General features: G+C 46.4%; 2 protein-coding genes and 2 long non-coding RNA genes across 7 annotated transcripts; 1 reads left to right on the top strand and 3 right to left on the bottom strand.

The window, feature by feature from the left end:
• Window positions 1-11,838: 11,838 nt before the first annotated feature.
• Window positions 11,839-18,404, bottom strand: LOC120651047 (probable 3-ketoacyl-CoA synthase 20). The gene is made up of 2 exons (XM_039928378.1): window positions 17,508-18,404; window positions 11,839-12,874 (listed from the first exon to the last, which is right to left on the bottom strand). Exons 1-2 carry the CDS (start codon window positions 18,249-18,251, stop codon window positions 12,035-12,037), a joined length of 1,584 nt encoding a protein of 527 aa, XP_039784312.1. The 5' UTR covers window positions 18,252-18,404; the 3' UTR covers window positions 11,839-12,034.
• A 17,951-nt stretch (window positions 18,405-36,355) lies between these two features.
• Window positions 36,356-37,220, bottom strand: LOC120651046. 2 transcript variants are annotated; one of them, XR_005665907.1, is made up of 2 exons: window positions 36,747-37,217; window positions 36,356-36,639 (listed from the first exon to the last, which is right to left on the bottom strand). It is a non-coding gene; the product is annotated as an uncharacterized LOC120651046 (long non-coding RNA). The 2 variants fall into 2 exon arrangements; XR_005665908.1 differs by having other exon boundaries at window positions 36,380-36,657; window positions 36,747-37,220.
• A 3,161-nt stretch (window positions 37,221-40,381) lies between these two features.
• LOC120651045 lies at window positions 40,382-42,829 on the bottom strand. The gene is made up of 3 exons (XR_005665906.1): window positions 41,927-42,829; window positions 41,439-41,494; window positions 40,382-40,768 (listed from the first exon to the last, which is right to left on the bottom strand). It is a non-coding gene; the product is annotated as an uncharacterized LOC120651045 (long non-coding RNA).
• A 13,597-nt stretch (window positions 42,830-56,426) lies between these two features.
• On the top strand, window positions 56,427-60,132 carry LOC120651043 (GDP-mannose 3,5-epimerase 1-like). 3 transcript variants are annotated; one of them, XM_039928375.1, is made up of 8 exons: window positions 56,490-56,560; window positions 56,863-57,233; window positions 57,898-58,314; window positions 58,719-58,812; window positions 58,902-59,031; window positions 59,131-59,263; window positions 59,367-59,574; window positions 59,692-60,132. In XM_039928375.1, exons 3-8 carry the CDS (start codon window positions 57,899-57,901, stop codon window positions 59,851-59,853), a joined length of 1,143 nt encoding a protein of 380 aa, XP_039784309.1. In that variant the 5' UTR covers window positions 56,490-56,560; window positions 56,863-57,233; window position 57,898; the 3' UTR covers window positions 59,854-60,132. The 3 variants fall into 3 exon arrangements, with proteins under 3 accessions (XP_039784308.1, XP_039784310.1, XP_039784309.1); XM_039928374.1 differs by lacking the exon at window positions 56,863-57,233 and having other exon boundaries at window positions 56,427-56,560; XM_039928376.1 differs by having other exon boundaries at window positions 56,483-56,560; window positions 56,863-58,314.
• The last annotated feature ends 11,665 nt before the right edge of the window (window positions 60,133-71,797 follow it).

Raw genomic sequence — 71,797 nt, 5'->3', positions numbered from 1 at the left:
GAGTCATCAAGAAATCAGCACAAGCTTCCCCGAGTCCATCAGAGTCTAACACCAACCAGGTAACTCATTTTTTTCCAAAACCTCTTCTTTATTGCATACACATATACTCTGGTTGACTGTAATTTTATTTCCAGGACGCAACTGAAGATATCCTTGAAACTAGTAGCCTAGCACAACACGAAGTCATCGTTCATGAAGCTGACACTGGAGCAACTGAAACTTCAAATGCTCTGACGGATGTGCATGACGAACAGGCTGACATAGTCAAAGCCCCTGTTGTCACCTCCAATCCAACCGGATCGGCTACACCTGAACCGATCATCACTTCTTGTTCAGAACAGGTAACTTTTATGAGCCGATTTAAAATCAGCTGAATACCCCATTAATGCACTTCGTTCCCAACTAATCTTCATCGTATCGGCAGGGCTTCAATATTTCAGACCTTCTCTCCTTTGACCCAGCATCAATGGGTCTGAATGCACCGAATGCAGAAGTGCAGCCACAACAGCAACCGATTACAATTACAAATCAGCTTCAGAATATCAAGGACCTGCTCTCTGCTCCAATTACTGCTCTAGTTGGTGATTCCAGTGAAATAAAGAACATCTTCAAGTAAATAGAATCCCAACTCCCGGAGCCATTGCAAATCAAGCTTTGGCTAGCCAGCAATCTTCCATTCTTCCGGATAGAAGTGAATAGAGCACAATAAAGAATAGAAGCACGTCGTTCTCAAATTTCTCTGAAAGCCGACATTGCTCAAAAGTGCAAGGCCCTCAATCAGAAAAAGGCAACTATAGATATCAAAGCTGACGTGTCTGCCAACATGAACCGACTCGACCTCCTGAATAAAGAATTGGCAGAACTTGAAGAAAAGGTTCGTACCACCAAGAAACTCATCCAGGCCGAGGAAGCTTCTATTGCAAACTCCAAGCAAAAAACCCAGGAAATAGCCGAGCAGATACAAGCAGAGTCTGCAGAGATAAGCACCTTGAGTCAGCAGATAGTAACAGGCGATGACAAGGATGACGAAGCAATCATAGCACGAGCAGACGCTGTCCGCACAGAAGCCATCCATGCCATAGTAGAATTCCTAAATCAATAGATAGGCTCAAGAAACTTTTAGTATTGCCTGTTAACCTGAAACTTGTAACTGTTTTAAAACATCTTAAGTAGATGGTCGCACATCGGCTGTCTCACTTCTCATATATTATCTCTTTTTTCTTACTGGCCAACTCAACGTGTTGGCCTCTCATGATTGTTTTTTACTGGCCAACTCAACGTGTTGGCCTTTTATGATATTTTTCTTACTGGCCAACTCAATGTGTTGGCCTATTATACTGCAGCCAGATGGATTTCATCGGCTTTTGTCATTCACCCTCCCACATGCTCGGGAAATATTTATTGAGGTGCTGGTCATTGACAGCCATAGGAAACTTGACACCATCCAAACTAGGTCTCCAACCTGGAATTCTTTCGGCCTGACCTTTTTGTTATATGCACGAGCAACTTTAGCCTTATTTTCCTTAATCTTCTCCAACGACCAAAGTCTTAGCTCTGTAAGATCCTCCACATTATCGGTCATCAAGGCTGCATACTGTTCAGCCGATAGATCATTCTGAAACTCAACACGTCTCGATCCGGCCGTAATCTCCCATGGTAACACAGCATCTTGACCGTAAACCAAATGGTATGGTGACGTCTTGATGGATCCGTGACTTGAAATACGATATGCCCACAAAGCCTCTGACAACACCTCATGCCAGCGCCTAGGATATTCATCGATCTTCCTTTTGATCAGCTTGATCAGGCTCTGGTTGGATGCTTCAGCTTGTCCATTAGCCTGGGCATAATATGGAGATGATCTGATCAGCTTGAACCCCGTGTCATCGGCAAATTTTCTGAATTCCTCCGATATAAAGACCGATCCTCCATCGGTCGTAATGGTCTGAGGGGTCCCAAACCTATGAATGATGTGCACTTTAACGAAATTGATCACATCTTTTGATGCCACCGACCTCATGGGTACTGCCTCCACCCATTTTGTGAAATAATCCATAACAGCTAGCACCCATTGGTGACCTTTGCTAGATGGTGGATTAATCTGGCCAATCATATCCATGGCCCAACCCCTGAACGGCCATGGCTTAATAATAGGATTCATTACTGAAGCCGGTACCATCTGAATCTTGCCGAATTTCTGACATGCCTGACATCCCTTGTAATATTTAAAACAATCCTCAAGCATGGCAGGCCAGTAATATCCCGATCGCCTAATCAGCCACTTCATCTTATGAGCCGATTGATGAGTACCGCAAGCTCCTTCATGAACCTCATGCAAGAGCCGATTCGACTCCGAAGGCCCCAAACATTTAAGCAGCAATCCTTCCAAAGTCCTGTAGAACATGTCGTCCCCTATCAAAACATACTTCATAGCTTTGAGCCTTATCCTTTCTGGGTGCCCCCCGAGCTGAATCCTTCAAATAATTGAAGATATCGGCTCTCCAGTCTCCAGGTTCTAGAAAATGAACCTCTACATCGACCCCGTCGGTCGTTTCCTTGTATCCAGAAGCCATCTATGCCAAATCATTGGCTTCATTATTCAAAGTCCTCCGTATCCAGTGGATATTAATGTATCTGAATTGCGACATCAACTCACGGCATTGCATCCATATCGAAAAAGAGCCTCGCTCTCACATTTATATTCTTCCGTGAGCTGAGAAATCACAAGCTTCGAATCCCCAAATATTTCCACTGCTTCTGCACCAGCTTCCAAGAGTAATTCCATTCCCTTGCGAACGGCTTCATATTCTACCAAATTATTGGTGCATGGGGCAGTCATCCTGATGGAAAAAGAGTAAGTCCCCCCTCGAGGTGACACCAACAGAATTCCCACGCCGCACCCATCATCACAAGCCGATCCATCAAAGACCATGGCCCAGGCACGTACAAAAATTGCAGATACATCAGTGTTGACTCTGTCTGCAATGAGATCCGCCAGTGCCTGCCCCTTGACCGCCTTTGCAGGTTGATATCGGATATCGAATTCTGACAATGCAAACATCCATTTTCCCAGTCGGCCTTTCAGAATAGGAGCCGACAACATATGCTTGATGACATCCGATTTACATATGACAATTGTTTCCGCCGAGAGCAAAATATGTTGAAGCTTTGTACATGTAAAGAATAAAAAAAGACAAAGCTTTTCGATCTCAGGATACCTGGTCTCGGCGTCCAACATGCGCCTGCTGAGGTAGAAGACAACCCTCTCTTGGTCGTCATGCTTCTGTATCAGAACCGACGCGATGGAAGTATCACCCACGGACAAGTACACGTAGAAAGGCATGTCTTGCCGTGGAGGAACCAAAACTGGAGGCTTCGACAAATATTCCTTGATTTCGTCGAAAGCTTCCTGCTGATCTGCCCCCAGTGAAATTCATCATCAGACTTGATCTTCACCAAACCCATGAACGGCTCGATATGCCCAGACAGATTGGATATAAATCGTCTGACAAAGTTGATTTTGCCTATGAGTTTCTGTAGTTCCTTCTTTGTAGTGGGCGGTTTCATTGTTTTTACCGCTTCCTGACTCTTCAAGCCGATCTCGATTCCCCGCACATGCACCAGGAATCCTAAGAACTGACCGGCTGACACGCCAAAGGCACATTTCTTTGGGTTCATTTTGAGCCCAAACTTCCGAGTTCGCTCCAAGACCTTACGCAGATCTTCCAGACGCCCCCCAGCTGACATGGACTTGACCGCGACATCATCAATGTAAATTTCTACCAGCTTGTCGATGAGATCATGAAAAATGTAATTCATGGCACGTTGGTACGTTGCACCGGCATTTTTCAATCCAAAGGTCATAACCAAGTACTCGAACAAGCCGACGGCACCTGGTACTCTGAATGCAGTCTTGCTTATGTCTTCTAGGGCCATGAAGATCTGGTTGTAGCCAGCGTTACCATCCATAAAACTGAGCATTTTGTGGCTAGCAGCGGCGTTGATCAATGTTTCGGCCACGGGCATCGGATATTCATCCTTTGGCGTTGCTTTGTTGAGGTCTCTGATGTCCATGCAGACTCTCCATCAGCCATCCTTCTTCTGTACAGGGACCACACTAGAGATCCACTCTGCGTACCTGCATGACCTGATGAACCCTGCGTCCAACATCTTTTGCACCTCTTTCTTGACCTCCTCTAGGACTTCAGCCTTCATCTGCCTTGCTCATTGTTGAAATGGCCGAAATCCTTTCTTAAGCGGGAGCTGATGTTCAATGATGCTTCTATCCAGACCGGGCATCTCAGTATAATCCCATGCGAAACAATCCTGGTATTCCCTCAAGAGTGCAATCATCGGCTCACGCAGACTCGGGTCTAGCTTCTTGCTGATAAATGTTGGTCGCGGCTTATCCCCAGGACCAATATCGACTTCCTCCAAATCATCAGCTGATGTAAACCCGTACCCCAACTTGCCATCACCTGTTAAATCGACTGTGGATGCAGGCGACTCATCATCATCTGCTATGTCGACAGCAAACACGGGGAGATGACAAAAGAAAATTTTCGGCCGACCGCACGGGCCGGCAGTCTCTGTATTACTCTTTGGAACTGAATGCACATTAACTGGCCAACTAACGGAACAAGCCATTGTTTGTACATGATGTAACAACTTTAACTCCAAACATATATTACTCATTTTTTGGGGCCGGTCGCTAGGACCAGACTCTCTAATCTTGCTGGATTTCGTAGCTTGCCAGGATGTGTCTACTCTGTGAGGCCGGTTGATAAGACCAGCCTCAGCCCGTTTTTTGTCGCTTCGATCCGATCACAATCTTCCAGCGCGATCCCAGAGATCGGCTCTTGCCCTTCCGTATCCCAGGCGTTCATGTCCGCAAGCGAAACCTCGCTGGAATCATCTGCATGGACCACCTCCACCTCATCGCCATCCCACTGGACGAAACACTGGTGCATCGTGGAAGGAACACAACAATTTGCATGAATCCAGTCCCTCCCAAGCAGCACTGTGTATGTACTCTTGCTGTTGACGATGAAGAACAAGGTTGGGACGGTCTTGCGGCCAACTGTCAATTCCACATTGAGGACACCCTTCGCCTCTGACAGTTGACCGTTGAAATCATTGAGCATGACATTGGCCTTGATGAGATCAGCAGTAGAATGACCCAATCGGCGCAGCACCGAGTACGGCATCAGGTTGACTGCGGCGCCAGTGTCGACCAACATCCTGTTCACAGGCTTGCCATCGATGAAGCCCTTAAGATACAATCCCTTCATGTGCTTGTAGCTTTTCTCCTTGGGCTTCTCAAAGATGATCGGCTGTGGACCGAGATCCAGCTGTGCAATGGCCAATTCCTCCGGTTGGGATGCCCGAAACTCCGACGGGAGCACGAACACCATGTTCACATCAGTCGATAGCTTGTCATCGGCTCTTGGCTGCTTGGGGTGCCACTCCCTCCTTGGAGGGCGCCTCTCCTCCCTTCGCGGTCACCTGACTTGCTCCGCGAGATCCGGACGCGCTTTCTTCAGCACGTCAAGGTACTTTGTTTCCGCCTCTTCGAGATTGCGTAGGCGCTGCACTCTGCGCTTCTGTGATCGGCTGAGCCTGTCAGGACACCACCGTGGACGATGATAGTTGTCTTCTTCTTCTGGCTCGGGATCATCCCTGGATGGCCGCCTCACATGCTCATCATGACGTGTCCTGGGCCCTAAGCGCTGGAACACTGATGTATCACCTTGCTGGCATCCCTGAGGCCTGCACTCCAAGCAATCATCTATAGTAGGCAATCGGCTCATGCCGGAATTCCAACAGTACCTGAAGAACGGGCAATGCCAGTGGTCTCGTATAGCCTGGCGTCTCCCTAGCGTCCTCCCTGTGCGGTGTTCGTACTCATCTTCTTCCGATTCGTATCGGCGGCGCAACTTGTACTGATACTGGTATTTTTCCAGAAGCCGATTAGAAGCTGGGAGCTGATTGTGGATGTGACGCACTTGCTCTTCAGTCACATGTTGTCGTTCCAGATCATGTTCATCCTGGGGCCGTTTGCCAGAAGCGGCCTCTCTCCTCTGCTCATCACGGTGGCGCATGGGTCCCGCCATGTTGATCTGAAACGCCAAATTCTGGCCCTCAGTTCCAAGATCCGAAAGCTCTACCACGTTAGCTTGTGGGAACGGTTGACTGTCCACTTTCATTGTGTGTTGGGCCAGAATTAATCGGCCTTGCTCGATAGCCGATTGGATCTGCCGACGTAGCTCTTTACAGTCATTTGTGGCATGGGTGAATGAGTGGTGCCACTTGCAGTACAGCCTCCCCTGCAGCTCTTGTGCCATCGGCAGCTTGTGACTCTCTGGGAGCTTCAACTGTTTCTCCTTGAGCAGTAAGTCGAATATCTACTCTGCCTTGGCCACGTCAAAGTCAAAGCCCTTCACAAGCCCCTTCTGTTTGACCCATTTGCACGGGACGGGGTTTGCCCCCCGGGTCCACTCTGCCACAGCCACTTCTTGTTCCCCGCCAGAATCATCAAAATCACTAGCTTGGGCCATATTAACATGGCGCTTGAACTTTTCTTGGTACAGATTAGGGTGGTAGTGTTCATATGCTGTAATCTTCTGCACCATGTGTACCAGCGAGGAAAATTCCAACTGAAAAGCCAGATCCTTGATCGGCTTGGCGAGTCCCAAAACAGCCAAATCAACTGCCTCCTTCTCTGTGATGCGTGATGTGTAGCATCGATTCTTGACCTCTCGGAAGCGCTGCACGTACTCTGAAACACTTTCACCTCGCTTCTGCCTGACTTGAGCGAGGTCGGCAATCCCGGCTTCAGCAGCTTCTGAATGATACTGGTTGTGAAACTGATCTTCCAGCTGCCTCCAAGTTCGGACCGAATCTGGAGGCAATGATGTGTACCATCCAAAAGCTGAACCTGTGAGAGACAGGGAGAAGAAACGGACCCTCAGAGGATCCGATACTGAGATCATCCCAAGCTGCGTCAGGCATCGGCTCACATGCTCAATGGAGCTAGCTCCTTCTGATCCGCTGAATTTGGTGAACTCCGGAAGCCGATACTTGGGTGGCAACGGGATCAAATCATAGTCACTTGGATACGGCTTGGAATAGCCGATCGCCTTTCTCTTGGGCAGAATGCCAAATTGGTCCCTTAGTATTGCACTGATCTGCTCCACAATAAGAACTCCTGGGGCCGAGGGCTCAGCACTCGGCCCGGTAGCATACTTTGCAAGCCATGTTTGTTTCTCTGCGTCTGCTCCTGAGGCTCCTGTACCCACCAGCTGCCCCGTGCATGTTGGGCTGATGTTGTCAGGTATGTACACGCACGTGTAGCCGTGCGGGATCTCTTTGGGCAGCTCGCTCAGGAACTGTCCTTCTCCAGGGTCACCGTCGATCTTGTAGACGACATAGATCGGCGAACTCTGTTGTCCTGCTGCTGCGAGTGAATATGGCAATGGCGGCCTAGACTGGAGCGAGGCCTCTCCCCTGTGACTCCCCAAGACTGGTCCTGACGGGGAGTACTGGTTCTTGATCACCTCCTGGACAACGCAATGTGCCACGCGCTTAAGCTCGTTCACCAGGCTCTCTGAGTGCCGATGAAGCGCGTGAGCCACCATATAGTTCATCTCCTGGCGTAGGCACAGACAGATCAACGTTGTCGAGAGCGCCCTCTGGTGAGAACCCCTTCCACCTGATGCCATGGTTGCGGGTCCTCTCGAAAGAGCCGATGAGATCGGCTTCGAACTGAGCTTTGACCTCATCATATTTTAGCTTGTGTTCTGGAGTCAGCTCTTCATATGTGACAGGTTTGGTGACCGGCGGAACCGGTGCTTGGTCCTGAGCCCCTGTCATCTCTGCAGTGGGCGTTGTTGTTGATGAAGGTCCCACCGGGTGTGCCGGAATGTGTTGTCGGTCGAAACCCACCGGCGAGTAATGACAGGCAACACGAAGAGCCGAGAGGTCGCCGGGGCGCTGGCAGGCACTGCTTCCCTCGGCAACGGCCCGCAATTCCAGCACACGCCGCGGCTTATGAAGACGTAGGGCGTGCCACCTGACCTATACCCGATCAGGAAGGTGTGAACGTGCTTGCAACGATTTGCCTGCATACACAAACACGTGGAAACGTAAGTCCGAGCCGTGGTCGGCTCCCTGGGACGACTCTTGCATCGGCTTTAATGAGCCGATCGAGTCCCAGTGTCAGATTGGATCTGCATCTATCCGGATATTGATAAATAAAGCAAATAAGTGTAAAGTTGCTTCAATTAAATCTAACTAATCTAATCCACGACGGTAAAAGCTTCACCGCTAGATCGGAACATCCTACACGTGATTGGGCCTAATGAACGTATTAAATTACTAAACCTTAACCAGAATAGAGGCCTAAGAACAAGCCAAAGCCAATTCCCGGATCAATTCCCTGTTAAGACTAAGGCAAAGCATCTAATACATCACCGGATCATCCAATCCGTTTGCAAGGCCTAACATAGCAAACCGTAACAGATTGGATCTACTAGACGGAAAAGAAGCAGGGTGTTAGCTCCGTGCAACTAATTCTACACAACAAGAACTAGCATAGGATTGAAACGTGACTGCACGAAAAACAACATGATATTCGTAGATGATAAGCAACAAAGCACAATAGATCTACTAAAAGCCATGCTACGAACATCAGGATAACTAGCATTACTTGCCATCAAAAACGTTTCAGTACGAGTAATATCAAGGTAAAAGCAAGAACAACGCTGCCCTGATCGCAAGAAGCGATCAGGGCAGCATGACGCTTACTTGGATGAAACCCTAGAATTAGGGGTGGCGATGCGCCGAGAGTTGTTGATTGCGAGAAGTGATGACGTTCTTCTTTTCTACGAATAACATAGGGTACATATTTATAGTCCGGAGACTTGGGAAACAATCTAAACTAATGTGTCCATATCGGACTTTATCTCTAACTCAATCTAAACTAAATCTAAGGATACATGGACCAAATGCTCACGCAGGAGCCGATTCGTAAGACTTCTTCAATCTCTTTATTAAGCCCAACTCACTCACGGCCCATTAATTAACCCTGTTAATTTATGGCGATAACAGGTTGATAATGCAAGCTCCTCTCAACAGAAAAAAGCTGCTGAACAGAAGAAAGTGTCTGAAATCTTGAACCTCAATCCATTTGAGTGCCAGGTACTATTGTTACTACACAATTTCATATGTGCTGTCCCTCTGATCATAGCATCTTTACTATTAGTTTCTCTTGTGCAGAAAAATGAATTTTTGGTTACAGTTACAGTGAAGAAAATTGACAGCTCATGGTGGTATAATGCATGCAAAAAATATATGAAAACAGCTAAGCGTCATGGTGATTCATACAAGTGCACTAATCCTAAATGCAATGCCATTGGTGTGCCCACTCAGAGGTAAGTTTTTGACTATTACTTTTCTCTCTTTATTTACTATATGTTCAGGCTATCTTCTAATAAATCTAACTTTGCAGGTTCAAGTTATCCATACTTGCTGGAGACGAGACGGGTGCCACTGATCTCATTCTCTTTGGATGTCAAGCTCAGCGATTTGTCAAAAAAAAAAATAACCGATACCCTTGTTGCTGATAACCCAGTTGGTTTCATCCTAGATGAACTTCCAGGGCTTCTTGAAAGAACTTTCACATTGAGTGTCAGTTTTACAGACAGCACAACAGACTCAGATAGTATCACCTTTCAAGTTAATGCAGTGGTGGGAGAGGTGAATGATGGTGGTGCTGTCATTCCAGGAACACCAACAGCATTCCATACATCATCTACCATGTTCTCAGGAAGTGCAGGCACCAGCTTGAACAACACTGGCAATACATTGTCTGAAACCTCTTTGCCTGTTGCTCCTGAAGCTAGCCTTGCATCAAGCACCACACCAACCAAAGCAGCGTTGGATGGTTCTGCCACGGCCAACACTCCACAGAGTAAAAGGAATAAAACTCCTGATCAGGTAATGCACTCTTTACTGTTATTGCAGCTGCATCTAGCATTCCATGTCAGATACTTTTTAGCCCCAATAACTAGAAAACTAAAACTGCATCCGTACACTTATTTAGACTGAAATGTAGCAAGTGAATGACGTTGTTCCCTTCAGTAGCCTTCCTTTCTAATTTTGGTATATCTTTACACAGGATAAGGCCTTGGCTGCTGCTGATGATGCACCTGGTAATTCCTCTACAGAGACACAGAAAAGGACTACAAAGAAAAGGTATCCCCACCAGCAACCCCTGTTTTTTTTTACTTCCACCAGTTGGTTATTGAACATAAAACTCATGTATTTCTAGGTCCAATCCATCCCCCACCAAGGAAGTTGCTAAGAAGCTATTTACTGGTGAAGAAACTGCAGATGGAAGTGGTGGCAGTGACAATGGTGCAGCCACCTCTGATCAGAACAGGTACCTAGCTACTTTCATCAATCTCCTGCATGTGACAGACCAGAGTAGTGTACAACTCTTGCAACTGAGATGTTTGTTGCATTCATACTCTCAAATAGGATCAGTTACACCAGCAGAAAGTGATGTTGCCTAGCTTATGACTATTTAGTACCTCATCTGATATGTGAACAGTTGAGGGATTTTAAGGGTAAAATCATTTGAGTTGCATGATTACCCCATAGCATAATCTGAATAATGGTTTAGTTAACTGAGCATAATGTTATGTTTTTATGAGAAGGAAAATGAGATCAGCAAGGCATATAACCACATAATATCAGCTAATCAAAGTGGCCAGGTGAGATAACTTAAACAAAATACATTAACAAGACACAGTGTTACTATTTTGTTGATCTTTTTAATTAGTAACCCGACTAGTTACATGGACAAGACACATGCTAAACATTAAATCATTATCCTTTTGCAGTCCAAGCAAGGATGTATGAGCAGTGAAGCTCATGTTGCTTTTGTCTCTACCAGTTGCAGCCAGCTTTTTGGTGCCCTTCATCTCGGGCAAAAAGAGTCCAATGCATGGGACCTAGAGTCTGCATTGACCTCAATCTGCAAACTGTGTAGCAGGGTGATTAACTTTTGGTGCCAGTTAGTATTCAAAGCTACCCGCTAGGTTGTTTGGTAGCTATGCATACTTGCTGTTACATGTAGATTAGTGGTGCTCGGATGTGCTGTAATATTGATGCTAAATGCCGAACAGACACCTGATGATAGGTTAGATTCATGCTGGATGTAACCATGGTGATCGGATGTACTGTGATGCTGATGACTGAAATGCCGGATAGACACTTGATGGATGTGATAGCCTGGTGCTCGAATGTGATGTAATATTTATTATCCAGATGCCGAACGGACACCTGATGGTTAGGATAGTTTGGTGCTCGGATGAGCTGTAATATTTATTGTTCAGATGCCGGACGGACACGTGGTGGTTAGGATAGTTTGGTGCTCGGATGAACTGTAATATTTATTGTTCAGATGCCGGACAGACACTTGATGATTAGCATAGCTTGGTGTTCGGATGTGCAATAATATTTATGGTTCTAATGCCGGATAGACACCTGTGTTAACATGTTGATGATCTGTTTGCTATCGAATGTGCTAGTTTCGTGCCATGGATATAGTTTAATTGTCACTTTTGGTGTCTTATACTTATATTTGATAGTTCAAATGATAAGCCGCGCATCGCGCGCCCTATATTCTAGTTGAATGTAATGTAGCGTCAGATAGGCAACAGAAAGTACGCTTCACCACGCAAAAGCTCCATCTATGGCCTAATTGTGTCTATAGGGTCACAGATTCACAGCTCGTCCCTTCATGGTTCTCGCACAAATCTAACAAAAACCAAATAAAGGACAAGAAGATGGATTGGACTTAATTTCATCGCGAGTTCATACTTCATAAGCCTTATACATTACAAATCACGGCAAATAGTAACCAAATCAGGCCCTACTATAGGTAATAAGGCCTGGCAATAACGTACTACGGCGCTGCTAGCTAGCTAGCTAGCTGCTGCTTCAACATACGAGTAACTCTTGTTACGACTTAACCTTGAGGGCCCCGCTCGACCTTGTAGGTGGCCCCGTCCGGGAAGGTGTAGGTGGTCTCGTCGACGGGCGAGACCTTGGGCACGTGGATGGGGAGCACGTCGAGCTCCGGCGTCCACGGGTTGCCCTCCTCGCCGCCGTCCACCGTCCGGAGCGCCTTCCAGACGGCGCTGTTGCACTTGAACCCTGAGCCGAAGGCGATCTGCCACACCCGGTCGCCCTTCCGGATCCGGCCCTTGGCCTCGCTGTAGGCGAGCTCGTACCAGAGCGAGCTGCTGGAGGTGTTGCCGAAGCGGCAGAGCGTCATCCGCGACGGCTCCATGTGCCAGGCGCTGAGCTTGAGGCTGCGCTCGAGCTCGTCCAGCACGCCGCGGCCGCCGGCGTGGATGCAGAAGTGGTCGAAGGCGAGCCTGAAGTCGGGGAGGTAGGCGCGGACGTTGGCGCGGAAGACGCGGTTGAGGACGACGGTGGCGAGGAAGCGGAGCTGCTCCGACATGGGGAGGACGAGGGGCCCCAGCGTGGTGATGTTGGTGCGCAGGGCCTCGCCGGCGACGAGCATGAGCTCCTTGGAGAGGGAGACGCCGACGCAGCCGGCGTCGTCCTCCTCCTGCGTCACGCAGCGGAAGCTCTGGTCGTGCGCGCCGCGGTGGGTGCGCACGGTGTGGATGAGCTGGTACTTGGCCCGGGCGCGGTCGGCGCGGCGGTTGGAGAGGAGGATGGCGGCGCCGCCGACGCGGAAGAGCGTGTTGGTTACCAGCATCGGCCGGTTGTTGCCCATGTAGGCGTTGAGGGTGATGTTCTCCGTGCTCACCACCAGCGCGTACGTGTCCGGGTGCACCTGCAGTGTCAATTTGATTTTAATTTAATTTCCGGCGTCCAAAAACAATACACATGAATGAATTATTATTTGCCCATTTTTATTATTGTAGCGGAAAAATTGAAATTCTATCTCATATTTTTTAATAACTTTATAATTTTGCTCTTTACTACCCACAAGTAGGGGTGGTAATGGGTCATGGCCTTAGTTGTCTCTTCACAACCCAACAAGGCTCTTAAATTATTTAGTTCAAAATTGTATAAGATTAGAACCCGGTCTTTTTAGAGTCTGGCCCGTAGATTTTCTAGTTCAAAATGTTGGACCATTTACCACCCCTACCCACAAGTCAATACGATTTTACCTAGTCAACGATGAAAATAAGGGCAAATACACAAAGACTTACAGAAAATAAAGAACAGAACTATGAAGTTAAGAAAATGAGAGCAAAAAGTAAATAATAAAACATAAAGTTTAAAAAATAAAGGTAAAACTACAATTGCACGTCAAGCATGGATAATAAGAATACAAAAAGTATAAATAAATGTAGTGGCCATGAAGGAGAGAAGCTAGATATACAGTCCGGAGGTAGTACATGGCAAATCGTCAAAGTTTTCAGCAGCACTAGGCATCGACCACATGGCGACCGTTCCGTATTTGTTGGCCAGGGGCTACGGTTGAACGGACGACGGACAGCAGCTTGGCGCGCTGTAACAGCGAGTTTTTCTATTGACCATCAAGCATGACCGTAGCCCCTGGCCTGCAGACACTGCACGCGCGAGGGGCCTGCTCTGCTGCCGCCCATTTACTACTCAGCTCCTGCGACCGCCCATTTACACTGACAGCCGCATGCACTGCTGTTAACTGATCGGAGCCGGAGCTGATCGATTCACTAATTACCACGGTAAGACCAGGTGTATTACTGCAAGCTCCGAAGGAAGGAGGAAGACATCTACCGAGATCCAAGAGCGTGAGTGGGGGGCCGGCCGGGCGGCGGGTCAGCAGTAGCGGCATGCCTGCTACTCTGCGTGCGCCAGTATGGTAGTTATTGCTGTCGTCTCTGCGACGGCCACGCACGACGACGACGATGGCCAGCTATAAGGTTCTACTACAGTCAACAGCGGCCGTCCGAGAGCAATGGCACTGGCAGCCAGGCAGGCAGCCCCATTCCCGGGCTTCACGAGGCTCCGTTTCGGCCGGACCTGCTAGCGCTGTAGGCTTCCTGTTACGCGCTCTCGCTCCGGCCGGAGGAAGCAGGCCCATGTTCTTCGGTCCTGCTGATCCAACACTTTACTGTATTTTTGACCGGCATATTCATAACTAATTAGTTGCTAATCCCAGACACAGGTGCTGAATAGTCTCTGTAATATAGTATACATGCACATATATAGCCTGTGCATGCGTGATGAATTGAAGAAAGGAAGAGGAAGGTGACCGAGTAGGGCAGGCAGCGGCACATGGCGGTGAAAAAACGCCATGTGCGTGCCAGCGGCCTCCGTTGCAGTCACTGATTAGCATCGCACGCTCCACCCACATGGATGATGGATCGGAAGCGCCGGCAGGTATTTTCGGTACTTCATCATTCTACACGTCCGATCCGGCCGGAACTGTCCAAATTATAGCACTGCGCTGGCTCCGATTTTCATTAGTTAGACCCTGTTTAGATGCGTAAACTTTTATGTGTAAAGTACTGTAACACTTTCGTTTGTATTTGGTAATTATTATTTCGTCATGAGTTAATTAGACTCAAAAGATTTATCTCGCAAATTATTGACAAACTGTGTAATTAATTATTTTATTTAGCTACATTTAATATTCCATGCATGGCTTAGTGTTACTATTACAAGGCCTTAGTAGTTACTATTACATTTTCGTTAGGCCTTGTCCAACGGCTTAGTAGTTACTATTACAAGGCCTTAGTAGTTACTATTACATTTTCGTTAGGCCTTGTCCAACGGCAGAGAGGATCTGAAATGAGGGGCCGTTTAGTTCCAAACAAAAAAAAAATTTATGTCACGCCAATAGTTTGACTAGATGTCGGGAGAATTTTTCGGACACTAATTAAAAAACTAATTTCAGAACTCACTTGGAAACCACGAGGCGAATCTTTTGATGCGTTTGACCGCATCATTAGCATATGTGGGTTACTGTAGCACTTATAGCTAATCGTGCACTAATTAGGCTTAAAAGATTCATCTCGTCGTGTACATCCAAACTGTGTAATTAGTTTTGTTATTTAATTACATTTAGTGCTTCATACATGTGTTTAAAGAGGAGGTGAAAATTTTTGGGTGAAAATTTTTTATAACTAAACGGCCCCTGAGTAAAAAAAGGAAAATAACTCCACCCGCTCTTCTAGGTGTGCACGCGCCACACTCAGCGTCTGGAAAACTGCAGCAGGCGCTAGCGGCAAGTTTCTCGCTAGCGAAGCCGGTTTTACACCGTTCATCACTTAAAAAATCAATTTGGCCGACGATGTCGACGGCTTGGAGGAGGCCTTAGTTACTCATGACATATATACTCATTTCGCAAGTTTTCATCAGTTACTAATTTTAGAATTTTATAATAAATATTGTAAAAAAGTAGTAGTGTATATATATACATTATATTGTGTTTTGAGTTTTTTATATATTTTTTGAGAATGACTCGTGTTTGTAACAACAGTAGGGACCGATCACGAGGGCTGCACCTACAAAATGGAGGAAAAGAGCACACCGAACTATACACATGTGCAACAATGCCGCAAGGGGTCTGGGCGAAGAGAGGGAACAGTGAATGAAGGGGACTACGCATTATATAGGCCGTCCATGCGCAAAAATTTTTGCGTTAGAATCTTGTTAATTTAAAGTACTAAATAAAGTTTATTTATAAAATTTTTTACATATATGGGTTGTAAATCACGAGACGAATCTAATGATGCTAATTAATCCACAATTAAATAATAACTAGCGGATGATTATTGTAGCATCACTGTTGCAAATCATGAATTAAGTAGTCTCATTAGATTCGTCTCGCGATTTACAGTCCATCTATGCAAAAAGTTTTGTAAATAGACTTTATTTAGTAATTCATGCATGCGTCGAAACATTTGTTGTGACGTTTTTTTTACGTTTACGAGTGTATGGGGTGTGATCTAAACAGGGCCATATACTGCTGCTCTTGTCTCTCAGTGATCGATCTCAAGTAGTAATTACTTGGTTTTGATCATATAAATAGCTGCTAGCTACCGTATTAATGGGTTCAGACCAATGCAAGCAAATAAAGGGCCGGGCCCGGCTAGCTAGCTAGCGTCCATCATATCGGTTAGATGCCAAGACGCTGTTGCGCGCTGTGTGTGTCGTACAGTGTACTTACGGATTGATGAGGAGCCGCTGCGCATTGACAACGACATCAGGAATCTCATCAGAGGATATGTTTAGATCAAACTAACTGGCTCTTTTTAAACCAATTTGCTTATCGTATTTACAAACACGATGACCATGCATGCATGCATTTCTAAATAGTTCTACGCGTCCTCAAACTACCGTACATGGGATTTTCTACGCGTCGGCGGCAGTGCCTCTATGCAGATGCAGTATGTAATTTCTTGAGAAGATGCAGGAGAGAAAGTACATACTACTAGCTTCTTCCTTTGCAGTAAATTCTCGTTCTCTCCTTGTCTTTGGTAATTTTGGTCTATTATTAGATTAGCTTCCTGATGAACATTTATAGTATGTTCAATGCATGATTAGATTCTCATAACTGGATGATGAGTTGTTATTATTATGTGTACAGCAACAAGATGCTCTAAATTGGCCGTACGTATGTCCAAGCTGGTCACTATTCATTGGCTAATTCATTCCGGGCATGTTTAGTTCCCACACGTAAACACGAAAACGTAAAATTTTATAAAGGAATCTTACTAATTTGAAGTACTAAATGAAGTCTATTTATAAATTTTTTTTCTTAGATGGGCTGTAAATCGCGAGACGAATCTAATGAACCTAATTAATCCATAATTTGCAACAGTAATGCTACAGTAATTATCCGCTAATTATTAATTAATCATAGATGAATTGGCATCATTAGATTCATCTCACGATTTGCAACACATTTGTGCAAAAAAAATTTGTAAATAAACTACATTTAGTCCTTCAAATTATAAAGATTCCTTCGTAAAAAAAATTTGCGTTCAAACGGCGGTGAACTAAACACGGCCTCATTCGTGAGAGTTATGGCCTCGGTTTTCGTGCGTGCATGGCTGCATGCATGCAAGGAATTTAAGACGGTGCCAGCGCCCAGAGGAGGAGGAGAACTGCGGCCCTGTTTGGTTTAGACTTTAGAGTAGCGCTCCTAGCAAAAATTTTTTTTCCATGCATGAATTATTAAATGAAATTTATTTATAAATTTTTTTTATAGATAGATGTAATTTTTCGCAATGAATATAATGATCCTAATTAATTTATGATTAGCTACAGATTAGCTACAGTATATCTACAATCATCATCGTCTAATCATTTTGACCTCGTTAGATTCGTCTCGTGAAATAGCACAGGATTCTAGAGTTGATTTTGTAAATTAATTTTATTTAATACCCCTAATTAATGGTCAAAATGAGCTACCGTGAATTGTGCTAGTTGTGCTACTTAAACCAAACACAGGGCCTGCATGTACCAACCTGCAGCAGGCGCTTTGCGAGGTCGATGGCGATGATGCCGGCGCTGCACCCCATGCCGCTGAGGTTGTGGGCGACGACGTCGTGCCTCATGCCGTAGCGGTTGGCGATGAGCGAGGTGAAGGACGGCGTGGTGCTGAGCAGGCTGGAGTTGAAGATGAGCACGCCGACCTCCGCCGCGGCGACGCCGGCCCGCCGGAGCACGCCCTCCACCACGCCGTAGATGACGGCGTGCGACTCCTCCCGCGCCGTGCGGAGGCACATGTCCACGGGCACGCTGATCAGCGACGCCGGGAAGTGGGTCCGCTCCCCGAGCCCCGACCGCTCCAGCATCCGCTTCTGGAACGCCATGCTCGCCTCGCTGAACCGCCCGCACCGCCCGAAGTGCGCGATCGTCTTGGCGCGGGACGCCTCGTGGGCCTCGCCGGCGATGTACCCGGACAGCTCCACCAGGTACACGGGCCGGGGGCGCGACACGGCGTACGCCCACGCCGCCACCGCCGCCGCCCAGCAGGCCACCGCCACCGCCGGCGCGCTCGCGCCCAGGGCGGCCAGCTCCCGCAGGAGGCCGTTCGCCAGCAGCCTGTTCGCGGGGGCCGGAAGCGCCGCCGACAGCCGCGGGGCCGCGGCGATGATGAGCGCCGCGCCGGCGAGGAGGAGATGGAGGTGGCCGACGACCCGGCGGCCCAACGCCTGCGCGTTGTTAGCCGGCGGCGCACCACCACCGAGCACCTCCCGACGACCCATTGCTTGCTGTACGTTATTGCTATGAGTGGAGAGCGAGCGGCTTGCTCCCCGATGGATGATCGATCCAATATGTGGAGTGCGCGGATTTATAGGCTTGGAGGGAGTGGAGCTCCAAGGACGGGGTTAATGGCGAGCAGCAGCAGTTTGGTGACGGGGGGAGGGCACTGCATGCCAAGTTGCCACCGCAATAACTGCGGCGATGCGAGCATGGAGGTAATGAGCAGTCGCATGTCCATGTGTATTGTTTACCGGTCGGCCGTATACCATGCGACTGCGAGGAGGAGGTGGAGTTGTGGTTGGTGGAGGTAGTGAATTGATTGTTCAGTGGGAAGAAGAAGTAGGGATTGGGATTGAATTCTTGTCCTCTCCTGGGTCACATCTTTACCCCACCACTGCTCAGCTGCCGCTGCTAGCTGCTGCAGCCAGCCTCTCTACCGTTAATAGTTTTTCTAGGTTTTGCAAAACATGTTAACACAAATATAAAAGAGTAAAATGCACGAATGGTAATTGTATGTGTTAGCGTGTATCAATTTGGCCATTGTATTTTCAAAAGTGCAAATTGTGACCACTAAAGTTGCTTGACTTTATCGATATGGTCATTGCCTTTGTGGCCATACGTATTTGGATGACCAGGGCATCCAACGTGGACTTTTTTTTTTTGCAAATTGCTCCCTATCATTTCAGCTATTAGAGACATCACATAGATAGCCCTCGTTGTCTATTATGTGGATTGGAACTGTAGCTGGAAGATGATGTGGTTCACTCTGCATCCCTTGGCAACCAAAATTAGCAGGTTTAGCTTCCACTTAACAATTAAAGCTCCAATAAGTATTTGATAAAAGCATCAATAAGTAGCATTTTACATCAACCAAAGTTCAGTTCCGCCGATCCCTGCCGCCGACAACAATGTAAATTACGATTGCTCCGATCTTATCCGATCCATATAATAAAGAACAGGGGCTAACTATATGATGTCTCAAATAGCTGAAATGAGGGGAGCAATTTGCAAAAAAAAAAAGCTCCACGTTGGATGCCCTGGTCATCCAAATACGTATGGCTACATAGGTAATGACTGTATCGATAGAGACAAGCAACTTTAGTGGCCCCGATTTGCTCTTTTGAAAATACAATGGCCAAATTGAAACATGCTAACAAGTATAATGACCATTCATGCATTTTACTCAATATAAAATCATAAAAAACACATGGGGCGGATTACATTTGAATAGGAAGGATCTAGGTCCTGTTTGGCAGGGCTCCACGAGCGCCTCCAAAACCGGCTCCGGGCGGAGCCCTGCCAAACGGGTGGTTCGCTCTCGGCTCCAGCTCCGAAGCCCCGAAAAACGCGCTCTCTAGAGCAATTTGGCAGAGGCGGAACCAGAAAAGGGTGGCTCTGTCTGGCTCCATGGAGCTTCTCCATGTCTCCTGCCCCATTTGCCCCCGCGCGCGCAGCACCTCCTCGCGCCATCTCGTGGCGGCAGGTGCAGGGGCTGGTGGGAGCTCACGGTGGTGGCCGGCGGTCGGAGGCACGGATGGCAGGAGGAGGAGGCGTGGGCGGAGACCGGCGAAGGCCGGCGGAGCCGCGGGTGCAGGGCCCGGCCTGCGGGACCGGGAGAAGGAGGTGGCCGGTGGCGGCCGCGAGTAGGGGCTGTCGAGAGAAGGTGGCCGGCGGCGGCTGCGGGGAAGAGGAGGCGCGGGCCTCATCGCTCTGGGAGGAGGAGGCGGCGCGGACCGCCGCGATTGGAGGAGGAGGAGACGCGGGCCGCCGCGCTGGGAGGAGGAGGAGGCGCGGGCCACCGCCGGCGGGTGGAGGAGGTGTGGGCCGCCGCCGCTTGAAGGAGGAGGAGGCGACGGGGCGGGGCGTAGTCGTGAGGAAGGAGACGGGTGAATGGATAAGACGAGAGGAGGAAAAAAGAAAAGGAGAGGAGAAAAAAAAGAGCGATTTAGATATTTTACTATCTCAATCTAACAAGTGAAGCTGTTTTGTCAAACATTTTCCAAAATGGCTCCAGCTCCACTAGAAAAGCCGCTGGAACTGGAGTCGGAGCCCTGCCAAACATGTCCCTATTATATATGGCATTTGTACCAATAGATACACGTGTACGTGGACATTGCATTGATGTATTGACGGTAACTGCATTCTTCAGGCAGGTGCGTTTTCACTTCTTTCTTCACGGCCTTTGGAACGAGTACAGTACTAGCTAGGTAGCACATGCGCTAAGCGAGGCCTTGAATTGCAATACTTTGCAGGCCCCATTGCACACACTATCCCTCCCCCCCCCCCCCCCCCCCCCCCTCTCTCCCCGTTGTCCATTGTTAAGCTCGCTAAGGTTGTTCAGAGTGCTAGACGTGGGGATGGAGACTTGGAGAGGAGCGTGATGCGAAGAGAATGCGCATTTTTTAGATTACGAGAAGAGTTCCGGCCTTGATCATTCGCTCACAAGTGAAGACTACAGCCAAAAAAGAATGCTCATATGTTCAAGTATAGGTGAATTGCTCGTTTTTCACTCCTCTGCTCTTTGTCTTTGCCGATGCTACTATGCTCTTTCTCCTTTGGAGGTGCGCCTTCTCAATCCGTCATTAGCACTATTTTTATTTTTATTATGATCTTGTCTTGATAAAAGACGAAATGGAATCAGTGACGAAGCCAGAAATGGAAGGCAGGAGGGCTGGTGACACTTCTTCTTCTTTGCTCCCTCTCTTCTTTCATCAATAGTCTCCAAAATTCTATGGGGACTGTGAGGGGCTCCATAAAATTTTGGGCAGTAGGGGGGCTGGAGCCCCCTCAGCCCCCCTTAGATCCGCCCCTGAATGGAATCCATGGTTAGGAATAGCCCTTGCGATCAGACTCCGATCCGTGTGCGTGCATATGGGATGGTTAGTTGGTTACCTTGCTCGATAATCGTCGCCTTTTTTTCGCAAGGTTATGATGCACAGTAGTGACCGACTGCCACAACTGAGCAAAGAGTAATGCAGGCACCTGCCGACGAGTCACAGTACCTAGCATGCTGCACAGGTGATGATCAATATATCTCTGCGCGTATTGTTACTGCATGTTACGCTGCTCTCCCTGCAGGTAGAACCGTACCTGATGATAACAGAAATATAATAAATGTGCCTATCAATTACTGAATTTTTGCTCGCATGCACATCAATTTGATCTATCCACACGGGGCCCGTTTGGAATGAACGAGGGAATTTTGTCCGAATCCTGCCGTATTTTTGTCAATAATATTGCTAGAGAAGAGTTGTTTTGTCAATAAGTACTGTAGTATTAATAATGTTTTAGGAATATTTTAACACTATTTCTTATTCTCATTGATCCAAAAGTTTGTAGAAAAGTCTTGTTGAGGAATGAGCAGTACTCACTCCCAGGGTTCCCCTTACCGGTGGGAACCGGTCCGGTTTGACCGGTTACCGGTCAAACCGGTCCGGTTCCGGTTTGGGCCGGTACCAAATCGGCCCAAATTCAAATTTCAAATTTGAATTCAAAAAAATAAAAAATTCTCAAAAAAATCCTAAAAATACTTCAAGGTGCGACGAATCTAATGGTGTCAAATTTTCTAAAAAATTCGTTCGTTTAACATAATTTTCGGGCATTTAAAGTTAAAACAAAAAAGAAAAGAAAAAATGAGACGGCCCATTAAGGCCCACTTGGTAAACCGGTCAAACTAGCCGGTAAACCGGTCTAACCGGCCGGTATACCGGTTACACATGCGATTTTAAATTTGGATTTGAATTCAAACCGGTCAAACCGGCCGGTAAACCGGTCAAACTGACCGGTAAACCGGTCTAACCGGTCGGTATACCGGTACGAACCGGTTGAACTGAGTTTTTTGAATTAAATTTTGAATTTGTCTGGTTTCTACCGGTAACCGGTGCAACCGGTCCGGTAAACCAGAACCGGAGCCCGGCGGTGTCGGTGTCCCGACCCGGGGGGCCTGGATCCCAACTAGTAAATGCTGCATGTTTCCTCGTCCCAGATGATGATGCAAGAGGTAATCACAGTAACGCACGGTTTATCCTGGTTCTGGCCGCGGGGCCGTACGTCCAGCAAAGGGGGTGTGCGAGTGCACTGTATTATCTTGCACCCGATGTGCTCGTAGTAGGGGATACAAGCGAGGCGAGAGAGGGAGAGAGCTCCCAGGTCTCTGCTAGAAGAGGGGTTGAACGTGGTGATGGGGATGCCGGAGCGTGGGTGATGATGGATCTCGTCTAGGAGCCTCTGAGTGTCCTTAGAGAGAGAGAGTGTCTGAGCGTCAGGCAGCCAGCCCGAGAAAAAAACCAGACCGCCCTGCTAAAGGAAACCCGCCTCCTCCTTTTATAGTTACAAGGAGGGGCGGGGCACATGAGCGGGGGCGTGGAAGTCGTCGCTTTCCCCTGAATCGCGGGGGTAAAGTGGTCGGACACTGTTGGAAGTACACTGTGGGAAGGCGGCGTGCGTCGCGGTCGTCCTGGATATCGTCCTTGGTCGTGCGAAGATCGTGCCGGTCGTCCTGCAGCGTGCCTGCAGGCGGCGTGGTCGTCGCTGATGTATGGTCCTCTATATACGGCACGGTGGCGTTCGGTGGGCCCTGCGGACTAGGGTCCTGCATGCACCAGCGGCAGTGGGGCGCGCGGCGGCCCCGGACCCCCTGGCCGGTGTGCGGGCGTGCCCACCAGGAGGTCTGGGGGACGCGTGGAGGTCCTGGACTCCTCAAGGGGGAGGTCCGGGGCTCCGTCCGTGCGTGCTGAGCGCCCCTCTCGGAAGGACACGTGACGTCGCCGGACCCCTTCCCCGGTGGGAGGCGAGTCCGGATGGTCGGTGTCGGCAGAATAGTAACGGGAGAAGTGCAGAGCCTGTCTTGTCTCACGTCGCAGGTCCAACAGTGTTGCTACAGCAGCTGGGATGGCGGAGTGGTGACTGGAGTCAGTGGATGGGACGCCGGTCACATCCACTGTGGGAGTGGCGGCCTGACGCCGCCCGTCCCGAGCGCCGTGGCGGAGTGGCTGGCCTTTAATGCCTTCGTACGGCGAGCGGTCGGGCGGCGGGGCTGTTTGTCCTTTGTGCCGAGGGGTGGCCTCGAGCGAGGCGGAGATGAGTCACCCGCTCGAGGGTAGATCCACTACCCTCGAGCGAGGCGGAGATTGTCCAGCGGGCCCGAGAGGGACCCTCGAGCGAGGCGGAGATCGTTCCGCGGGTTCGAGGGGGACGTGAATGGGCCGCACGCTGGGCTTCTTTAAGTCCTTTCCTTTCTTCCGAATGGGGAGCAGGCCGTGGGCCTTTGTGGACCCAGTTGCCTTAACAGGTGTTTGTGTTTTAAAGCGGTCTTAGTACCCCGATTAGGGTGTCTCTAATCGTGGTACCCGACAGGCGGTTACCGGAGACTGGTCGGTTAGGTGAACCCTGCTCACTCCTGGCTGTGATGAGTGAATTGTCAACCGTGCGGTGTGATCGTGTGCTTCTAGCATGACTGCGTTGAGCATTACCTCTGTCTTTGAGGAGTCATGTTTTGGCTTTTGATCGATTGCGTCGAGCCGTTGTCCTTGTCTTAGGGAATCGATCTTAGCTTGAGTAAGTGACTGTTCTTGCCTTTCTGAGGGTTTTGTCACTTGCTTGAGTTCTTCACTTTCTTCGTGCCATTTTTTACTTTTCACTTCTCTGGTTACATGTGGTGTGTTGACAATGCACTCATCAAGGGGGAGATTGAGGAATGAGCAGTACTCATTCCTGGCTGTGATGAGTGAATTGTCAACCGTGCGGTGTGATCGTGTGCTTGGTCTTTGGTTGCAGGTACACGGACGTCGTGTGTCGACGTTCAGCTGCCGTGGAGGTGCTGTGGCCGATGGACCGTGCGGTGGACGGCGGTGAAGGGCAGCCGGTACCGGAGCTCGGGCCGGGCGGCAGCTGTGGCGTCCACTCCTGGATCGATGGCGCAAGCACCGGTGTATGCGGGTTTCTTGGTTTGCGCCACAAAACCAAGCTGGCGGACGGCGGTTGAAGACGCCAAGTCGTGGAGGCACGGGCGTCGGTCTCGGGACTGGCGGAGGTGACGGGCATCGACGGCGTCTAGGGCCTCGCTGCGGGCGAGGAGGTGACGGTCGTCGGGCGGCGTTTAGGGCCGTCAGAAGGCCGAGGCGGGAACGGCGTCTAGGGCCACGGAGTGGAGGCGGAAATCTTCCCGCGTGTGGAGTTTTGTCGGTTTTCACAAAACCGGCCACCTCACCGGGTTTCGCGGACTCCTCAAAACCGCGGATCAGATCTGCATCGACGTGGCGGCATCGCGGAGAAGGCTTCGAGTCGAAGAAAGAAACTCCGCCGTCGGATGAGATCTTGTACCCTTTCCGATTTTGCCCCTACGGACGTTTTAGTGTACGAGTCAGGGTGGAGGTCGTTTCTGGGAAGGGACCGGTCTGACCGGTCTGTGAGACCGGTCTGACCGGTCACCCCCGAGGTCGTATAAATACATCTCAACTGCCCCCTTGGATAGGTGAGCCTCCATGCCACGAGTCCTTTTCTGTTTTTCCTTGCTCCTCTCTCTGTTCTAGGGTTAGGCCGAGGTCTCCATGGAAAACATGGTCTAGATTATAGCTAGGTCCACAAATTTGAGAGGGTGGATGAATGGGTGGAGGTCTAGCTCTTGTATAGGTGAATTCCTCTGTAAATCACGATGAATTTTAATGAAATCGATGATCCTTTTGAGCAGCTCTATTGTGTTCCCGTTCATCTTTTGTTCATGGATTGATTTCCTCTCTTTTCGTGGTTTTTTTGAGATTAAAGCTTTCACTTAGTGGATTTAGGGACTCCGTGATTTGCTTCTCAACCATCTAGCCTAGAGCTAAACCCCCGAGAATCACGAGTCCCTCGGATTGAGGTTTTTGGAGTTTTTGGAAAACCCTCTTTTACCTCTTTCCCCCACGGAATTCTTGTGATCCTTTGCGTTTTGGGTTGATTCCTTTTGTGGAGAGGTTCGTCTCAATCCCAGGAACCTCCCTGCAAATTTTGAGACTATTTGGTGATGATTTGAACGAGTAATCTCGAAATCACCTCGAGTTCGCGGGCTGTAATTCTGTTCTGAGCAGAAGCGGTCTGACCGGTCGGAGCAACCGGTCTGACCGGTCTGGAATTTCAAATCCAGCCGGACCGGTCTGGAATTTCAAATCCAACCCGACCGGTCTGACCGGCCAGAGAAAGCGGTCTGACCGGTCCCTGACTGCTAGATCTGCAGTTTTCTCGATCGCTTCCGTGCTTTCTCTCGCTCGTTCCTAGGGGTGATTTGTGTTGGTTTAGCTCTTCTATAGCTACTCTACATCTCATCTAAGATTTGAGGGTTTGTGGTAATTTACGGGATATAGGCCGACGGATCGATTTCGAAACAAATTTTGATCGGCTCCCATTCACCCCCCTCTTGTCGCCAGTTTCGCTCCCTCACGTGTGTGTATATAGTCATCATATATAAAAGAAAAATGTGTTAGGAACGCTGTGGTGCACGGGGGGGCATGGGTTCCGCTTGGGAATCGATGAGCGAGGTGTAACACTGTAGCTTGGGAGGTGGTGGACCTTCAGGTTTTAATAGGGGCATGGGACAGCTGGATAGGCATGCATGAAGAACAATTGAAACCGTCAAACAGACGAGGAGATGTATGTGTTCAACGTGATGCATTTGAAACACGTAATGTTGTATCCCCTCCCCCCATGTCCAAATTAATTATTAGAGCATGCTGTGGTGAACTTTCTTTGCTTGACAGCATGTTTTAATGACATCTTAGATAACCTAATATATACTCGTATGTTGGGTGGGGACATGCGTCTTTCATTCTGCTGGTTGGCCAAATAATAAGATATGAGTGTGTGAATATTATTCTGAACGCTAATTAACTGACTCAATATCCTAGTACAACCGGTTAAGATTTTTCACGTACAATAATAATCCTTACAAGATGCAAAAAGAAAGAGAGAAATCCAAAACTAAATGGAAATAAAAAATCATCCATGATCGAGGCCGTAAGGAATCACCGTTCGTGCAGTGAAGAATTACTTTTGTTTTCTATACCCTGCGCGTGGTAAGTAGTAAAAGAGTAAAAAGCCGCCGGTACGGTGCGTAGAATGAATGCTGATGGCAGGACGACGATATTGGGCCTTGTTTGGATCGGCAAGAATTCTAACTGTGCATGTTTCCCGAAAAAAATATTATATGTATGGTGTACTAAATGAAGTTTATTTGTAAAAATTTTTTAGAGATTGGTGTAATTTTTCGCGACGAATCTAATGACGGTAATTAATCGATGATTTACTACAGTGATGCTACAATAACCATCCTCTAACCGCGCGGTCAAAGGTCTCATTAGATTCTTCAGGGTCACTAGCGCGGGGGTTCTGTAGTTGATTTTGTAAACTGGCTTTGTTTGACACCGTAATTAGTGGTCAAAGTATTACTATTCACTAGCACGCTACAAAACTAGCACGAACCAAACAGGGCAGGCTCCTTATTATTATCACGGGGGTGGAATTACTCCCCCATTTCGACCGCCTCCGACCAACAGCCTTCCACTGCGTCGCCACGCACATGAACGTACATGTGCTGGACCACTGCTCTTCATTCCTTCCCATCCGCTACAAGTCTACAACCCAATGCAAACCAGCTATATATACTCCTTCCTATACTACTACGCAACAATATTTAACAAAAGGAAATCTTTGGAGTAACTAGCGCAGCCGGCCGGGTCGGCGTTAACTCTGCCCCGCAAGTTGCGGCCGCGCAATACGTCTGCGCCGAATAATTCATGAAAAGCATTACAGACTTGCAGTGTTTGTAGAAAGCAGGGGGGTGTAGTATATTTGAGAACGGAGGTAGCAGTTATACGAGCTATAAGTTTCTGCAAATATAAACTCTGTGATCAAGTTCCTCATCCAACAAAAAGGTGAAGAAAGTACTAGCAGTAGTGTTACGCAGTGTACCGTACCGGCCGGTTGCACCATCAGCTTGCTCTGCTAACTGCGCTCTCGACAGATTGTTTTGCGACTGATGATGTGGGCTGTGTTTAGATGAGGTAAAAGGGATGCGAAAAGTCACAGCGGACACTGTAGCATACCGTAGCACTTTTCGTTTGTTTGTGGTAATTGTTGTCCTACCATGATCTAACTAGGCTCAAAAGATTCGTCTCGTCGTGTACATCAAAACTATACAATTAATTTTTTTATTTACCTACATTTAATGCTTCATGCATGCATCATTTGCTATATTTAATGTTTCGATGTGATGTTGATGTGATGGAAAGTTTGGAAGGGGGGAGATTTTTTGGGAACTAAACACAGCCGTGGTGGTCTGGTGGAGGAGGGGCCGATGATCTAAATCTGGAGCCAGAGGCGTGCTTACAGACGACAGGCACCACATGTTTAGTTAGCACAGGCATGCATGCATGTTCCGGTGGTCTCTACCGTACCGGTACCCCAGCTTGGATCGTAACGGAGTACGTAGCTGGTAGGGTTCCTAGCTCCTGCGCCAAGACTGGAATTAAAGGCCCCGCTTTGATTCCAGCATTCAAAGCCTTCTTTGCGCGTACCAGTTTTTCAGGGCGTCTGCAATGGTAATAACAAGTACTACTACATAGTCTATTCATGTGGAGGTGAGAGATGAAAGATAAGACTACTTTATACTATTGGACTCACACGTCTCTCACACAGATTCTTGGACTACATGAAATAGATCAGCTATTTGCTCGTCACTGGTGACTACTCTCTCTCCTACTTTTCTATTGTCACATCAGATCTAGCTAGCTAAATAGCTAGTCATTGCAGACGCCCTCTGAGTCAGATATATGGTGAGGCTCTAGTAATAACATGCTTCCAAATTTTGTGGAGATAACACAATATATTATTCTTGAAAACAATGGGGAATCTAGGATTTCAAGTAAGGCTAGGGTGATCTAATGAAACATTTGTTTAAGAAAATAATTTAGTGAATAAATCAATCTAATCTTATAAAATTGTATAATTCCTCACTTTTCACCTTCTCAGTTTGAGTATCAATTATTGTGCATAAGAAAATAATTAGTAAAAACAAGTTCGATGGTGCTGCTAGCTGCAGAAAAATCAGGAGGCGAGGGTCAGAGGAGACTCGTCCATCTCCCCTAGATCTGCCCCGCTTGAAAATGGAACTTTTTAGGTATGTATAAAAATGGTGAGCCATAGAGAACTATCGGAAATGTGAATATACCGTGTATAGCATCTGTGTATATATATATATATTCATTCGTAGTAAAATGGAGTGGCGTTAGGGGTTACCCACTTAGGAGCATTCATGATTATTGTTTTTCTCAATTAGCTAGGAGTCTGACTATACAAAATGCGATTTGTATAAGATTTCCACTTAAACCTTGTTATAATGTTTAGTTACAAAAGGTTCCAAAATTTGTCCTGACTCTGAAAGTAGATCCAAACTTGCTTTCTGTATTAGCAAGATATGGGTAGATGGTGTTGGATGATTTTGTATTCAGCTTATATGAGAATATACAGAGTTACATGATGAAGATACATTTCCATCATAACTGCAGTAGTGTCATAGAAAACAAGAGATGCAACTCACGATTAGTGACGACTCAAGAGAAAACAAAAGAGGTGACCACCCTAGGAGATCCTTTGGATGTAAAAAAGGTTCCCCATTTCATCTATGTTAAAATAAAAATCATTTTATCGAAAATAGTATCATAATTGATTACTTTATTGAAAATGATTTTTATTGGGGTGTTCTAGCTAAATTTGATAGAGAAAAATCATTTTTCACATTTGGTTAGGCATCTGACTTGAAAATACAAATGACGAGTTCTTGCTAAATCTTGTTACATTTGAATGGGAATCCAACTGTACCTAGCATTTTGAATTAATTATATGGTGGTTCTATACTATGGACATATGTGGCTGAAGAATCATTACATTTATTTTGATTTAGCACTTGAGGAATGTTAAGTACTCTATCCTGCTTGTGATGAGTGAATTGTCAACCGTGCGGTGTGATCGTGCGCTTGGTCTTTGGATTGCAGGTACACGGGTGTCAAGTATCGACGGAGAGCTGCCGTGGAGGTGCTGTGACCGATGGACCGTGTGGTGGACGGCGCTGAAGGGCAGCCGGGACCGGAGCTCATGCCGGACGGTAGCTGTGGCATCCACTCATAGATCGAGGGCGCAAGCGACGACGGAAGGCGGGTTTCTTGGTTTGCGCCACAAAACCAAGCAGGCGGATGGCGGTAGAAGACGCCAAGTCGTGGAGGCACGGGCGTCGGTCTCGGGACTTACGGAGGCGACGGGCGTCGACGGCGTCTAGGGCCTCGCTGCGGGCGAGGAGGTGACGGGCGTCGGGCGGCGTCTAGGGCCGTCAGAAGGCCGAGGCGGGAATGACATCTAGGGCCACGGCGTGGAGGCGGGAATCTTCCCGCGCGTGGAGTTTTGGCGGTTTAGTCGAGCCTCCACCTACTTGTAATCCCATCGGAACGAAGTGGGTTTTCAAAAGCAAGCAAGGAGAGGATGGTTTGGTTGTTCGAAACAAGGCCCGTCTTGTTGCCCAGGGGTTTTGCCAAAAAGAAGGGATTGATTTTGAGGAAACTTTTGCCCCTGTTGCTCGTTTGGAAGCGATTCAGATTTTTCTTGCATTTGCTGCTTCTAAGAGTTTTAAAGTTTTCCAAATGGACATTAAATCTGCCTTCTTAAATGGTTTTATCGAAGAAGAGGTTTATGTGAAACAACCCCCTGGTTTCGAAAATCCGAAGTTTCCAAACCGTGTTTATAAACTTCAGAAAGCACTTTATGGTTTGAAACAGGCACCTAGATCTTGGTATGATAGACTGAAAACATTTTTGTTGGCTCAGGGTTTTAAAATGGGATGTGTGGATAAAACTTTGTTCCCCATGCGGTCTGGCACTGATTTTCTATTAGTTCAGATATACGTGGATGATATTATCTTTGGTGGCTCTTCTCACGCTCTTGTCTCCAAGTTTTCTGAGCAGATGTCCAGGGAGTTCGAGATGAGCATGATGGGTGAGCTGCAGTTCTTCCTCGGGCTGTAGATCAAGCAAACTCCTCAGGGCACGTTCGTCCATCAAGCGAAGTACACTAAGGACTTGCTGCGGAAGTTCGACATGAGTGACTTGTCTCCTCAGCTGACTCCGATCAGCACATCGACGGCGCTTGATGAGGACTTGGATGGCGAGGCGGTGGACCAGACGGAGTACAGGAGCATGATCGGCTCCCTCCTGTACCTGACAGCGACGCGGCCGGACATTCAGTTCGGCGTCGGCCTCTGTGCGAGGTACCAGGCTTCTCCGCGCACCTCCCACAGACAGGTGGTGAAACGCATCTTCAGGTATCTGAAATTCACCCCTGAATTTGGTCTTTGGTACTCTGCGGATTCTTCTCTGGTCTTGGTGGGATTTTCTGATGCCGATTTCGGTGGGTGTCGGTTGGATCGCAAGTCGACATCCGGCACTTGTCAATTTCTCAGTACATCTTTGGTGTCTTGGTCCTCTCGCAAGTAGGCTAGCGTAGCGCTTTCCTTCACAGAAGCTGAGTATGTTGCCGCTGCTAGCTGTTGCTCCCAGATCCTATGGATGAAACAAATCTTGCAGGATTATGGACTGAGTTTTGATAGGGTTCCCATTTTCATTGACAACATGTCTGCTATTAGCATTGCAAAGAACACTGTCCTACACTCCAGAACCAAACACATAAATATCCGGTTCCACTTCCTGCGAGACAATCATGAGAGAGGCCACATAGACTTGATCCATGTCCCTTCAGAGAGGCAAACCGCAGATATCCTAACCAAACCTCTTGAGCAGGACACCTTTGCTCGCTTGCGAGGGGAGCTTGGGGTGTGTTACCCCTTTTGATCGCTGACTTTTCTTTGGGTAGCTTTGTAGTGTTTATTTGTTCTTCTCTTAGTTTTCTAGGTTTGGTAGTTGCATTGTGCATATGCATTGTACATTTCTGCATTTTGCATTGCTTCACTTGCACTAGTATTTTTGTATACATTGCTATGATCTCCTAGTGTTTGCTAGTGTGAGTTTATAAATGTGATCATGTATAGCTTGCTCCACTGTGTATATGACTTCATCTGAGTTAAGCTATTTTATTTGAAAATTTGAAAACATGGTCACCCTGTCTTGGCTACTAGCATATTAGGGCGTGTTGATATGCTTTGCTATCTCATTCATGCTAGTGTAGCCTTTCGTTAAGCAATTCATACTTGACATGATCTAAAATTGATAAAATGGCTTGAATTGTGCTTGAAATGGAATGAGAAGATCCAAGTGGGATTGCTTGTCGCACTGATCGAGCTTTCGGGACGGCTCACTTTGCACTTGTGAGAACCCGGGCAAGGCTGTGCATGACTAAAACGAGTGCCTTAAGCTTCTGATTGCCTTTGGCATAGGCTTGGTCTCGTTGCTAAGTAAAGCATGACAAGCTTTCAACCCCTGGCATTAAATTGCTTGATATAATGAGATTGCAAAATCAATGTTTACAACATGCTTTGGATGTTTTTGGCTCACCTGTATGAGTTTGATTAGCACTGTCTTTCATTCCCTACTTGCTAGTGCTAGATCAAGGGTGATGCTTTTATTTCTCCTAAACTGGAACTTGCCTAGCTCTAGACTGATTTGATATACCCTGTTGAGCTAGATGCAGGTCTTGTTTATGGATGCACACGTGCTTGTGACTAGTTGTTACTCATATCCTTGTATCCCTAAATGCTTTCACTTACACCTCCTGCATTGCATTCATTGCATAGCATATGTTCAGGGGGGTCTCAGTTTCAGGGGGAGTTTTAGGTCTAAGCCTTGATGTGTGCATGTGCCAACAAGGGGGAGAATGTTAGTGATCGAACAAGGGGGGAAAATTGTTTGATTTTTTAGAGAACCAAAAACTTGTTGAGCACAGGGCTCTGAGGGTGCATACATTTGGTGAGAGTTGCACTGGTAAGGGGGAAATGCATTCAGTGGGAGTTTCTGCTTTGTTTAGCTCCTGATTTTCCCTTCGCTTCTGGCATGACTGTGTCGAGCCCTGCCTCTGTCTTTGATGAGTCATGCTTGTTTGATCGATTGCGTCGAGCCGTTGCCCTTGTCTTAGGGAATTGATCTTTGCTTGGTCAAGTGATTGGTTCTTGCTTCTTTCGAGCTTTTGTCACTTGTTCAAGTTCTCTCTTGCTTCTTTGTTCTTCACTGTTTTTGTTTCAATCTTGGTTCGTTTGTGGTGTGTTGACAATGCACTCATCAAGGGGGAGATTGAGGAATGTTGAGTACTCTATCCTGCTTGTGATGAGTGAATTGTCAACCGTGCGGTGTGATCATGCGCTTGGTCTTCGGATTGCAGGTACACGGGCATCAAGTGTCGACGGAGAGCTGCCGTGGAGGTGCTGTGACCGATGGACCGTGCGGTGGACGGCAGTGAAGGGCAGCCGGGACCGGAGCTCATGCCGGGCGGTAGCTGTGGCATCCACTCCTGGATCGAGGGCGCAAGCGACGACGGAAGGCGGGTTTCTTGGTTTGCGCCACAAAACCAAGCAGGCGGACGGCGGTAGAAGATGTCAAGTCGTGGAGGCACGGGCGTCGGTCTCGGGACTGACGGAGGCGACGGGCATCGACGGCGTCTAGGGCCTCGCTGCGGGCGAGGAGGTGACGGGTGTCGGGCGGCATCTAGGGCCGTCAGAAGGCCGAGACGGGAACGGCGTCTAGGACCACGGCGTGGAGGCGGGAATCTTCCCGCGCGTGGAGTTTTGGCAGTTTTCCCAAAACCGGCCACCTACCCGGGTTTCGCGGACCCTCCAAATCTGCGAACCGGATCTTCATCGACATGGCGGCATCGCGGAGAAGACTTCGTTTCGAAGAAAGAACCTCGGCCGTCGGATGAGTCCATGTATCTTTTCCAGTTTTGCCCCTACGGGCTTTCTAGTGTTTAATTGAGTGTAGGGGTAGTTTAGACTTTTGGGTTGAGAGTTGTTGGGGTTAAATACCCCCTCACCCTCCGGCTCTCTCTCTTTTTCCTTTACCCCTGGCGCAAGAACAGAGTTGCTGCTCCTCTCCCGTGCGCCACCTCCTCTTCCTTCCTAGTTCCTCCCTTCTCCTCTCTAGGGTAGGTTTTTAGCCATGGATTATTGAGACTTTGTACGTGAATTGACATGGGAAAAGGAAGCCCTTCCCTCCTTGTGCCCTCGGGAGGTTTGATTTCATTTCGATTCCGTACGTCTTGTGCTTTGTTTGTGACGATTCTTGGTTTTCGTTTGTGTGATCATGAAGCACGCGATTGTAGTACTTCTTTGAGCTCTTTGTGGTGAATCCATCGCTCTTTCCTTAGTGCCAAACGCCTAGGATTCACGAGCTCTTTCGATTCGTAGCTTTTGCGTTCTAGAGAAAACCCCGCTCTTGCTCCGATTTCCTTCGATTCCTCTTAATCCGTGAGGACCTTCGTTGAAATCTTTTGGGGATGTGTTCTTGAAGTCATCATCTTCATCTCCCCAAAATTTGAGCTCCTTTGGACTTAAATTGATCGTCAAATCATCAAGATTTCCAAAGATAGCGGGCTGGATAATTTCGTTTCTGGGCACAGTTAGATTTCTTCCTATCACCGGTTAAATCGACGCTTGTGAGTTGTTGCGTCGGATCAACCGGTGAGTAGGTTTTTCAACTGTTAGGGTTTTTGTTATTTGGCCCATTGCGCCGACGTATAGGAGTTTCGTAGCGTCGGTTTAACCGGCGCTCACAATGTCCATTTTGGAGTTTCTCTGGAGAACTGCACCGGCGTTTAAATTTGAATTTATCGGATCATCCGGTGTTCAACGTCGGTTGAACCGACGCTTCTTAAAGTCTCTGCATCGGTTCAACCGGTGTTAGCTTTTGACTGCTGCAAGCTCTGCACATCAGTTAAACCGACGAGGTGCCCCTAGTGCACGTCGGTTCAACCGGTGTGTATACCGTGTGCTGTTTCTCGCGCTGCTTTTCGTGTTTGCTTCCGCGTTGGATCTTGTTTGTTCCTAGAGCTTTCTTGTGTTGGTATAGCTCCTCCATAGCTACTCCACACTGTGCCTAGGACTCTAGGGTTGGGAGTGTACTTCGGGACTAAGTCGATGTTTCCGATTGCAAGAAATTTTAATCGGCTCTCATTTACCCCCCTCTGGTCGCCCTTTCGGTCCCTCAGCACTCTCATTAATTGTTTCGCCCACAGCTAGGGAAAATGCAGACCATTATAATCATCGTCATCGGTGGTTGTGGCGGAAGGGGCGACACTTGCTGAGATGTCATGCACAGATTGGTAATTCTAGCACGGTTAGGACTCAAGTGGGAGGGAGGTGTGGGAGTTGCACCATATGAGAGACAGGTGGATGTGGACATAGTCACATCGAGAATAGGTGAGATGTGTAATAAAGTAGAAAAAGATAATGAGTAGAGTATCATAGAAGATTTTAGAAGACTCTCGAGTTAAGAATATTTATTGCTATGAGCTCATAGCTAATTCCATAGTTATTAGAACTAGACCGGACCAGCGGCCGGACTAAGAAAAACCGAACTAGATGCTCTAGTGGTTTGGTTTACTTAAAAGACCATACCTGCAACCAGACCGGTAAAAGCCGGTTGAACCGGTCAGATGTTTTGGTGAATGGCAAATATTTATATAAATTTATATTTGAAATTTTGCAATTGCTTGGGTAGCCGATTTAGTTGCTAGAGCTAGACACGTGTCAACATTCGGTTAGTTCGGTACTTTATTCTAAGTTCCTATGTGTTTCTCAAGGCATCACACTCCACATCACACATGACTAACTGTTTACCTAAGTGCATGAATTATGCACGGGATCGGAAGACAAAATGTCGGGACTTCCTCATCGATATGTTGGCATATAAAGCAAATGCCTATAAAAAACTATGGCCTAACAATGGAAGACATTAGCTTAGCTGTATCACTAGGAAGGGAACATATTAGGTGCAACTTCAGGGCCCTTTTGGGAGGGCTCTGGACGGGCGGCTCCGGCTCCGTGCTACAGTGCCGCGGCACTGTGCTGCACTGTAGCACGGAGCCGAAACGCACCGGCTTTGCCTGAGGAACCGGTGAAGCTGCTGAAGCCAGGATTCACTGGCTCCTCCGGCTTCGCGCTACAGTGATGAACAGTGATCTACAGTGATGAAGCCGGAGCCGGGGAGAGCCCTCCCAAAGAGGCCCTCAATCTGAGCCACGGGATGAACATGCAAGGATAAAATAGGTGTGACTATGGATATTATGGAGTTCTTTTTTCCCCAATTAAGTAAATATGTTCTTCAACAAATTATGGATTGTTAATATTTTGCAGTCGTATTTCGACACTATTAATGGTTTTCATCAAGTGTTATATGAATTAGCTTATAAATCTTTTTACACCCCGTAGCACACATGGGCACAAACCTAATGTATCCTAATACTCAAGGTGCACTCTAACATTTTTAGTGGAAAATAAATAGAACACGAGATAGGTGATAAATGTAACCTAGTATTGAAGGCAAGATGTGTTAGTATCTTAGGGTAAGTACAACAGTGTAGACATCTGTTGTCTTTTTGTCACAAACAGACAGCTTGTACAATGGAGCTATCTGTTTGGCTGTCTGCAGAGTGATTAATTCATCTTTTGAGACACAAACTTATGGTGGTCTAGTGCATAATTGATCTTTGTAGTCATTTTGATTCATACATTCAAATAATTCATATGACCGTGTGCACCCTCTACGTCTTCTAGCTCCATAGCAGCAGCAGCAGCATCACTCGGCGACATTGACGAGAGAATGGAGGATATGCGACACCGACAAGAGAATGGAGGATATGTCTTTGCCTCTTTGGTTTCCTCCTTGGTCCTTTATTTACTAGAACATTCGGCAACCATATCTTATATAGCAGGCATAATTTTTCTACATAAAACAGTCATATGCACTCCATTACCTGTTAATTTAAATTACATACTCATCTTGGAATGCTCATAGAATATATTGCTTGAAAAACACTACAAATTATTTAAAACGCATGCTTGCCCAAGAAAAGAGAATAAATATCATAAAACATGTGTAAATACTGTTAATGGAGAGCAAGAGTATAAACTCTTGAAAGGTAAGCAATCTATCAAAGTTGTACGCCATCATCTTCTCTCAATGCAAGTTTTAATATTTGCAGACATAAGCTCTAATGTATCATTGTACAACTATAATAATTCCAAAGGTTCCCAAGGCGAAAAAGAAAATCCATCCGAGGATGTCAGGCTTCTTACCAACAAATCTCGCGGTGGCTTGAAATTTTGGGAAAAAGAAAGAGGACGACAAGAGAGTTCCGTCTTACTTGCTCTGGGGATGTATCATGGTGGCTGGAATCTCGCGGGAAAGAAGGCGATGGTGGTCTCCTCCATAGCTGGCGGATAGAAGCTCACTGTGAGTCAAATTGCCAATAATTTATGGCATGAGAGGGCTTGAAATTTGGGGGAAAAGAAAGAGGATGACGAGGGGATTTTGTTTTACCTTTTACTTGCGTTGGGGATGTATCATGGTGGCCGGAATCTTGTGGGGAAAGAAGGCGATGGTGGTCTGCTCCATGGCTGGCCGGCAGAAGCTCACTGTTAATCAAATTACCGATGATTTAGGGCATGAGAGAGCTTGAAATTTGGGGGGGGGGGAAGAGAACGGCGAGGGAGTTCCGTTTTATCTCTTATTTGTGTCGGGGATGCATCATGGTGGCCGGAATCTCTTAACGGAGAAGGCACCGGTGGTCTGCACAAAATAGGCGAGCAGATTGTGACGGTGCACGATGGAGAAGGGGCGCTGGTTCAGGTCAAGCCTACGGCGCAGCGGATCGCGTCGTACAATGGCCGGCTTCCTCGTCGTTTCGCCTAGGAGCACGGGACGCAGCAGTAGATGAACGAGTCGACGGATGGGGAGTAAATGCAGGCCGTGAGGAGGGTTTTTGCAAAAAAAAGTGTTGCGTCTACGGCTGACAACAGCCCGTTGTACGTGCCCTTAGTGGATCTACATATCACGGTTCACACTTCACAGTAGTTGTTTGAATACATAGGACAATCTGAAATACAATGAGTGGTTACTATTTAATGGAAAGTAGCTTTACAATATTTTAATTAGACTGCCCTTTTGTACACATATTGCAATGTGAAGTGCCACTCTCCACGTGTTAGGTATTAGATTGTCGGGATACAAATATCTACACTGTTTGCCAACGCATGTTGCTGGTTGTGCCGTCTGGTGCTAACATTATTCCATAGCCATTCCATTTTGCACCCCGATCATTCTATCTGTCGGGTGCGCTGGCATCCAATCTCCAGCTAGCACGACAGTGAAAGCTGAAGCAGAGCTGGAATATATAGGCATTTGATTAGCATTTAAATTTCTCAATCGTATCTTGTGGTCTTTGGACTGCTACGCGTAAGTGAGGTTCCTGTTATTGTTATATGATAGCGATAATATATGGGCCACTGGCTTACCCATGTCATGTACGGTGGTGGTTTGGCGGAAAAAGGAGCGAGACGATCTAATAAGATGAGGACGGTTTTGCCTCGTTAATTTGAGACCCTCCTGCTGCTAACACCGATGAAACAAAACAGAGAATATTCAAGAGAGCAGTAGTTTGTCATCTGTTGATACATACTTACTGATAACATGGACGACGTTTGGTTCTAGAAAATTACTAATTGGTCAAAATCATTTTATATAATATACTTCTATTTAGATAACCCACAAGCCACAAATTGATACTTGACACTTTGGGTTATGTTTTGGTCAATCTTTGGAAATTTCATGGTTTACTCAAAAAAAACATTTAACATAATATCGTTAAGTGTCATGTGATTTTACAAGCTAGCTGGTATAAAATAGTTGTTGAAACTAACTTAACAACGTAGACCATTTTGTTGTATGAAAAGTGAACTGCTCCCTCCATAGAATGTGATTCGGTAGAGTATGGTCCGCGTGGTGACGACAGGGCATAACGAAATTAAACACTGGGGGTTCGGATTGGACCAGCAACTTGTCCATATCATGGAGGACTTGCGGGCACTGAGCAGATCAATCATACGGAAATGGACCAACCGAAATATACCCTTCAATAATATAATCCATCACTGTTGGCAGTACCCCTTTTTCTCCTTGAACATCGTCCATTATCCATGCATTGTCGATCAACAAACGGTAGCTGCTGCCAGGGATTCCCGTCACGCATCATCAGGGCAGCATACACGAGCTCGTCTGCCGGCCCGATCTCCATCTCCACGATCTCTGTTACCGGCGGCGGTGGCGGCGGCGCGCGTCAAGCCGGCCGGCCATCTCGATCCACGGGGCTGGCCTAGCTAGCTTGCGCCGGCACGGCGCGGCATCGCAAGTAATGCGCGCGGATCGGATGCAGCCGGCAGCGACTGAATGGGCACACGATCCGTTGTCCGGCCATTGCATTGACGGCGATCGGCGACGAGCTAGCGCGCTCTGGATTCTCCGCTGGCGGCCTGCCCCCGTGCTGCCAGAATCGCAGGTGGGCTTTCTTGCAGTCGCTGGACCGCGCCGTCGTGCAGCTGCAGGAGCAGGACGGCAGTGTGCCCCCACGCATACTTTTGGTTGGGGATTTTTGTTTTGGTTAAAATTAAAATTACGTAGCTGAGAGCCAAAGCTTCTGGAAGCTATTAGGAGGGAGAACTAAGCGAGCCAGCACGTCCTGGCCCAACAAAATACGCTCTGCGAGCTGTGTACTCCATCGGTTCTCCAATAGATACAGCTCTCATTTTTCGGAAGTTACAAATTTATAAAAAATAATAATAATATTTACTTCTTCAAAGTTCAAACAGATTCAGTATGAAAATATATTATATAATTAATTCAATGATACTTATTTTGCAATATAAATATTAATATGTTTAGTAAATAAATATTTATTTAAAATTGAAATTATTTGACTCATCGAAATTTTAGAAGTACATTCTTTCTTGGATGGACGGAGCGTGGCAGTTCGCGGTGGGCTTTTTCTTCACGCGCCATCCATCTTGGAGGGTCCAAAAGGCCCGTCCGGGAGCTGAAACGCCCGGGCCGTCAAGGATGCGACTCTCGTGTCGTGTGGCAGCAGCCCACCAGTGAGTGCAGCCGGGCAGCAGGTGCATCCAGAGGAGAACCCAGAGCTGCGTGCCCTGTTGGAGGCAGTGGCGGAGGGTAGCTAAAAAATTAAGTATGGCGGGATAGATAAACGCTAAAAAATTGAGAGAGAAACACTATAAATATGACTTTGTTTAGATTGAAAACAAATTCGTATCCATTGAATTATTTTGGCCAAAATATGGCAGCCGCCACTCCTTACCACATGGGGTCCTCCGCCACTGGTTGGAGGCGTGGAGGCCGCCTGAGAGAGAGCAGAGTCCTTGCGCGCTGCGACCTGCGAACCGAGAATGGGAGGGCACATAATACTGTACATATAGCACTGTACGTCATACGTAGTAGAATGTAATATAATGAGTCCTAGTTTTGTGGTTAAAAAATCATCGAGATTTGCATGGACTTGGGATATCTTTGTGGCTAATAAAATTCTGTGATCACCTGGATCTTGGGAAACCATCATCCAGACGACCAGACCATACATACTAGAATTTGTTTCCACCTCCTTCCTGATCTATGTGTGCAGCGCTTCCACACAGGTTTCCTTCGACTTCAACCCTTCCATTTCCCTTTTTGGTAATGATCACTTCCCCGCGCCCACCCGAATTAATTTTGCGCATTAATTTGGATGCTTATGCGCATTAATTTAGATGCTTACGATGTCGCACTGTGAGCTGCAAAATCTCCTACACCACACGAACTTCGAGACAACCATTTTCTTTCCGTGGCTTCATTTTTTTTTTTTTGTTTCACTTTCCTCGAGCATTAAACCTTTCGGGACCATTGGAAATAAGAGGGAAATAAAATGGGTGGGGGATAAAAATAAAAAATAAAATCAAGTTTTATTTGAAAAATGCTTCAGTGGGACTTAAAAAAATAAAATATAACGCTTTCTGGACCATATAATAAGAATCTACGAGTAGCAAATATTATGGATATAACTTTGTCATCAAACTTCTTAAAAGTCTTTTAAAAAAAGTTATATTCTGAACTTGTCCAACAAACAATATGTAAAAAAATACAACTTTTTCAACCAACTTTTTATATGATAATTTTGTAACATGACACGTATAAATTTTAAGCATAACTTTTCCAGCATCCTTACTAAAGGATAACTTTCAACATAACTTCCACCGAAACTTCTAACACAACTTTGATTCATAAGTTTTGTGATACAAATTATAACAAAAAAAACATGCCGATATAACTTTGTAGCATACTTTGTACGACCTATTTGTCAGAAGAATATCTTGAAAAACAGAACATAAAAAGATGAGCAGTTTTTTTATGACGTTTCCTGCGCATAATGATCTCACTTCAGGGCTGCCCTGAAACAAATTTGTAGCAGCCTTACTGAATGATCTCACTTCATGGGATTCACGGATAGGTTTAGCATGTTCCTGCATACATAATGCATATTATATAGCATACGTAGAAAAAAAAGGAAAACTTAAAAAAAGGTTAGGACATTAAACTTAAGCAACGCAAAAAAAAAGTTTTTAAAGGAAACATGCAATATATGGGTTGAAAAAAGTTACGTAAACAAATTATACAGACATTTTCATGAAAAAGATGTGGAAATAAAAAAAATTAATGTGTGTGGTTTTATTTAATGTGTGTAGAAGCAAAAGAATTTATTGCTAGTGTCATGTTTGTGTTTGACAAAACTTATGTATACAACTTGTGTAGATGAAACGAAAATTTACACTATTAAATTATGCATACAAAAATTGGTAGAAGAATTTCGTACGAGTAGGAAAAAGTTATGCATCGAAAAACATGTGTCAAGTAAAAAAAGATTATACACATATATTTTGTTACCAAAATAAATTTGACACCTTATGAAATTCTCCCATTAAAATTCGTTTACACTTTAACCTGACTTCACACATAAGTTTCTCCATGACTTTTATTATAGAAAAATATTTCTAAAAAACTTCTGCAGACAACTTGTCACTACACATTTCTTAAAATTCAAGCTTCACTTAATGGAAAACATCTTTAGATAATAAGCTTTTACCAAAATAAAAAGGAAGAGTTCACTTATAAAAGAAAGAGATGAGACTCAACTCCATCATTTCAAACTTCTTTGGGCAGACCTGAAAGCCTTGGTAGACATAGGATTCCTGTATAAACATGATAGTAATTCAGTTAGGAGATGCAAATTTCAGAACAAAAAGTAATATAAAAAACAAAAAAAATTATACACAATATTAAATAAACAAGTTTATGTACAATATTATATAAACAAAAGTTATGATACAACATTTCAATGCAAGGTTATATAACTATATTATACACACAAGTTTCAGAAAAAGATGTTATGCAACAACATTTCAGAATGAAGGTCTGACATAACTTTTTCTCTAAAACTCATATATGTCACTTAGATACTGCTGACACAACTTTTTCTCCAAAACTCATATATGTAACTTAGATATTGCTGATCCGAGAAGGAGAGAGCAAGTCAGTATATGCCAATCCAGAAGTCTAATCAGGAGAGCTACATGCATGATCAGAACCAAAGATGAAAAAAAGCTTGCAACGTGAGAAGATACCTGCGCCCTGATAAGGTAGCTGTACTCTTGGTAGTGGGTGAACTCCAACCAGTTCGCATGGCGAGAGGATGAATTGATCATGATGGCCTCAAACACTAGCAATACATCACCATAGCAGCCGCATGCAACAGCAACACGATCCCATTGAGCCCCTGGCGGTCATGGTGCCACATTGAGGCCGTAGTCATCATCGTCCTCATGTGAGGACGATCTACATCTTCAGGAAGCCTGGCAGTGGCTCACCGTCTTGCAGTATTATTGCTGCCAGGATCCATGATCCATCTCAAATGTATCTGAAAGCCACATACAAAGTTGACACTGCGCCAAGGTCCATACCCCTTGCTTGATAATAATAACAAACATGCACTTAAGATCATTACCCCACTATTACTTGTATATGAACAAAGCCACATAATTGTATACACAGACATGCATTAGTGCTCTCAATAAGGTAGAAAAAATAATGGAAACTTGTAGTGACAACTAACAAAGCTAAGTATTCAGTCAAATATACATGAAGCAAGTATTTGATTGACTACATGACATAAATCCATAAATGGTCCATTAATACTTCGAGGAGCTCATCCGGCACCAAAAATTAAGAGTTCTGTAGAATAAGCATAATCCTTGTAGTAGCAGCAGGCCGGCTCAAGCGACAAACCTCTCCCCCCTAAAGAGATTGCAAACGTTTCTGCTAAAGATATGTGCAGAATGTGATGAAATGCCACTCAATTTTAGTTGACTCCCCTCTAGAAATCCGCACTGCTCAGAGCTTGCCGATGGAACCGACACCCACTCTATTCCCGCATCGATGAAATCATGACATTGAGGGTGTGTTTAGTTGGTGAAAAAATTTGGATTTTGGTACTGTAGCACATTTTATTGTTACGTCACAAATAATGTCTAATTATGGACTAATTAGACTTAAATAATTCATCTCGTGCTAATCAGTTAGACTGTATAATCAGTTATTTTTTTCAACTGTATTTAATGTTCCATGCATGTGTCGAAAGATTCGATGTGACGGATACTGTAGAAAACTGTTTGGAAACTAAACATAGATTCACTGTATAAAAAAATATGAAAAAAAATCCAACACATCTCTATATACGATTCATGGATCAAAAGAGGGCACAACATCGTGCCACATCATCAAGAAAAATCGTGGCAGTCGATCCAGCAACCAATGGTCGGCGGCCGGCCGCGGCTGGACGAGCCCATCCTCCCCGCGGCCCGCTCCTCGCGGCCGCTGGCCAAGGCCACCCCCGGCGGCTAAAGCTCCTCGCAGCGCCGCTCCGCCCCTCTTCCCGCGCTCCTGCCGCGGCCGCCGCTCCGCCGCGCCCTGGACGCCCCGCCGCGGGATCTGGGTGGCGCGCTCGAGCAGAGGCCCCGACGCGAAGACGGCACCCGACTTGCGCGCGCCATCACCGGGTCCCGACGCCGCCGCGCGCCTCCGCCTCCGCCTCCGCGGCCCACCTCGCCGCGCCGCCGGGATCCGCCGGGGAGGACCGATCTGGAGCTCCGGCCATGGAGCCTCCGCCTCGCCGCCGAAGGGAGGTGGCAGGGGAGCCCGTCCGCCTACGCGTGCGTTGCAGGCCTCCACGGCCGTCGCCGCCGCAGGCCCCGCAGAGGAGGCCGCTGCCGTTGTGGCCCCGCGCGGAGGAAGCCGTGGAGGGAAGGAGGCCGGCCCGCCGCCGCTGCGGAGCTCGAGCTCCAGCCAGGCGGCCGCATCGAATCAAGGGAGAAGCCGCGCCCGCCGCGCCACTACTTGGGTTGCCGTCGTGGCCCAGGCGGTGCTCGCTGTCGCCCGGGGATAGAGGAAGGGGCCGGTGAAGTGGGGGGCGCTAGATGGCGGAGCTCTGCGGACGAGGGGGAAGAGCGCGGCCGTCACGGGGAGCAAGGGTGCGGCCGGCACTGAAGTTCCGCCACGCGCTCCGGAGCTCCCCCGCGGCCGAGCTCACCGGCCTCCTGTTCATTGGGCTTGCACGCGCCAAGATGCACCCCACTTTGACCGGCTAACAGGCGCTCGCCGCTTCGTCGTGCTCGCCCGTCGCCCGTCGCCCGACGAATCCAGCGCCTCCGACCGCGGGCACAACACAGCATGGGGCACAGACGCTGTTCAGCGGCGAGTCCATCGCGTTCATGGTGGTCGGCGGCAACAGAAGGCCTTGCAATTAATGGCGCCACGCAAGCGAGGCAGCGGCAAGGAGCATGCCGACATGCGGCCAGCCGGCGGTGAAGCGCCTCGACCACCACGGCGTGCACATGCGGTAGCCGCCGTAGCGGTGAGGAGATTGAGCAGTACTATTGCCCGAGCCTGTGCTTGCTGTTTGTTGTTTGGAAATTTGTCCACAGCACTATGTGAAAATGTGATTTTGTACAACACACATCGTCAAATTCAATTTAGTATCCAGCACATTGTGAAAGAGTGTTTTGGTCTGCTACACACCACACTGAATAAATTAAATATTTTGCAGCTCAAAGGACATAAAAAGACCACTTTACCCTTTGGATCCACCTGTCATCTGCATCTCCTTCCTCCCTCCCTCCCTCCCTCCCTCGGTCCCTCCCCTTCCACCGCGCCATATCGTCCTCGCGCGGCCGCACCACCCTGTGCCCCGCCCGCGGCGGTCTTGCACCGGTCTGCGCCGCCACGGGCCACCTCTCCGAGCGCAACCTCGGGCCACCTCGGGGTGCAGGAACACCTCGCTTTCCCGGCCATGATCCGACCACTCACCCTCCTAGGCCACTAACCCATTTAAACCAAGCAAGCAGCCACTAGCTAGCTTCAAACCGCATCAACGACACACACAACAGCTCCAGGAATCAAGCGCGAACAAAGCTCCATGGATTCGTGGCCGCAGCAGCTAGCTCCGTGCAGATCCTGTCCATGGCCGTCGGCAGCGTGGGCGGTGGTCTCGGGGCGTCGGCCGCCGCCGCCGCAGGGACGGAGACGGCGACGGCCATCGAGGACCTCCCCGCGGACATCCTGGCGCTCGTGCTCCGCCGCCTCGACAGCGCGTCGCTGGCCGCTGTCGGGTGCGCGTGCTCCGGCCTGCGCTCTGCCTCGACATGTGGCCCTCCGTCCGCGTCGTTGCGTCGTTCTGCGGCGGCGGGCACCGGGCGCTGTTCGCCGACGCCTTCCTGTTCCCGGCGGTGGCAGGGCACGGGGCGGGGCGGCCGTGGGAGGATGACATGGCACGGTGGAAGGGGAGGGACCGAGGGAGGGAAGAAGGAGATACATATGACAGGTGGGTCCAAGGGTAAAGTGGTTTTTTTTCATCATTTGAGCTGCAAAATGTTTAGTTTATTCAGTGTGGTGTGCAGCAGCCTAAAGCACTCTTTCACGGTGTGCTGGATACTAAATCGAATTTGACGATGTGTGCTGTACAAAATCATATTTTCATAGTGTGTTGTGGACAAATTTCCCTTTTTTGTTTGGCTTAGGCCATCGTATGATTGAAGCTCTATTACCAAATTCCATCTCTCTTGCCGATCACATCGAATGTGTGATGAAGGTGCACGTGTACCACCTGACCTTAGGCACGTGATCTGCATATACTCAAATCGATTTCAGTTTTCCTTTTTGTTATGAGTAGTTTCATGCATATTAGCTGTTTGATGAAATAGCGAAAAGTATCTGACTTGCATTATCTTTAGCAGACTTTGCTTGAATTCCAATTTTCATGAAAACTATATTTACTACAATAGATTCTAACTACAACGATAGCCTTTTTAATTAAGAAAAGATCAACTGTTATATTGTTCTGAAAAAAACATGAATGTTGATGTACCAGATGCTGCCCTGATATGCAAATTGAGTGAGACCAAGTATATTAGTATCATTGGAGCAGTACATTACACTGATAAACTGATATTTATGGAATATCCTATATTACTCATTTAAGTTTCTTCAAAGCAATTGTGAATTGAACAGTGCATCTAAATCATTTAACCTCCTTTATTGTTATTATGTTTCTCTAGGAGCAATTGCAATTCACAATTTAAAGATAACTATGGATCATGGTGGATAGCTCAAACCTACAGCAACACAAGGGATCTGCACTTCTACAGGAAATAAATATCAACTCTTTGTTCAACAGTTTACAGCTACGGTTATGATCTGCAACCAACATTTGTAACTGAACATGGCCAACGACTGGTCACGGGATTTCGCTGGCACCTTGCTTACTAGCTTTGATATGCTTTCCTTCCTCTTTTATGAGCACAAATGATAACCTTTGAAGGTTCAATTTATATGATCCACAACTTTGTATTAAATATGTAACTTTATCAAGGTATCATGTACTATTTGCATACACTCAGAATCCATGAATCACATAAATATAATACTATATCCCAAATGTGTATAGCTTTGTTCAAAAATAATCTGAATTCACATCCAAAAAGTGAAATGGTATTGTGATGCTTATTGTTTTGTCACCGCATAACACTGGCTCTCCTCACCAGAGGGAGCGGCAAAGTCGCGCTAGGTTTCTAGTGGAGCACGATACACAGAACAAGCGCCCCCCATGGAACTCACCGGTCACCACTACACTTCTCCGCGGGCACCAACACCCCCATCTCCTTCGCCAGGCACCCCGCACGTGGCGCGGCGCTCCAACAGTCGCATCTCGCGTCTAGATCTTGATGCCCTCGCCACCGTTCCACCCCACCATAGCAGCGGCAAGTGTCGGGCGGGGGCCGAGCCGCCTCCGTGGCGGCGCGAGGAGATTGGCAGATCCCGATGGTGGCGGAGCGAGGATCTCGCAGACTCCCGCTATGGCCGCGTGGTGGAATCAGGTGAGAGATTCTGAAGGAGCGAGAATGAGAAAGGGGAAGACAGGAAGGGTTGCGAGAGAGAGCGGCCTTGTTTGGCACGTTCCCAAAAAAAATTCTCGCATGTATGGATTATTAAATGAAGTCTATTTATAAAATTTTTTTAGAAATGAGTGTAACTTTTCGCAACGAATCTAATGATGGTAATTAATCAATGATTTGCTACAGTAATGCTATAGTAACCATCCTCTAATCACGCGGTCAAAGGTCTCATTAAATTTCTATCGTGAAGTAGCACAAGATTGTAGAGTTAATTTTGCAAACTGTCTTCATTTAATACCATTAATTAGTGGTCAAAATTCTCTAGTACTTCCTCTATATATGAAATAGATGACGTTTATGACAGCGATATGGTCTTCAAAGTATAACTTTGACTGCTTATTTTTATAAAAATATTTGTTGAAAAGTGATATATATATATAAGTATTTTTTAAGACAAATCTATTCATATAATTTCAATTTTTCAAACTCAATAACTTAAAAGTTATTCATAATTTATATTTCCAATATTTGATTCAAATCTTGTTCAAAACATCATCTATTTTCTATACGGAGGGTTCCAACCAGAGCCGTGTGAGCAATTAATTAATTTTCTATGGGGCCCGCGCACATGAAAGGGAAAGAAGGACACGTTGTCGAGTCGATTGTTTGTTGGAAATGTAGCGATCGATTGTTGAATTGGATTAGCGTTCAACCAGTCAATCAATTATATTAGAGTGCTGGCGCACAGTTCATTGAGATCAGACGGCCCATCGCATAGCTGAAAACAAGCCCATGCCAGCCCAGCTGGCAGGGGAGAGAGGCCCGCCCATTTCTCCTGTTTCTTTTTTTCACTTTATTTACTCTTCTGCTAGTAGTGGCGAGAGTTATAGTACGGTTATCAAAACTAGAAATTTGATAACATCGGTGAAGGAGTCATGGTGATAACATCTGTCACCTATGAAACTCCCCCTCCTCTCTCCTTATTAATAATTTTGTCATATCAGCAAATTTGCCGATGTGGTATGATATGATATTTTTACTAAATTATTTTTAGAGAAACTCCGGTGGGGAAGCTGTCGGTGAGAACAATTTATTGTAAGGTGTGACAAACCGCAAGCACAATAACAACTGCTAGCACAGCACCACACAAAGAGCATCAAAAGATTACACCCAACGTTGCAAGCACGATGCCACAAACCTATCAAACCTCTCCATATATCCAGCGAGGTGAGCAGGGGCGGATCCACATGGGGGCTACGGGGGATTAAGCCTCCTACCTCCCTAATACCCATAGATACCCCCCTAAACCCCCCTTTATTATTTGGACGAAACAATGAAGAGGAAGAGGAGAGAAATAAGAAGAGAAGATGAGAAAGAAGAAGAAGAAAGTGAATGTGACAGACCCGCCAAGATAAAATGCTTAATTAAGCGTAACCGCCATTATTTGAACACATCAGACGCATTAGCTTAATTAAGTGTAACTCGACAGGCTGTTTCCAACCCACAGGCCGATCGAAACACACTAGAAGTCTCGCATGAATGCGAGCACAGAAGGTACCAGTATAATAAAATCTTACAAAAATAGTAAATAATATCAAGACTTTTACAAAACTGCTTTAAATTTAAACTTTACAAAAAAAAAGATAGCAGCGGAGAAGAATCTAAATTACAGAGCATTTTTACTAGAGAATAAATGAAACAAACTAAATAAGTCGAGGACTACCGAGACGTGAAGACAATGCGCCACATCGAGCCCACCGATGTGAAACCTAGTTAGCTCCTATACCTGAAATAGGGTAAAAAACAAACCCTGATCAACTAATACTTAGCAAGACTTACTCGACCAGTGGGTATAACTTAGCCCACCTACCTAGACATGCAAGGCCTTTGGCTGGTGGCTTATTCTGCAGAAAACAGCAACTAAAGTAATTCCTAAATTTCCATATTTTAGCTCTAGTTTCTATATAAATTTACTCTAATCTAATATTTGCACGAATCAACTATATCAAACATGGTGGTGCAATCAATAATAATTCAATGCTATCATCATCATAGATATATAAATATACTCATTATCCCATCATAATACTACGATGCGACGCAGTGATCAAGGTGCTCATATCCGAGAGCGACTGACGGTGAATCGATTCGATTTAACCTTGCAAGGTGGACCTAACCAACACGGCACATATTTGCCCCATCGGACTATACAAGCCAATCATTCCCCTCCCCGCCTCGAACTACAGGACCACCCCACCAGCGTATAGTCAGCCGAGCTCAACGAGAGACCACCAAAAGTAAATACATGCATCCGAATTCTCCGCAACTACTCGACTCGCCCTAAGGGGTGGGAAGGAGTCATGTACTTTCGAAGTGAGGCAGTACTCGGCTTACCGGTTTCGACTACCTCCTACTCCTGGCATGTGGTTAGTACAGTTCAAACATGATCAGCAGGGCCGACAACGCCTCGGTCCTTAACCGACACAGGCGGAACTACACCTCTCCCGTCCGGTCTCAGATTCTATTCTTTCTTTCATTCCAAGACTTCCATCCCAAGATGAGTAACTCATATATGGAAACATAAAAATATCCTATATCTCGCGAGTAACAAAAAATTACTCGACTTCTACCGAGCCCTATTTAGCATAGTATTTCTATTGTCCTATACATACTAGTATAACTCAATGAAACCTAGGGTTCATGCAACTAGGGTTTCAAACAACTTCTAAACATAATGCACAAGTAATAAATACATATCTAGGTGTCATAATTTAAATTAATAGGATGTGCACCGAGGCTTGTCTGGGGTAACACTAAGTCAGTGTTAACGCTATTAAGGCCTTGGGCCCTTCCGACCTTGGGCCGGGTCTTTGGTTGCTTCGGCGAGTCCTTTCATCTTCTGGCGATATCCGTCGAACACCGTCTTGTGGGTCGACTCCAACACCGCGTGCTTCACGTCCACACGTGTACCTCTAGCTCACCTAAATGGGGTGCAATAATGCATATGCATGAATATATATGAAATGACAATTAATGCACATGCATATGACACAAATTAGTGCAGCTAAAATTCCCTACTTACAAAAGAATCATACTCAAAAAATGAACTAGTTGGCGGACTGTCCGCTATGCAGCAGCGGAGTGTCCGCAACTCAAACTTGCCGACCTAACAGACCTACCAACGTCTCTGGATAAACTTACAACTATACGGCGGACGGTCCGCGATCCAGTAGCGGACTGTCCGCAGTACACCTCTGCCAACTCACCAGAACCTACAACGTCTCTGGATGAAATTCAAGCTCTATGGCGGACTGTCCGCTGCAGAGCGGACCGTCCGCAGTTCACTCTGCCAATCCGCCAGAGGCAACGACGTCTCTGGACAAACTTCTAATCTTACCGGCGGACCGTCCGGCCCTCCTTGGCGGACTATCCGCGGTTCATTTACGCGAGACCACCAGAAACACAACGTTTCTGGACAAACTCTAACCTAACTTGCGGACCGTCCGCAGTTCACTTTTGCAGACCCGCCAGAGCCAACGACGTCTCTAGACCCACCCTAATCTTACTGGCGGACTGTCCGCCCCCCTGGGCGGACCGTTCGCGGTTCGCCTCTTTGACACCACGCGACAGGCAGCGGCCGTTCACCGGCGCCGGCGGCGCACAACGGAAGGGGAAAAAAGGCCAGGGAGCACAAGTAACTCACCACGAATCCATTCTTGCGATCGGTTCGGGCGGAGGATGACCGGAGAAGCAGTTCGACGGTGGAGCAAAGCTTCAAGCGGGCTCCAATGGTGACCGGCGGCGCCGGGGGCGATTCCGGTCGGGAGGAGCTGGGCTAGGGGTTGGGGAAGGTAGAGGAGGTGCTGGGGAAGATGCTTGCGCAAGGAATCGAGGTATGGTGGCCGGAGGAGGGAGATCGAAGGAAGGGGGCGACGGCAGAGCGAGCGGACGAGCGGAGCTCGTCTCTTATCGATGGGGAAGGAGGAATGAGGAGATGACGACCGGGCCCACAACCAGATAAATATTTGGGTGTTACTTTGGCGGACCGTCCGCGGCTCCCTAGCGGACCGTCCGCAGTTTCCTGAATGTTACAGTGGACATGATCCCCTCTATATTTTTAGGCTAGATTCGCCACTTGAGGCGAGGTACCTAACGACCGGCCGGACGATGTAATTGAGGCACTCTAGCTATAACTGATGCATGTGTGCGTATCTAGTTCTATACTAGCAACTAACACGTCGTCTGCTGTGCCCCGGCCGCGGCACTATACTGCTTGCACGTCGCGGTCGATCAGTTGCTCCCTCCCTCCCGTCTTGTTTGTTTACTACTCCATCCAAATCTCGAACCAATATATCCGACGTATAATAATGCACGCAGGCCTCAACCTGCTGCTTTCTTCTTCCTCCAATGAAGAATTAACCATTATTCCCTGCAGCCTGCAGTTGCACAGTGCATGATCCCGGCCCGGTGCATGCATGCATGTGCACACACGCGGTGTATGCTTATTAGTACCGTACAAATGGCGAGGTTAGTACAGGTCGGATTAACCGTCTGGCCGCCGGTACTAACTGAGGGTTATTTTAATTAGTATCGGTCGTCGCCTAGAAAAATGGAAAAAATATTGCGAACTCGTAAAGATGTTTTTCTTTTGAAGTAATCAGTGAAGAACAATTTAGTACCGGGCCAAGACATCAACCATTCTGTCGGTGTCATTGACCGGTACTAAATGGCCGCGCCATTTTATTACCGGGCTAAAACACCAACAAGTACTAAAAGTTGACATTTAGTCCCGAATGGAGATATGACATGGTACTAATGGCTTCATGGGGCGTCAAAATTTAGTACCCACTACTACAAAAAAAAACTTAACCGTAATCTTTAAAAACACCCTCGGAGACGGACATAATTTTGAACCGCCTTAGTTAATGACACTCGGTTAATCGCAGACATTAATTCAGGCGGTTATGAAAAACCGTCTCACATAATCGATTAACAGAGGCGGACGCCTTAAATTGTCCGTCTCTGTTAATAGACATTAACCGAGACGGTTGTGTTAACGTAAACGCCTCAGTTAAACATTAATCGAGGCGGGCACGGTATAAGGCCTGCTTCGGATAATATTGGCTCATCTCGAAGCCCAAACAACCCATCTCGGCCCAATATGTCGCTCAGAGTAGGAGTTAGGGTTCCATCTTCATTCCTCTCCTCCCTCTCCCAGCCCCCCTCTCTCTCCATAGCTCCACCCTCGAGCAGCCCCTCCCTCTCCCAGCCGCCCCTCCCTCTCTCCATGGCTCAACTCGCAAGTCGTCCCTCCCTCTTCACAGCAGCAGCGGCAGGCGCGGCGGCCATGGCAGGCAATGGACGCGATGGGCGCGGTGGGCGCCAGAGCAGCCGCGCCACGGCCGCGAGGAGGTCGTTGTGGGACGTCGCTGCCTTCCATAGCGACGCGCGCGAACACGACATGACGGTCCAGCGCATCGCACTTGGCCTTCTCCACCTCCATGGCGCTCTTCCCGTCTTTCTCTCCTTCCATTGCAGCAGCAGCATATGCGCAGCGGACGGACGGTGCAGCGGCGCGACTGTCCGGCAGCGGGCGGCGACGGACGCAGCAACTCAGATAGGTTTGGCGGGCCTGTGATGGGCTCAACAGGCTCTTCTTTTTTATTATTATTTTATTTAATTAACCGAGACGGTTTGCCATCTCGGTTAATTAAATAACCGTCTCGGTAAATAGTTCATTTATCGTGACATGGATTCGAGGCGGTTGCAAAAACGTATCGGTTAATAGGTTTTGCATGTCTCGGTTAATAGATATTATTATTGTAGTACTGACCGGTCCTAAATATGACCGGTACTAAGAGAAAGTATTATGATGGGCGATTCGACTGCCTCGTTAGCTAAAAATCTGAGGTGGAGGAGAGAGAGGATAGGAAAGATTCTCTCACTTAACTTCTCCCGAGCCGCCGACGAAATGCAGGAGAATACATGCTTGTGGGGCTGTCATTATGGCTTTCTGGTCTTCCATTTGCTGTCCCCTCACTGTGAGCTGTGCAGCCCATTAATGACTGCGGGTCAGCTCTCGTGAGCTAGACTGTGAGACGCCGGCGTGCGGGTGAAATCATCATTCTTGCTCTAACAGTCATGGATGGATGGCTAGTTTTCTGATAGTGTAGTATATTTTGGGAATACGTGCTCGTCAACTGTATACGTAGTCGAGGGAGTGCAAGCGTAGCGGGTGACTCCAAAACACTTTACTGCTTGGTCAACCGTAGCGGGTCTTCCAAGTGCGGTGTTTACTACTGGTTGAGTGAGTGCAAGTAAAAGGTACGGTATGAAAGCTCGCGCTCAGTGGAGTGCCGCCATGCAACATAATTGTCGCATCTACTGGTCCCTTCTCTTAAATTATTAATTATTTTATTTTTTTTCTATATTTATAAATTTTACTATACATCTAAATATTTAGATATAAGGAAAATTACCTTCTATACTTCTATACTTGTTTGTAGCTACTCCCACATGTGTATCTCATGATATATGACGTATCTGATCCAACAAAGAGTATGTATGTGAAGTATGCGTTCATACTAGAATATATATGATGATATATATGTTGGGTATGTGATCATGCATGGAGTATATGGACATACTTATTTTATATATTAATAGTGAGGTATAATCATAGTATATTTAAAAAATAGGACTGCTTTTGAAATTTTTCATGTATATATCTTTGAAATATCTTAGAATAAGTATACGAACATACTCAAAGTGATAAATAAGTATGCGGACATACGCACGATGGTATATAGATGATGAGAATAGCTACACACGAGTGTAGAAAAAACTTTTATAAAGTTATGTATCTAAAAACGTTGAAACGACCAATAGTTTAGAACAAACGAGGAAGTACGAGTAAAGCAATAATATGGTATGATGGAGGACGAAGGAATGCTTGGCTTGCTCTTGTCCAGGTCGACGTTTTTATTATATATCCAGCCATTTTCATTGCAAAACGATCGCGGAGCTCATCAGCTCGATCACTTTGTGCTAACGGTACCCCTCGCTCTTTACGTGATATCTCCGCGTTCGCTCCGACAGAAACAAACATACGACACGACCAAGCAAACCGCCTTTACTACCGTTTCTACGTATTTTACTCCGCCTCAGATCAACCCCCCCCCCCCCCCCCCCCCCCCCGGCCCCATGGCCAATTGGCCACGGCCATGGATGCTGGGGTGGGTGCTGGCTGCTGCCTCGGCAGCCGCGGGGAGCGGAGACCTTGACCTCGTCGCGTGGCCGCCGCCTGCCCGAGTAAAATACTACGCGGCGCGGGCCGGGCTCTCGCAATGGCCGCCGCCACTCGCGCACCATTTCACCAACCACCCACGCCACGAGGCCACATCATTCCCTTCCTTTTCCTAGGCTGGCTTGGCCCCGTCCTCTGACCAGCTATCTTAGCCGACGTGCGGCCGCCTACCACCGCGGCAGGTAGGAGCAGCCCCCCTGCTTGTCGTCCTTTCCCCTCACCACCCGCTAGCTGTGTGCGTGTATGTAACGAGCGCCATTCTCATATCTGTCTTCTTCTCACTCGAGTCTCTTTATACCTTCATCATGTTCGTTTCAAAATAAAAAAGTAGAAGAACAAGAGTCACGTGTACCTTAGACCTTATTTGGGTCCCCTTCAGTTAAATTTTAGCTTGCTAAAGTTTGGAGTTTTTTTAGCTAGGTACTCCATCCGTCCTGAAATATAAGCTATTTTGAATTTTTCTAAGTCAAAATATTCTAACTTTGACTAAATTTATAGAAAAGAGTAATACTATTTTGAATGTTAAAAGAGTAATTTTGAATGTGTTAGATGCTAATATTCTTCTTTATAAATTTGATCAAATTTAGACTACTTTGACTTAGTACAAAACAAAATGCCTTACATTTTAGGACAGAGGGAGTAAAATTTAGGTTGCTAAACTTTAGCAGGATTGCTTGATTTCGTGGACTAAACCCTTCTAAATAACTATGCTACCCTTCATTTATTACTGCCAACTCCCACCGCCAGAATAAATATGAGGATATTTTGGACTTCGCTCACTTTTAGCAAGTTTTAGCAACTCTTGGCTGGTTAATGAGTAAAGCTCGTTTTGGGATCCAAATAAACTAAAGTTTAGCAACATTTTAGTTGGACTCGTTTGAATCCAAAGTTGCTAAATTTAGTCAATTAAACTTTAGCAAGGGAATCCAAACATGATATGAAACTCTTTTTGATCTAACTAAAGTTTAGCTACATTTTAGCTGAACCCGTTTGAATCCAAAATTGCTAAATTTAGCTAACTAAGGGACTCTTTGGCTGGGCTCCAGCTCCAGCTCTCGCGGCAGCTCCTGCTGGAGCCCTACCAAACGCTCCGAAGGTGGAGCAGCTCCGCACCAGAGGTTGTGTGAGAGCCTGCAAGAAGGTGGAGCATGCAGAGTTTTTTTAAAAAATCAGCTCCGCCTACTCCAGCTCCAGCTTCACCCTTTTCTGTAAGAGCCGGAGTCATCTCAAATAGGCCCTGTAAACTTTATCAAGGGGATCCAAACATAGTCTTAATACTATAAGGAAAAAAAAGTCTATATCACCCTCTCAACTATGGAGGGTGGACTACATAACCTCCCCAACCTATGAAATGGTCTATATCACCCCCGGAACTTATCAAAACCGGTCAAATTACCCCTAAATCAGCTTTAAAAAATCATAATAAATCATAGAAAAATCATAAAATGAAAAATCCAATTGTGTTGGACTCTAAATGAGTAGATCTACACACTGAACATATAATTGTGTTGAAAAAAAATTCAACACAATTGAGTTTTTCATTTTATGATTTTTCTGTGATTTACTACGATTTTTTCAAAACTGCTTTAGGGGATAATTTGATCGATTTTGAAAAGTTCGAGGGGTGATATAGACTGTTTTATAGGGTGGGGAATTATGTAGTCCACCCTTTCATAGTTGAGAGGGTGATATAGACTTTTCCCATACTATAAGTCAGCAAATTAGGCATTCAATGAAGAATTTGAGACTACCATTTGCAAAGGAACGCAGTCGGAGTAATTGTGTGACTCGCTCGGTCGATGACATTGACACATTGTCAATTTAGTCTTCGAGCAAGCTGCTGCTTGGCTGTATGTGGGTTTCAGGATGCTAGAGCGTTTTCTTAATAACTGTGTGTTTTCGGTTGGCCGTTCAATATGTCGATCGCACAACCATTTTCTTGTAATTTTTCTTTTTATATTTCTCATTTCTTAATGAAATACATGCTCGATCCGAATGTAAAGACAATCTGGCAAACAAGCTGCACCAACGGGCTAGGCGATATTTTTATGCTTTTGTGGAGCAATAATAGAAATATGTTGTTGAAAGGGTATGACTGGCTTTCATGCAAATGTCTGATATGACTAAAAGTTAGTAAGTTAGCGATGTTTGATTTAGAATGAAACTAAAATGATTCATCTTTTGAAACGTTGGCTATAGGTTGTTTCTAGTAGAGGAATGGAATCGCTGCTGAAATCACAGGCAGTGAAAAAGAAATGCTGGCCGAAATGGTCCAAGGTTTTTGCCTTTCTGAAAGGGACAAAAATCCAGTCAAATCTTGGGATATCATCGCTTTTCCTCCCCAAAAGTACAGTAATTCCAATCCTTTGGCCCCCTCCGTCCTCTCTATAAATAAACAGCCTTCGGAGGGGGCGCGAACCCCTCGTGCACTACAGGAGAGATCCTCCCCATCTATCCTCCCCACCCCTCCGCGTCTTCGTCGTCTCCCTCGCCGACAAAGCGCAGAGGTAAACCCGCCGAGATCTCGCCCTGCTATGTTCTTGTTGCGTTTTAGATCGCGCTAGCTCGTCCCGGGCTCCGTTTCGGTGGATTTGGGCCAGCCATTTTGTTTCTCCTTCCTGTCTTCTTGACCGCGCGGGGCGTGACCCCCGGGTCAGGTGGTCGCCGCCGCCTTCATGCACGATGGGGATGAGGTTCTCGGCTTAGTGAATCCACGCGTATAGGTTTTAGCCTCGGTTGTATCGGGAAAAGCTTTATTGGATCATGCAGGATTTTTCCATACCTTCGTAATTAGTTCATTTCGGAGCAGGCTTTGGTGGAATCGGCGGCGAGAACTGGGGGGCGGAATCGAGGTTGCCCCTTAGTTGATCTCCGCGACTCCGCCTATCTTGCTTTGTCAATTCTATACAGTAGCATGGTGCTTGCATATTCTGCAGTGTGAATCCGATGTGTTGGAGCAGGAGGCTCCTTGCTCTGATTGGGGGGTGATGGTTGACTATTCGGTGCGATGGATTGCCGAGATCCACTTCTCATGACCCACCATAGTTTTGATGCATTGGTTGATGTTCTGTTCTTAAAAGACTTCCACTAGAAATTCTAGGTTCTTTCTGTAGCTTGATTTCTGCAGTTTGACCTGTCAGTAACTCAATGCTGTGCTACTGCTACTACTCAACGGTAGAGGTAAAAGTCTTCTTATTTCATCCTTTAAATGACTATGTGTGTGTGATGAGCTCTGTGCTCTGTTTCCTTGTTCTTTTTCATTCGTCAAATGGTTGGAATCACTACTCTTCTACTGACGAGTGAAAGTAAAAGGGCTAGAGTGTCTTCCTCATTATGTGTATTGCACATACTTCATAGCCTCATAATGTCTGGATTTGTTAATGAGCTTTGTGCTCTGCTTTTCTTGTCTTTTTCATACATCTGGTCATGGTTACACTTTAAGCCAACCAGATCTGCAACGGTACTTGTGATAAGAATCTTAACCATCAGGCTATAGATTCCGTAATGCCATATTAGATAATGTTTATTTGCCACTAGCATGCACGACTTGCTGCAAAGATTCCCTCAACCCATGATTGCCTGATAATTTGTTGTTATATTGTTTTTTTATGAAATATACATGACACGTTAATGATCCATTGATGAGCTTGACTTTAACAACAATGTGTATGACACAGCGGTTTGTTGCATATACCTTTTCTGGTTCCACCAACTATTCTCTTCAATCATATAACTTACATTGATACGTTTCTAACCATCAATGTAAAAGATAAGTCGATTAATTCTTATGCATTAATTTAACTGTTCTATTCTGATTGTTGCTTAAAATGCTGTAAAATGGCAGAATGGGGGGCAGCGAGAAGACAGTTACCGCTTATGGTGAGTACACCTATGCTGAGCTGGAGAGGGAGCCCTACTGGCCGAGTGAGAAGTTGAGGATTTCGATTACTGGGGCTGGTGGTTTCATTGGATCCCACATTGCTCGCCGTCTGAAGAGCGAGGGCCATTATATCATTGCTTCTGACTGGAAGAAGAATGAGCACATGACCGAGGACATGTTCTGCCATGAGTTCCACCTGGTTGATCTCAGAGTCATGGACAACTGTCTGAAGGTTACCCAAGGCGTCGACCATGTATTTAATCTTGCTGCTGATATGGGTGGCATGGGGTTCATCCAGTCAAACCACTCTGTCATCATGTACAACAACACCATGATCAGTTTCAACATGCTAGAGGCTGCACGTATCAATGGTGTGAAGAGGTATGACACTCCATTTTCTTATGGGGCTGCAGAATGGCATGGCCTCCTCCATGAATGATATCTTAACGTGCACATCTAATCTAGTGGAGGAAATTCAATTGGAGTTTGCAGTGAACCTAGAACTATGTATAAACATTTCTTATGCACGCTGGGTACAGTTTCAGCTTGCAAATTTTTTTGTTACTATCCAATCCAGATCTGTATGTAGTCAAGCTGATACTGACATTAACCAAAGTGAACTTTAAAAAAAGGAAAAAAAAACAGGGGACTTTGGTGATAGCAGAACTATTTCTGTTTTCTTTCTCTATAAACCACCTGTCTTACTTTCAATTACCATGGCTGAACTACACATGATCTTTTATTCAAGTCATTGACTAAAATCTTGTATCTTTTGGGTCTTTCAGGTTCTTCTACGCCTCCAGTGCATGCATTTACCCTGAATTCAAGCAGCTTGACACAAATGTGAGCCTGAAGGAATCCGATGCCTGGCCTGCTGAGGTGTGTTCATTGAAATACAATGGCATTTCTGTTTTTCTGACACAGTCACTCTCTCAAGTTTATTCATTTTTCGATCCGATACCTTGCAGCCTCAAGATGCCTATGGCTTGGAGAAGCTTGCAACTGAGGAGTTGTGCAAGCACTACACCAAGGACTTTGGCATCGAGTGCCGCATTGGCCGTTTCCACAACATCTACGGTCCCTTCGGTACATGGAAAGGTAAATCCACCGGCTAATCTCAATTTGACTTACAGCAGGGTGCCCCAAATGCTCCTGATGTAATAATTCAATTTGTTTGCAATGTTATCTTGGTAACAGGTGGTCGTGAGAAGGCACCTGCTGCCTTCTGCAGAAAGGCTCAGACATCCACCGAGAGGTTTGAGATGTGGGGCGATGGCCTCCAAACCCGATCCTTCACTTTCATCGACGAATGCGTCGAGGGTGTTCTGAGGTATGGAGCAACTTTTCGTATTGTCCATGATGTGCTAAGGCTGTGTCTGCACTGCACAGAGATGGGGAAGTAAACATGGCACAAAATACAAAATTCTGTCCAGATTGACCAAGTCTGATTTCCGCGAGCCGGTGAACATTGGGAGCGACGAGATGGTGAGCATGAACGAGATGGCTGAGATCGTGCTGAGCTTTGAGGATAGGAAGCTGCCCATCCACCACATCCCTGGTCCAGAGGGTGTCCGCGGGCGCAACTCTGACAACACCCTTATCAAGGAGAAGCTCGGGTGGGCTCCGACAATGAGGCTCAAGGTACCGTCGCCATCTTGCTTGGCAGCGCATTGTGCGTGTGTATCTTTGGCATAGATTGCAAGAAACGATTCCTGATCCTGACTGACAAGGGACCTGTAAATCAAATCGTGCGTGCAGGACGGGCTTCGGTTCACCTACTTCTGGATCAAGGAGCAGATCGAGAAGGAGAAGACCCAGGGCATCGACGTCGCGGCGTACGGGTCCTCCAAGGTGGTGTCGACCCAGGCGCCCGTGCAGCTGGGCTCCCTCCGTGCCGCTGATGGCAAGGAGGGCCTCTGAGTCCCGATCCCATAACTGCATACGGAAGCTGTCGGAGAGTTGTTGGGACGTACAGTAGAGAGTGAGTAAAACAGCAAACATACGGTTTAGCCCCTTTGAGTGGGGTTAGAGACGATCGGTCGTGTTCTATTCGGTATTCACCACTCCATTAGTTTTGGTGTCATCTTGGTAATTGCCTGTGTATTTTGACATTAAGTGTGCTCCTATGCCCGTGATGAACAATAAAATTCCCTGTTTCTATCATGTATGAAGTTACTCGTGAGTGGCATTGGCCTGGAATCTACTGTATGTCAGTATGTGTCATGTAACGACAGTAGGAGGGTTATCAAAATCTCAAGCTATTATCATGCTTGGTGAAAAGTCATGATCCGTTCCCCTTTCAAAGATAATGAACGTTGACTCTGTGATCTCTCTCTTTTTTAGAGGAACAGGAACTCTATGATCTCTCTTGTGCAAGAGCAAGGCACGGATAGACAAAAATCCAAGAATCGCTCATAAAAAAAAAAGAAAATCGATGTTGCAGTAGCCAGTATAGCTAGCTGGCCCTTCTTTTTTTGTTTGGTATGTTCGACGCTGACACCGGGACCATCGGCCACATACGCCCGTGCATGCAGTGGATCTGCGTGCTGATGCGAGTAATATTCCCTGCGCTTCTTTCCGGACGTGTTCGGGTGTGGACCAAAAGAAACGTGCGGCGGCGGGGCGTCGCCGTCGCCGTCAGCGGTCAGCACCGCCGCACGCCGGCGTCCTCGCACGCCGGCCACCGGTTCCGGATGTACACAGGTGTCTCCGGCCCTCCATGCCCAAGATAACTCGGTAGCTGCGTCAGCAAAGATGGCGACGGGAAGGTATACTGAAAACTGGAACCGGAACTTGTCCAGCAGTGGGCCTTGATACGCTCTCTTTTGGCAGGAGCAGACGAGCTGGGCCGGAAGTGGGCCAAACGTGCCGCGCGAGCAGGCCGAAGGCGGGAAGGGCGTTGGGCTAGTTTTCAGCTGTGAGGTCAAGCGGGCCGTGTCGGCTGGCGTGAGGAAGCAGGCCCAAAATGGCAAGCTGGGCTGGTGCTGTGGGTGTGGGTTCGGATTAGATCCAGGTTTGGGCCGGGTCACATATGTTCCGGAAATCTTATACATGTTCCACAAGATTTTTTCTTCCCCATCTTCCAGCGTTTGAGATTCGTACAATCTATCTCATCCGTTGGATTTCCTCCACCATAATCTTCTTCCTCCTTCTCCAGCCCCCTTTCTCACCATGCGCCACTGCCGCCCTTAAACTCACTGCGCCGCCACCCCGCCAGCCGCGTCTCGCGAGCGCCGCGGCCGCCTGTCCGCCGCGCGCGGCTGCCGCTGCCGCGCGCCGCCTCCGCGCGGTGCCGCTGCCGCTGCTGCACTGCTCCCTGCTGTCGTTGCTGATGCCGCTGCTGCGCTGCTCACTGCTGTGCTGCTGCGTGCTGCTGCTGCAGGCTGCTGCGTGCTGCTGCTGTGCCGCACCCGCGCACACCGTCGCTGGAGAAAAAAACTGCCGGAGAAGAAACCTTCAATATTTCTATTTTAGTATTTTCAACATTTTATATTTCCAATCTCAACATTTTGCCTTTACAGTTTCAATATTTTGAAAGCCAAATGTTAAACATATTTAGCAAAATGTTGAGTAAATTTTATTAAAATATTGAACATATTTGCCGCATATAATTGGGTCAAAATGGACTTTAAAAATCAATATCTTATCTATCTTCCGGAAGATAGATAGGAGCCCACATATGTTAGGGTTAGGGCTAAACGTCTTAGTGTCGGTTAAGGGGCAGAATTCCTATCCATCTTCCGAAAAAAATTATTCAATTTATCTTTCATTGTTTGAGATTAGTGCAAACTCCAACCAATGGATGAGATTTATCTGGCAGAAGAGTAGTGCGAAGCGCACACGCTGGATTTGGGATGAAGCTGACACGTGTCACCATATAGGTGGCTGCTGTGCATGGGTGGATGGAGGGACTCCTTTTGGATTTAAAATTTTAATCTCACTTTTCTTTCAAACTATAAATGTGTTTTGAATCCCGTTTGAATCATGATGTCACTGAGAATTTATACAACAGAACAAGATCCAATATGACTATATTATATACTTTTTTAAAATCAACATTTGAAATGCACTTTTTCAACGTTTAAATATACGTCTTCAACATTTTGTTTATACAGTTTTTACATTTTTATATAAGATGTTGATCTAGTTTATTTGAAATGTTGAATAAAGTTTATAGAAATGTTAAATCTGATCTTTTAAATTGTTGACTATATTAGATTAGTATTTTGAACATATAGGTCACAAAGCCCGTACCAAAAATTAATGAATTATTCACACATCATGAAGAAAAAGGAAAAGAAAAAAAGGCATACCTGCCACCTGGTGACCGCACGTTGGCTAGCTGGTGGTACCCCTTCTGCTGTTGCATGTCATGATTGCTTGATTGGATCACGGAGTGATCTAACGGGCCGAGTTGGGCCGTGGGACGGCAGCGTTTCCCATGGCACGGAAGATACATAGGAAGCCCACGCTAAGCCCCTCTACTTCAGATTTATATTTTAGGTCTAAACTGGCCCAATAAACCGATCCACATGTGTAATCTATTTTTTTTTTCCAGAACAAATTTTAATTATTCCAGCAATACAAAAAAAATTGTTCGGGAACAAAAATAAAATATTCTAGAACAAAATATAGTTATTGGGACTTGTATGATGATTTGACTGCTAGTCACACAAATGACTCTTAATATTTGCGCCGGTTAGGGCCACGGGTTAGTGTTTAGGTGGGTCCACGTAGCATTTCAATTTAAAGTTGAAGGCACACTTAAAATTTAAATTCCACACAATTTTCAAATGAAGAAAATAAATCCCAAAATGAAGTTCAATAAACAACTCCAAATATATTCACACTAACATTTAATTTCTTTAATTCAATCCAAACAAGGTAGATTCACTAACATTGTTAATTACGAGGAATTTAGAAGGGTCAAATTCACACTTAAATGGATTTAACTACAGCATCACCATAAAAATTCTCAAAATTCACATTTTGACATATAATATTTCGAAAAAATCCAAAATATTACAGAGGCGATGATGGTGTACACGATCAGGTAGAGCCAGTGTGACTCACATAGCTCTACCTACAACAGCTACATCACATGAGGCTTGGATTTTATACTCGGCGATTTCATCTTTCCCAATGTGTGCACCGTCACATACTACAAGGTGAGACCGCGTCTGTTTCCTAATGAGCCATTCATTCACATGATTGTGAGGAGATTTGACCAGTCTAAAGTTACCATGAAGATCAAAGAGTTTAAGGAATCTGTTGGAGAGCTAGCAAGAGCCGTGGCACACAGGACGGTGACATCACCTTGGTTCAATCTCTTTGCACTCATGATTGATCGCTAATTTATGTCCTCGACAAGGGTATGAACCAACCAAATTAGATTCACTGAACTTGTTGTGAGCCAATCCAGGAGGCCCCAAAGGATCGCAGCAGCAGTATGTGGCAGGGGGGTTTGTGCCCCCCCCAACCCCTTTTCAGTTGCTAAGTTTGGCTAACTGCTCTACGCAGGCAACCAACACAGAGCAATGCTACATTAGCTAATACCGTCCAAGCTTTAGGCACCTAATCAAACAGAACCTATAAGGCCTACCGTGCGAATCTGTTGATTGGCGCGAGTCAGGCCCAATTGGAACGCAAGAGACCAGATGAAAAATAATTTCTAATTATTTTATTACCAGCATCTATATACTTTCCATTAATTCAAAAAGCAATTCACGTACATACATCTGACAGTCAAGGCTCCTCTAATATCCCTCCAGTGTGGTTCCACTGAGGCAAAATGGAGAGGGCGACGGTAAGGAGCGGTCCTCGCAACAGCAACCACTTCTCCTCTGGTCGTGGTTGTAGTAGTTGTACTGGTTGTGATCGTGATGCTCCAAGTTATCGTTATAGTGGTACTTGTAGTGGTTGCTATTGCCTCAGGGCTGCCTGGCTGCTGCTTCTTGCCCCGAAGCTGCATCCACCGTGGCAGGAAATGGGGGGGGGGGGGGGGCTTGTGCCCCCTACATTGATGTACCTTAGCATAAGAAAGAAAGAAAAAATTAAGGGGACGAGAAAACAAAAGAGGGGAAGAAGAGATAACATAATGATCAAAAGAAAATGTTATACATCAATACTTGCATAAACATTCAATTTTATTCTTAGTCTGCTAATTGTCATAATAATCTTCTTTTTAACCTATACACAAAAAATCTAACCTTGCTAGTGTCTTGATATTGACCTAGTTGATCTATTTATTTATTCTATTTTTACAGATGAAAATAGTGAAGCTGCTACTTATCGTCGCTACCGTTCTATAGGTAGGGGTGGTAATGGGAAGTGGTCCTAGTGGTCACTTCACAACCCAACTTGACCCTAAATTATATAGGATTAGAGCTCGGCTCTTTTTGGGTCCAGCCCTTAGATTATCTTGAGCATATTTAATGGCCCTTTACTACCCCTATCTACAGGCGGTGTAATTCTGGTCAATAGACCCATCTCCTACTGAGCTTTTTACTATGCCTACTACAAGGAGAGGCTGAGTCTGTTCCTTGAGGAGCCCTACATTCACCATTCATGTGACTATGAGGAGATTTGACTAATATGAAGTTTCCATCGATGGCATAGAATTTATAGAAGTTTTTGGAGAGCTAGTGAGGGCTGTGGAATATAGGATGGTGAACTCACCTTGGTACTTTGGTACAAGGCTAAAGCCAGTCAATTCAGCTGACTATCGGCTCAAACTCTATGCACTCGCGATCGATTCTCAGTTTTGTGTCTCAGTCAAGGGTTTGAACGAACCAAATTAGATTTATAGTGCCCATTGTGAGCCAATTTATTAGAACGTCCCGAGGGATCATAGCAGCGGTCCGTGACAGGGGGGCTTGTGCCCTGCTCTCCTGATGTAGCTTAGCTTATAGAGGTAAAAAAGTCAGCCTTGGATGAAGTAGGAGGAGGAGAAGGAGAAAGAGAAAGAGGGTAGAAGAGATATCAGAATAGCCAAAAGAAAATCTTATCCATCAATAATTGCATAAACATTTGATTTTGTTCTTAGTCTGCTAATTGTCATCATCATTTTCTTTTGACCTCTCCACGTAAAATCTAATGTTATTGGTCTATTAGTATTGGCTGGTGACTTCAACTGCTACTAGATCTCTCCACTTAGTACCAATTGGAGACATGAGCCAGTACTAAATATCCTCGATGCCATTCATAGTACCGGCTATAGCCACCAGCTGGTACTAAGTTGCTGCCAAGGGGATTCTAGCCATTGTTCCCCCGTGTATGCGGTGCACTTTGGTGCCGGCTGGTGCCTACAGCTGATATTAAATGGCTCACCGGGGCATTGTTCTTTCAGTCCAATACTAAATGCGCATAGTAATACTGGCTAAAGGTTGACCGGTACTAATAGCCGCTGATGAATGCTCCGTTTTTTTGGCAGTGTGAATATGTGGACAAGTTTTGTGGATTGGTTGGTCAACTTTCTTGATATGAAAACAAACTATGAGTTTTGTTTGATTGGCTGCAAGATGATTTGAAAATTTCTATATTACTCTAGCGTCCTTGCAATCTTTGATTCTGCTTGCGTTCTTTGCTCATTGATAGGAAAAGGTAGCTCAAACGGGCAGGAAACAAGATTTGCATCGTGGTGACTTTTGAGGAACTTTCAAGCCCGATTCCACTACTCCAAGCTAGTATTCATGTCACAATTGATGGCCTCCTCCACCATTTAAGCCTAACAAAGGCTTGTTGTGACCTCTTGGCCTTAGACAAATTCCATGTATGAGTTGCATCTCACTAATTGAGAGTGAGGTTCACCAACATATAAACCCAAGTGCCAACTAAATTCCAATCCCTAGATTAACCTTTTTACGTGAATTGATGATGAAAATGTAAGCATGATTGGTGCGAATGCATGTTTTTAACCCAAGTGCGCTTAACCGATCGATGAAAAATTGCAACTATGCGAGCTTATGGCATGCTTGGAATTATGTATGAAATGTGATGAAAAGTGGTCTTGTGGACAGTGGACATCAATGTGCCAGTGCCACCACAGTACAGTTGCATGTGTGACAAAGAACTCCGGGAGTTGTTTCGGTTGGAGGATGATGTGAGTCCAGACCAACAAGTTCCAGGTGAGTCAAGCGTAGCTGTGCACGGTGTTAGGCTATCCGTAGTGGGTACTCTAACCCATATGGAACGCCATGCTCCAGTACCACTTTAAGGAAAAATCCCCGCAGCGGGGGACGGGAAGCCGTCCGGTATCATCCCGGATGAGACGCCGTCTGGTATTCCCATGGGGAAAGCGATGTGCACGCTAACGCCTCCCCAGGAGGGCATTCCCAACCACCCCAGCCCTCCCGCCCATGCTCGGAGCGGTTGCCGCCGAGGCCCCTGCTCCAGCCGCCACCACCATGGCCATGGGAGAACGAGGAAGGGAGGAGGGAGAAGGGCTGGCGGCACCGGATACGCGCGGCAGTCGAAGCCCACCTGGCTGGATCCCGCGCGACGGAGGGAGGAGGCAGGATCCGGGAGAACGGGCGTCGGTGATGGGAGCCCGCCGTGGACCGGAGCTCTGCTCCAGCTTGGACGCCAAAGGAAGGAGCTCGCGTCGATCCTGTTCGTCGCCGGTCCTCCCCCGCCGTGGAGCTAGGCATGGAGCTCGAGCAAGGGCCGTACGCCGGCAGCCCCGCTGTGGCCGCAGGGGGCAGACCTTGAGCAGGGGCCGCGTGCTGGCCGCCCCGCCGCGGCTGCAGGGGGCAGAGCTAGAGCAGGCGACGAGAGAGATGGATCGACAGGGGCGAAGAATGAAGATAAGGTTGTTTTTTTTAATTTTTCCCTTTTCTTTTTTATAATATTTGTATTTTAGTCTCTAGAACTTTTATTTCCTCACACTATAAATCTTAGAACTTCCATTTCCTCACAGTTCAGTCCCTATAGACAGTAACAATAACAAATGAAATTTTAATTGAATATGGTAGTTGGAGGTGGATGAATAAAATATATGGTAGTTGGAATAGAGGATGAGATATAGAGTATGACGAGTGCGGGAGAAATTGGTATAGAGGAGAGAGTCTCGATGACTAGGACAGAATATTCCGTTTAGAGAATGAATTTAAAGTATGACGAGTGCAGATAACCTTATCCCATACTGCAATTACTGGGAAAGTGGGCCCTACAACCAAGTGGAGTGTGTGTCTAGTGAGATGCCAGGGCATTATTCTGTTGCTTTGCTTATTGATTCAGGCGGCTGCCATACATTTATCAGTGCCACATTGCTCAACAGTTTCTGGAGTGCCTGAATTGTGCAGTAAGATCAGAATTCTCACTTTCAGTCTGACCTGAAGATCTTGCCATTATATATCTAGCTATGATATTACAGTGGGTATGGACCGGGTGAAATGTCGTGTTCCTATATATGAAAGTTCACTGGAGGCAAAAAAAAAAATGGATGGCCATTCAATATGATGGCACTATTGTAATGTTGATGGAAGTCTGGAAAATCTGCCAGTACTTCCTGGTCCTGTAGCTGTGCAAGTCTTGTGGGTATTGGAAGTTGAAGTGACAAATTCTGAAACTATGCCTGTTTCACCAGAATTGCAAAAAGTTACTTGATGAGTATTCCCATTTCCCTCTCTCTTCTTATGAAGTCCTAATATAGTTTTTCATTTTCCAAATTTCACTATAGTGGACCGTAGCATCACGCCGGGCCATCAACTAGTAAAACCGAAATTCCATCTCCATTCTACCTGTGAAACTGCCCCGGTGGAGCAACATACAAAGAAAATAGAAAAAAAACATTTTATCACCTGGTGCTCTAGGCTTACCGCTCGCTGCTAGCAGTTTCCAATTTGTTCCAGAGGCACTAATCATTCAGGGAAGAACGATTCCATTTCCCTCATTTGCCACGGATTCCTCCACCATAGGAGACCATAGACGTCCAACTCGAACCCTCGGACTGTCAATTCCAGCACAAGAATGAATAATCACCACCATTGCTTCCCCCTTTTCCCGTGCCAGCTTTTCGGTTTCAGTCGGGAGTGCGCAGCGAATCAAATTACGGTGGCAAATTCCCAATGATCAAAAAGCAGAACAAGTGCTGTAAAAAAAGATCCAAATCTCCTAATGGTGAACACCACAGCGGACTAGTGGAGACAGTAGAGAAAAATGAAAAAAAAAAGTTGGGAGAGGAAAGGGCCCTTGTTGGCAACAACTTTTATTTTGGTGCGGGTGCAGCATCGATCGCCAGGACCACCTCAGATTCCCCCTAGCAGCGGGTGTGGTTTCAGCTCACCTAATCTTGGCGGGATTTGAGAATGAGATCTAGTACTAAGCGTTATTGATTGCAATTGGTAAATTTTCTAGCCAGCATGTATCCCAAATGACTGAACATTTGGACATAAGACGCACACTATACTGCAGCTTGAAGCTAGAGGGGATAAGTATTATTGGGAGCACATGCATGCATGGTTTATGCACCTAACCAGCTTGATGACTAGTACTGTATCAATAATCATGTTAACACTGATGATAGAGGGGATAAATTAAAGTGTCAAAGGACCATGTATCAGAAATAGACACGGGATGTTTATTAATTTCCACTAAAACAATTTGGGGCAGTAATTAAAACAATGATTGATGCTAGTTGAAGGAGCTAGCATATATATCAGATGGTCTTGGGGTACCATGTACAGTAGCGTGTGTGTCTAGGAATGTGCTGTCATGTCTGTGTCAGTTTGGACTTAACCAAAAGATATTTTCATGTGCCCCCTACCCTACATTGGGTCACTTGGCATGTTAGTTTGATCCAAGGTCTTAACAAAAGCAAACACTGATTAGACTAAACTATGCCTTGTGTCATCCTAGCTAGGGTACCGAACAATCAATCGCCTGTGGCCATAGCTAGATTTGTAGGCTCAGCAAAGCTTGGGCTTGTTTATGTGAGTGATACTAGAGTAGTAGATTAACAGGTGAACCATAGCTCGTCGCCTCAACCAACTAAACCATTGGGGGCTATTGTTTATCGGACTGTCAATCGATCAGGTACGAGTTGTTTGTTGGGCCCTAGAAAAATTGTTCTCCCAGAATGTTCATGTGAATTAGTAGATCCAAGGAGGGTATACGCGGTTATTAATTATCACCCTCTCACGCTGAACCATGCTTTTTGAATGGATCACTCAGAAGCAGGAGCTACTGCAAGCCCTGCAAACCTCTCGATTAATTAGGTCTCAATTGGTGATCTTAGGAGCACCTTCAATCATTTTTAGTTCAATTATTTGTACTAATTTTTAAAAATGTGAACTTATTTGGGAGAAATAGTATAAACTAGAAAGTTGAGGCTCGTATCCCACTTGTAGTATTGTAGTTGATGCGAACTATAGTTGATGCATGTAGTAGTTTCTGTCGCTTTATTATTTTTGCATAGGTATCATGGTCTACTGTTACACTTGATATATACTTTGGGTATTCCATTATCGTGATGTTATTGTTTAAATAGTATATTACTATGGGTATCGAAATGGAGCTATGACATTTGTTGATATATTTATTGTGGTGAAAGAAGGGATAAGATAATTTATTAGAGATGGCGCAGCACTTAGTCAGATAGTTAATGTATTTGCGAAATCATATCGCAATTAATAGATATGTTATTTTTTTAAAAAATAGTGGTTATATTAAAATATGACACGTTATTGTGGAGGTAGCATAAGAAGCCATAAAAGAACGGTGGTATTATATTTTCAGCAAATTAAGATATGATGTTGAACGAATTATGAAAATGCTTTGAATTTGTAAAACTTTGCTATATGGTGAAGTTGTAGGTTTTAAAATTCTAAGCAACTTTTGAGTTGGTGATCATTTTTGGATTGAAGACATTTGGAGTCCAAATTGTAGGTACAATAGGTCGTATGCAAGCGTTTATGCAAATGAATTGCAAAAACATTTTGAACTTTAAGATTCACTCTATGATAAAGTTGTAGTTTTTTAATTCGTAATCAAATTTTATGTTGAGAAACTTTTGATTCCAACGTGTTTTGGTATTCAAATTATACGTATAATGTTTCTCGTGTAGAAGTAATTGTTAAAACAAGTTGTGTTTGACTTAATTAAAATTCGAAGGTTTTTCTAAAAAATGCCGAGAAAGGATCAGGATGGTGGGGTTGATTTTATGGAAACTTAAAATTTTATTTGTATTTTTTTAAATTTGGACTTTTTTAAATTTGGACTTTTGGACTGGGGGTTGATTTTTAGAAAAGTTTTTGCAAAAAATTTTGGAAGAGGATGATGGACCGCGGGTTGATTTCTCTAAAGTTTGAGGTTTTTTTTTTAAAAAAAATGACCGGGAAGTGCACATCTGGACCGGCCGGCCGATCCGACGACTGGGAGCCGACCGCGATGTGGCCACGCGCTCGCGGCGCACCTTTTGATGCAAGAATCGTACTAAAATAATATTTGAACTAAAAAGATATAAAGTGCATGTAAGAGACTAAGAGTCACAAATTTGCAGCTCTAGTCTCTGTGAAGATCTACCATCAGGTAGCTAGGTGCGTATATCGGCATCCATCTCAAGTTCTGCAAGCCTGCATTGCATTGGGCGTGTCGAGCTGGCAGTGGTATACGTTGCCACATCTATATAGAACTACCCAGTCCTCCATCCAAACTCGCGCCCTCTTCTTTCCTGCATCATCGAAACGACCCTTGTTTCCTGCGCGCCAGAATCCGTGACGAAAACGGCCGTCCGATCCTCTTCATGGCGCTGCACCTGCGCCGCCTGCGGCGGAAGACATGCCTTAAAACCGAGGGGGGGCCATGCACCTCGCAGTGGCAGCGACTAATTATTAATTAAACACGGGCAGGGATGATAATAGTGGCAGGAGCCGCAGCAAACTCCCCCGCTCCGTGTAGTATAAATCTAGCGCAGCGGGCACAGGCACAGGCACAGGCACAGGCCGTCGCAGCACGCGGGCGGTTGCCGGCGGCGCGACACCCCGGGTCCGGCCGCGCGTGGCCATGGCCTGACGACGCGTACGTGCATGCGATGCGAGATCCGGCGGCCTCGCCGTCGCCGGTCGAGCGGGCGTGTCGTATCGTATCGTCCGTCCCGGCCGTCACCTGGCCGCGTCGCCATGCATGGCCGACCGGCGGCATACTGTACTGGACCACCTCAGGCCCGACGAGAAGGCCTTTAGTATCATTTTGTTGCTCGTTTCGTACTAATTGTACCTTGGCCTGCGTTCTACCATACCTCGGCGTCGTGGCAAAGAGGGATCGATCGGAGGTTGAAACTTCTTCGTTCCTGGCTGCTAGCTATTTCTTGTGAAATTTCCTCTGCAAATCTGGAATGACAGAGAGAGAAACGTATTCGATGAGAACCAAGGATAACCTGCAGCGCGTTCAACTTGCCACAAGAACAGTTATTGCAAATACATCTGCCACGACCAAATCAGATCAAACGGCCATTAATCTGCCTCGTTTATTTCCCTACGGAGGAGAAACCTGAGCCTCCTGCTCCATCTGGGCCTGGCGTCTTGCCCACAAAACCTGCAGACGCGCCAGAGAATCTATTGTAGGCCACCCAGCCACAAGGGAGGCAGAGCACACCAGACCTGGCCGGATGCAGATGCAGACTTGCAGAAGCAAGGAGATGTATGTGCTCATCTGCAGCAGCGCCTCCAATCCAGCTACAGCTCCAGGCTCCAGCCCTACCTACCTACTCCTCCCTACCAGTGCAAGTGCAGGCCATCTTTCGATCCTATTAGGCGCCCAAATCGAACAGGAATAAAACCTTCTAAAAATTGGGGAGCCCCATCCACAGAATTTTATTCTTTTTTTAAAGAAAAATTAAATATATGGGCAACCTCCAGAATCGGTT

This window comes from Panicum virgatum, chromosome 9K (genome assembly GCF_016808335.1).
Source record: "Panicum virgatum strain AP13 chromosome 9K, P.virgatum_v5, whole genome shotgun sequence".
Classification (NCBI taxonomy): domain Eukaryota; kingdom Viridiplantae; phylum Streptophyta; class Magnoliopsida; order Poales; family Poaceae; genus Panicum; species Panicum virgatum.
This window is presented reverse-complemented; position numbering and strand designations above follow the sequence as displayed.

Excerpts from the sequence above, each read along its gene's own strand:
- LOC120651047 (XM_039928378.1), bottom strand. The coding sequence starts at position 18,251 with ATGGGTCGTCGGGAGGTGCTCGGTGGTGGTGCGCCGCCGGCTAACAAC. Across the intron at positions 12,875-17,507 it reads TCGCAAAGCGCCTGCTGCAG|GTGCACCCGGACACGTACGC; the intron begins GTTGGTACATGC and ends TTGACACTGCAG.
- LOC120651043 (XM_039928374.1), top strand. The coding sequence starts at position 57,899 with ATGGGGGGCAGCGAGAAGACAGTTACCGCTTATGGTGAGTACACCTAT. Across the intron at positions 59,032-59,130 it reads TCCCTTCGGTACATGGAAAG|GTGGTCGTGAGAAGGCACCT; the intron begins GTAAATCCACCG and ends TCTTGGTAACAG. Across the intron at positions 59,264-59,366 it reads TGCGTCGAGGGTGTTCTGAG|ATTGACCAAGTCTGATTTCC; the intron begins GTATGGAGCAAC and ends AATTCTGTCCAG.